Source organism: Pogoniulus pusillus, chromosome Z (assembly GCF_015220805.1).
Source record: "Pogoniulus pusillus isolate bPogPus1 chromosome Z, bPogPus1.pri, whole genome shotgun sequence".
Lineage (NCBI taxonomy): Eukaryota > Metazoa > Chordata > Aves > Piciformes > Lybiidae > Pogoniulus > Pogoniulus pusillus.
The window spans coordinates 48,987,824-49,059,912 of NC_087309.1; the positions used below are offsets into that span (position 1 = coordinate 48,987,824).

At 42.0% G+C, this 72,089-nt stretch overlaps 1 protein-coding gene across 3 annotated transcripts; it reads right to left on the bottom strand.

The window, feature by feature from the left end:
• Positions 1-787: 787 nt before the first annotated feature.
• Positions 788-43,230, bottom strand: TENT2 (terminal nucleotidyltransferase 2). 3 transcript variants are annotated; one of them, XM_064176866.1, is made up of 15 exons: positions 43,069-43,230; positions 40,587-40,778; positions 39,856-39,972; positions 37,534-37,753; positions 36,485-36,599; positions 36,296-36,387; positions 35,483-35,549; positions 30,327-30,396; positions 27,235-27,311; positions 24,221-24,349; positions 22,142-22,185; positions 18,660-18,796; positions 11,406-11,497; positions 3,934-4,013; positions 788-1,965 (listed from the first exon to the last, which is right to left on the bottom strand). In XM_064176866.1, the coding sequence occupies exons 2-15, from the start codon at positions 40,739-40,741 to the stop codon at positions 1,891-1,893; spliced, it is 1,470 nt and encodes a 489-aa protein (XP_064032936.1). In that variant the 5' UTR covers positions 40,742-40,778; positions 43,069-43,230; the 3' UTR covers positions 788-1,890. The 3 variants fall into 3 exon arrangements, with proteins under 3 accessions (XP_064032936.1, XP_064032934.1, XP_064032935.1); XM_064176864.1 differs by having other exon boundaries at positions 39,856-39,981; XM_064176865.1 differs by having other exon boundaries at positions 39,856-39,981; positions 42,996-43,230.
• Between the last annotated feature and the right edge of the window lie 28,859 nt (positions 43,231-72,089).

Sequence of the window (72,089 nt, forward strand, 5' to 3'; positions counted from 1 at the left end):
TTAAGAGCTGCACAGAAGTACCACAGTTTTAAGTATCTCTTAAAATATTCAAGAAGAAAGCTTCAAACATAAAGCAGTAGTTTAAAGAATGAGGTATGCTGACACGTAAAGTGATGTTACATTTTCTACACAAAGGTAGTCCACACCTTTTACAAAGAGGAAAAGCCCTTCCATTTCCCTCCAGATCCACCTAGGTGTTTGTAGATCACCTTTGAGTCCAGATATCATTTTGTAATAAAGACTTGTGCCTTCAGTTTATATCAAGCAGGTGAAAGCGACTTGGACTACTGAGATCAAGCTCACCATCTTTAAGAAAAGAGGCAGTAAAGGAAAACATACACCTGAGAGAACATAGCAGTGAATTTGCAAGTCAGATTAAAATTGAGAGACTGTTTAAATTGCAGAAGGACAATGTTTTAAGAAGCAACCCAAAATCTTACATATAAAAGAACACAACAAAGTGTGTAGTAAATAACCCCACAGCAAGCAAATAACTTACAGCTCCTAGAACTTCTCAGTTGTAAAACTTGAAATAAAGTAGAACTTACAAGTTTGCACAAGAAGAGGTGCTGCTTGTTATTTCACACATTTGTAAGGGTTTACATAATCTCATTAGAGACATCAATAGATGAAACTTTTACCTGTACACAGTTGCCATACAGAACACCCATCTCCAAGTTTATGATTTGCAACAGGGGCCTTACCTTTACAGGCACTTCTTTCTCTACTTACTTGTAGGAAACAATTTAAACATGCAGTAAAAATGACATAAACTGGAAAAATAAGCTGCATCTTCCATATATAAACTTTATTCCACCGGACACCATACAAAGTATTAAACTTAAAATAAAAGAACATATTAATTTGACAAGGATGTTAAGTACAGTGACAATGGCTTGGTCTTCAACACAAAGTACACGGGAGGCACAAAATGTGCTATAGGAGGTCTGAAAGAGGAGTCAATTTATTTTTCTCTCACAGCTACAATTTAAAAGTTTATTAATTTCATTTAAATTCACAGTAGCTGACCAATTTACAAATATTTACACAAAATCTAAACAAAAGCCCAGCTTATTGCAGCAGTGGTAGGGTTGTGGGGTGTTTTGTTTGGGTTGTTTGGTAGATTTGTGTGTGTGGGACTAGGGAGGATGTGTGTGATTTTTGGTGGCATGGGTGTGTGTGTTTTGTTTGAGGCTTATTTGCTTGTTAGTGTAGGGTTAGTTTTTTTCTTGTTGTTTGACTTTTCCCCCAGAGCAGGTGTCACTACTACTTCAAATGTTTTACGGGAAGCACCAAAACGTATATTGCCTGCTCTGTGTGAAGTATTTATGTACATTGATTTGTCCTGCTTCATTTCAACTTCTCTGTAACAGAACTGTAGCTTAAAAATTCCAGTGTACAGTTCTTGATATTCAGAACACTACCAGGTACAATCCATCTTAATTTTCTTAAGTTGTTGCTTGCTGTTCCACTTAAAAGGGAAATAAAATTGTAAAGTGCCAAGTTGAGCAGAAGTGCTTACTGCAATTAAAGCAGATCAAATGCACAGGCTGTCCGATTCCAAAGAAGTGGGTCCTATGGACAGTAACTTAGAGTTAAGGTCAGACTTGCACATCATTTATCTTTCAATGTCTTTATTTCATTTCGTTTCTTAAACAGGACTTGTTCTTGTGGTTTGCTGTCTGCATTTCTTCTAGAAGTAAACAACGCAAGCATGTACAGAAAACACATTTCAGTGAACAGCTGTATTAACAAAAGTTGATAATAAAATAAGCAATCTTTCTTATAAATGTTTCTTTAACAAAAGTTACCATGGGGCAGCAGCCTCTTGATTTTGATACTGTTCTCTATTTCAGCAGGATCCAATGTGCAGAAAGTGAAAGAAGTTGGTCATCTTCTCTGTAGGGCTGCTTCTAAAGGTAATATATAGTTCAGGTCTTTCTTGTCTTGCAATAATTTCCAGGACTGGAGAAATAGGCACAAGGTTTAAAAAAGTTAAATAATTGCCATTAATACTGAAATACCATTGTAAGCTGTAGTCCTCTTCTTCCCTACCACCTTCCCCCCCAGTTTTTTTTTATTGGTTGCTGTAAGAAAAGTAAGGAAGGTACACAACATGCAATGAACTGCTTATTGAAGTGGGTATAGCCTTTCAAGAACACAATTGTGGAGACAGAGATGCTAACACTGTTTAAGCATCACATTGATATTCTGACTGCAAATAACCGTTGCAAGCCCACACATGTCAAAGTTCCTCATTCCAGCTGCTATACTCTGACATTTCCAGAACTTAATTGTGTCTTTAAAACAGATTATTTCCATTTTCTTCTTTGTTCTCCTGTGATATCGGATGACAGGACAAGGGGCAAAGGGTTCAAAGCTGAAGTACATACAGGAGGTATGTACAGGACTGCCCAGAAAAGTTGTGGACTTTTCTTTTCTGAAGATGCTCAAAACCTGCCTAGATGCGCTGCTGTATGACCTATTCTAGGTGATCCTGCTCTGGTAGGGGAGTTGGATTAGACAATCTTTAGAGGTCTCTTCCAAGCATTAATATTTTGTGGATCCCAGGATATATTTTTCAGGCCATAAGCCTGCAAACAACTACACTGACTCTCCTGCAAACTTGTTTCAACCACAACATGTGGTAAAAAAAAACAAACTCACAGGAAACTAACAAATCACAGAAACAAATAGGAGACAAATAGATTCCTTAACCTGCTTATTAATATCATGCACTTCCTTATTTTTTTAGGTACTTGTGGTTCTAAGCAATTGTATTTTTATGGTTCCTAGCAAAGACACAAATTTTTCAGAGCTGTAATACTGTAGTATACAGGCTTCCAGACAGCTAGGATCAAACAACTCCTTTTACTGTTTCATTGTTGTTGGTTTTTTTTGTTTGGTTGGTTGGTTGTTTTTTTTTCCTGAAAGCCACATAGGTTTGAAACCAATTTTTAAACTAAATACTCTGAAAAGAGAAGTGAATTTCAATTCCACAGAACAGTGGGAGATCACAGACTGCTTTGCAAACCACTGCTTTAGCAAAAACACAACATCAAGTAGTTTATATAAAAGTATGTGAAGAGTTTAGCATTTTGGGTACTAACATGGTCAGAAGAAAACCGACACTTCTGAACAGAATTTTAAGGCAAAAGTTTTCCTTTTCTGAATAAGACAAAACATAGTACTTGTAATAGAGCAAGAATGTGGCACTGATTTTATTTTTTGCTGGAGAAGCCCTTAAGATACTTAATGACCTGATTAGCTGGAGTAACAGGAGCCTGCAATGACACCATGACAGGGGAGACAGGTGGTTAAAGCTGAGAGACAGTTCTGTGTATTAATCCCTAGTCACAACTACATTAGGAAAACATGGTTAACCAACTCCAGGCTCTTTGCATGTGTCAAAGTGTCCTTCCCTCTTCCACTGATTGGAACAGTGAAAGCTTCAGTTTGAACTACTCATGTTCCAAGATTACAAATGTGGTTTACCTAAAGCACCAATTTAATACAGTTGTCAAAACACAGCACTGAGAGAAGCACTGGTGGCAATATTTAGTAAAAAAAGGTCAAGAAGCAGCATTAATCATTATTTATTACCAGTCAAGACCATGTAGGATGAAATAATGAAGATAAAGTTGTAATTTGAAATCTATTAACCATCATTATAATTCTAAATACACAAGAAAATCTAATGCAAAGGGTTTGCTATTTCAGGAATCCATTTCAGCTTAAGCCTGGTGCTTAATGGCAGACATTAGTAAATATTCTTACTAAATAGTCTCCCACAAATTATTATACATTTCTACTATTTAAAAAAATATATTCTTAACATGAACATCTTCAACATGCTGTTTCAATGACCAGCGTTTGTATAACCACCTTGAAAACCAAAGCGATCATAGACATTAAATGAGATGTACTTCATACCTGAAAAAATTCACTTCTAATGAAGTTAAACTTCTGTTTTTCATGTACAGCTCTGGCAGTGTTTGTCCTATCAAAGGGCTCTGCAAAATCAAACACAAACATTAGAGGTATTAAAAAAAAAAAACCAACAAAACTAGAGGTAGGCTGTCTTCACTGAGCAAGAAATCAGACAAAACCCAAAAGGGTCAATGTATCATTGCTTCCCAAGAGCGTTTTGAGTGACCGATTCCACTTTGCTTCCCAGTCTTTATTTCTATGTAACATTTACCTGCAAAAAAGTTGCAAACCCTGGATGCTATAATGCTGTAACAACCTGGCTTCATTATGCACTGCATATTTATTTAAGCACACTATGACTGTGCTGTATTTATGTATCAGCAATTATTTGTTACTTCTTAATAGTTTGTGATAACAACAGAATATGATTTTCCATATTAAAATGTGTTGAAACTTGGTGCATTCAGGGCTTTCCTCTTATCTTCTTCCCTCTCCCTCCCTTTTTTTCTCCCTGGCTTACGTAATACTTTCAGACTGTTTAGTTGTAGGTAATTTTTTGATTGATTGTTTCAGTTTTAATTTTCCTTGTTGTTTAATTAAGGATTCAAAAAGCACTCTTAAGAGTTGCCAACATTAAAACAACAGACAAAAAAAAAAAATGAATACACATTCCAATGTAATGGTCTTTTTTGCCTTACTATAGGATTGTTTAAGTAACCTGGAATATTTTACACTGGCAGAATGCATTGAAGTCCTTAAGGGCCACAGAACCACTTGCTAGATCAGGTAGCTTTGTTTTGTTTAGTCAGTTACAAATTGCTTTTATTTAGATAGAGATACACAGCAAATGCAGCATTAAACAGACATCAGGAAGGCTTATGCCATTATTGAGACTGGGACTTTAAACCTGGAACATGCTACGTGACATGGGGATTTTCCTCCTTCAATCTATTTAAACCCACGGAAAAAAATGTTTAATGCAATTAAATTTCATATTTGGCAGGTTTCTAAGGGATTTCACAGTATCACAGTATCAACAAGGCTGGAAAAGACCTCATAGATCATCAAGGCCAACCCTTTACCACAGAGCTCAAGGCTAGACCATGGCACCAAGTGCCACGTCCAACCTTGCCTTGAACTGCCCCAGGGACGGCGACTCCACCACCTCCCTGGGCAGCCCATTCCAGTGTCCAATGACTCTCTCAGTGAAGAACTTTCTCCTCACCTCCAGCCTAAATCTCCCCTGGCGCAGCTTAAGGCTGTGTCCTCTTGTTCTGGTGCTGGCCACCTGAGAGAAGAGAGCAACCTCCTCCTGGCCACAACCACCCTTCAGGTAGTTGTAGACAGCAATAAGGTCACCCCTGAGCCTCCTCTTCTCCAGGCTAAACAATCCCAGCTCCCTCAGCCTCTCCTCGTAGGGCTGTGCTCAAGGCCTCTCACCAGCCTCGTCGCCCTTCTCTGGACACGCTCAAGCATCTCAATGTCCCTCCTAAACTGGGGGGGCCCAGAACTGAACACAGTACTCAAGGTGTGGTCTAACCAGTGCAGAGTACAGGGGCAGAATGACCTCCCTGCTCCTGCTGGCCACACCATTCCTGATGCAGGCCAGGATGCCACTGGCTCTCTTGGCCACCTGGGCACACTGCTGGCTCATGTTCAGGCGGGTATCAATCAGCACCCCCAGATCCCTCTCTGTCTGGCTGCTCTCCAGCCACTCTGACCCCAGCCTGTATCTCTGCATGGGGTTGTTGTGGCCAAAGTGCAGCACTTGGAGCTATTGAACCCCATCCCATTGGACTCTGCCCATCTGTCCAGGCGGTCAAGGTCCCGCTGCAGAGCCCTTCTGCCCTCCAACCCAGCCACATCTGCCCCCATCTTAGTGTCATCTGCAAACTTACTGATGATTGACTCCATGCCCTCATCCAGATCATCTATGAAGATGTTAAAGAGGATGGGGCCCAGCACTGATCCCTGAGGGACACCACTAGTGACTGGCTGCCAGCTGGATGTGGCACCATTCACCACCACTCTCTGGGCTCGGCCCTCCAGCCAGTTCCTAACCCAGCACAGAGTGTTGCCATCCAAGCCATGGGCTGACAGCTTAGCCAGCAGTTTGCTGTGGGGGACAGTGCCAAAGGCCTTGCTGAAGTCCAGATAGACCACATCCACAGGCCTCCCCACATCCACCAAGCAGGTCACCTGATCATAGAAGGAGATCAGGTTGGAGAGGCAGGATCTGCCCTTCCTAAATCCATGTTGGCTGGACCTGAGCCCTTGGCCATCCCTCAGGTGTGCAGTTATTGGCCCCAAGATAACCTCCATCAGTTTCCCTGGCACTGAGGTCAGGCTGACAGGTCTGTAGTTCCCAGGTTCCTCCATCCGACCCTTCTTGTGGATGGGGACCACGTTGGCCATTTTCCAGTCTCCTGGGACCTCTCCGGTGAGCCAGGACTGCTGGAAAATGATGGAGAGCAGCTTGGCCAGCTCAGCTGCCAGCTCTCTCAGCACCCTGGGATGGATCCCATCTGGTCCCATGGACTTGGGGGTGTCCAGGTGGCTCAACAGGTCCTGAACTAATTCCTCATGAATTTCCAGGGGAACACACTGCTCCCCGACCCCATCCCCCAGTTCAAGAGGCCACTTGCCCTGAACTCCTCCCTCCTTGCTGTTGAAAACTGAGGCGAAGAAGGCATTCAGAACCTCAGCCTTTTCTTCGTCATCAGTTATAGTGTTCCCCTCCTGGTCCAGTAAGCAGTGGAGGCTCTTCCTGCCCTTCTTTTTAGCATTGATACATTTATAAAAGTGCTTTTTCTTATCTTTCACAGAAGTGGCAGCCTAAGTTCTAGCTGGGCCTTTGCCTCTCTAATTTTTCTCCTGTATAACCTGGCTACCTCCTTAAACACGTCAGGAGAAGCCTTCCCCTCCTTCCACAGGTGATACACCCTCTTTTTTCCCCCCAGTTCCTTCAGGAGCTGTTTGCTCATCCAGGCTGGTCGCCTTCCCCACTGGCTCGCCTTGCGGCACATGGCAACTGCCAGCTCCTATGCCTTCAAGAGCTCCTGTTTAAAGTAGGTCCAACCATCCTGGACCCCTTTGTTCTCAAGGACTGCTACCCAGGGGACTTTGGAAATAAGTTTCTTGAGCAAACTGAAGTTTGCCCTCTGGAGGTCCAAGGTGTAGGTTTTGTTGTAGTGCCTCCCTATCTCCCTGCATATTGAAAACTCCACTAACTCGTGATCACTACACCCCAGGCAACCTCACACTGTCACATCTCCCACCAGACCTTCTCTGTTGGAGAACAGTAGGTCAAGCTGAGCTTGACCCCTAGTGGGCTCACTTAACAGCTGGGTCATGAAGCTGTCCTCCATACACTCTAGAAATCTCCTGGACTGCCTCCTCTCTGCTGAATTAAGTTCCCAGCAGATATCTGGCAGGTTAAAGTCACCCACAAGAACAAGATCTGACGATCTTGAGACAGCCTCCAATTGTTTGTAAAATATCTCATCTGTTTCCTCATCCTGGTTGGGTGGTCTATAACAGACTCCAACCAGGATGTCAGATTTGTTAGTCCTCCCTCTGATTTTAACCCACAAGCTCTCAACCCCTTCGTCCCTCACCTCAAGCTCAGTGGCAAGGAGTGACTCCCTAATATACAGGGCCGCCCCTCCTCCACTTCTCCCTTGCCTATCTCTCCTGAAGAGGCTGTATCCCCCCAGTATAGCACTCCAGTCATGCCTGTCATCCCACCAAGTTTCTGAAATGGCAACTCTATCATAGTCACCCTGGTGGACCAGGAGTTCCAGTTCCTCCTGCTTGTTACCCAAGCTGCGTGCATTGGTGTAGATGCACTTCAGCTGGGCTCTCGATTCCTCAATTGTCCCTAGTTTCCTTCCTACTCTCTCCTTCTCAGAGAGAGTAATTGCCTCACCCACCCCCTTCAGACCTAGTTAAAAGCCCACCTAATGAGCCCTGCCAACTCCAGTGCCAGGACTTTCCTGCCCCTCCTAGACAACTGCACCCCATCACGATCAAGCAGGTCCAGCGCAGTAAAAGTTCCCCCGTGGTCAAAGCAGCCAAAGTGCCACCGCTGGCACCATCCCTTGAGCCAGCTGTTGATGTCATAGGTTCTGCTGTTCCTCTCTGTGAACTCCCTTGCCACAGGGGAAACTGAGCAGAACACCACCTGTGCTCCTGCCCCATCTATCAATTTCCCCAGGGCCTTAAATTCCTTTTTAATTGCCCTGGTGCCCTTCTTTTCCATTTCATCCCTGCCAGCCTGTATTACCAGCAAGGGGTAATAATCAGAGGGCTGGATTATGTTTGGGAGTCTCCTGGTGATGTCCCTAACCCAGGCACCAGGAAGGGAGCAGACCTCCCTGTGAGATGGGTCGGGACGACAAATGGGTCCCTCTGTCTCCCTCAAGATGGAGTCCCCAACAACTATGACCCTTCTTTTTTTGTTTTCTGTGGAGCTACTCACCACAGTTGGTGGGGACTGCTCCTCCCTAGGAATCATCACAGTTGGATGCTCCTCAGCGCTCTCATCCTCTGTGCCCTCTGCATGCAGTGCCTCATACTTCTTGTGCAAGAGCAGAGGAAGAGGAGGAGAGGGCCGGGGTGGATTTCCCTTACTATCCCTGACAGGGATCTGTACCCATCCCTCACTGTTTCCAGGGGCAGTTTCCTTAGCAGGGGGGATCTGCAGTGCCTGCTCCCACAGATCCAGCTCCCTTTCATTCTCCCTTATTGACCTGAGCCTGGATACTTCACCTTCAGCTCGGCCACTTCATCTTTCAATTCTGCCACCAAGGTGAGAAGGAAGTTCACCTGCTCACACCTGGCGCAATTGTTCTCCCCTTCCCCTTCTACAGCAAGTGAGAGGCTCCAGCACTCCCTGCAGCCAGTAGCCTGGACTCCTGTGTGTTCTTGGGTAGAGTCAGTCTGGGTGCACACGCTTTTCCTGCCCTTCGTAGTGCGAGTGACAGGCATAGTGCACAGTGGCACTGACAGTCAGAGACAGGAAGAGAAAAAAGAAAAAAGAAAAAGAAAAAGCTGCCAGCCGCAGGAGGCTGGCAGTGCTCTCTAGGAGACTGGCAGTGCTCTCTAGGAGAGTGGCAGTGCTCTCTAGGAGAGTGGCAGTGCTCTCTAGGAGAGTGGCAGTGCTCTCTCGATCGGCTCAGCAGCCGATTTAAACCTCCCGCGGCTGACGTCACAAGCCCCCGTCACAGCCTCGCTCTCTCTCGCGAGACAACAGCCCTGCCGTCCCCCCTGCCTACCTGAAGGTCCCCCAGAACCGCGGAGCAGCAGAACAGAGCAGTGCCCGCAGTGCTCTCTCAATTGGCTGTGCAGCCAAAACGGCCATTTCTCTTCAAGCTATCTATTAAGTTTTCAGTGGATGTTTACTTTAAAATGCCATACATTTAGACTGGAACAAAACCACCAGCAAATACAAAGGCAAAGACTCCCCTAAACTCAATTACATAATTTGACACAGTGACCTACTACCCCTACGAATTCCATATCCCTTAACATGTGAAGCTGTATAGCATTTCTTTTGTGTCTCTTAAATATGATGTTGACTGTTTTCAAGGCTAGGAATTTTATGTACTTATGTTTAATCAAGAATTACATACTTTTTAAAGCCAAAAAAAGCAAACCTGTACAATTTTCTGAAAGCATCAGTGGGGAAAAAAGGTACTCCAGTCACAAAAACTAACTCACATCTTCCCTGTACTCTTTGTGCGTATTTTGTGGCTGTCAAAAGACAAACTCATTCCCTGGGTGCAGCAAGAATAATTTTGCAATCAGCTACAACTTAGAGCAATGCATTTTCTAACCACCAAGACAGTGAGAATGCATTTTGTTCATATACAGATCTGAGAACAGTAAAAGAAAAGAAAAAAAAACAAAACATCTTCAACATTGATAACTGAATGGATAATTGAGTGAAATGCATCAGGCCATTATCTTTCCAAACGAAAATACCAGAAATTATAAAACTTCAGAATTGCTTTACGCCAAGCACTGGATCTTGAAAGTACAAGCATGAATCACATGCAGCTTAGATGACTCCTAATCCAGCTCCCTTAAATGACTCTCAGTTTATCTATGTCATAAATTGCCACATTTCTAGCTTTTCAAACTGTGACTTTTTCAACAGTAAAGTTTAATGATACTATCTGATACAGACAAGATTTAAACAGATGCCAGAACAGTCACTAGCATTTTAGAGTTTCTGACAAGAAATGTTCACAAACAGACAAAAGAAATGTTCTCTGTATCCCCATAATGTTACAAGCCTGACAAGTTTTAAACTGCCTGAAAAGTGCATCTCTACTCCATTTGGTTCTCTAACAGCAGAAACATAACTGAAAATCAGTCTTAAGGCCAACAAAAAGTAAAGTAACACATCTTTTTCTTCCAGCAAGCCAAAATATAGCACCACATGCAGAATTATGGCAATTTGCAGGCACACTTATATCAACAACTATATTTACAATATTAATGCAATAGTCACAATACCAGTTACTGCAATTTTAGTCTCACTGGAGAATCTGACAAAGAGGTGGAAACAAGAACATGTTGACACATTTATCTAGCTTTTTAAAACTTCTTGAAGTATACATACAAAAGTTAATCTGCTTCCTCAAAACCAGTTCGGTTTAATAGTTACAGTCTATTTTGAGTTGAAATAGGACACTTCCTTGCTTAAATTTTTGTTACCCTAACATCTCAATCTTTTTCTTGTTCTATTAGCTTTTCTTTCTTTGGTTCAGGCTCATCTCCTACACATGCAAAGAGTTCATCTTCTCCCTGTAGATCACAGCTGTTGAAAGTCATCAAGGGCACATGAAGTATGCTCCCTGTATAGTGCTACTGTCCATTCACCCTGCACTAAAGCTGAGACCTACAACTCCAAAAGGTAGCCTAAGTTTACTACCATGCAGGTCTGGAGAGGTTCACAGTCTCTGCTGAAATTGTACATTCACAAGACAGTCAGTAACAGTAGCCATAAAGGGATCAACATATATAATCTGCCAGGACAACATACACTGCTAGGAAAGCACTTCTAGAACAAAGAATACCATTAAAAAGTAATGTGAATGTACACCTTGTTTTGTTCTTTCAGAAGACTGATCTTGGAAAAACTGACAGAGCAGGAAAACACACTACTGTCACAAAGGCCACCCCTTGCCAAAATCCTAATCCCGGTTCCAAAAGTAACAGGGCAGTGAGCGCTCTTAGAGAAAAGGTCAGGAGACCTATTTTTAAACACTACAGAACTTAAAGCTTCCTTCTCAAATGTTTTTGGCACAGCTGTTTCCAAAACCATTTCTGCTTGTTAAACTTAATTTTTTAAACAAATGTGTTACACGTGTGCATTATTAAAACACAATCGAGGTAAAGTCCAACTGACAAATTTATGTACTTCGTGCTCTTTTAGTTAAAAATGGCAATAAAGCTTTATATTTTACCTTCTATACAAATAAATTTGCTTCTCCATTCAGTACCGTCAGGTCTTGGCACAGCTTTGGCCTCACGAACTGAAATCATCTGTCGGCTCCAGCTGCAGAAAAGGAAAACAATTTGCAGAACTTTTAGCTCTTGATTCTATATTAATGGTATCAGTTTACATTAAAAAAAAAGGTAAAAATTGCTATGTCATAATGCAGTGCTTCATAATGATGAGTAATTTATTGTAACAGTCGAATCTTCAGAATTCGCTTGACAAGAGTAAGGAATTTTGGGTAGGAAACAAGAAAAAATTTCCACAAACAAAACAGAACATCACAGGTGTTGATGAATAACATATATTCACATGAGAAGTTAGAGCCTCAAATCTATCTTTCAGAATTTTCTGTGCAGACAAGGAACATAAGGAGTTAAAGTGCAGATCAAGTCACATACTGCATTCTATTAAAATAAATATTCAACAATATAAAGATACATAAAGATAGCTCAGTTACTAGGCCAGTGTTCCTACTGCAAGGAATCTATTTCAAGAAAGCACCAACACCTTGTATATGCTGAATTTTACATCTCCTACGAGTGCTTCAACTGAGCAACAACTCAAATACACATTTTAAGATGATTTACCACTTTCTGCATCCAATTTTACAACAAAACCATAGGAAATTATCACACTAACACAGAAGCAGCAATCAGTTTACAGGGCAATTCTTTACGACGTGCCAAGCACCTTTATGATACAATACGCCAAACATACTGGAACCCAAAACAAGCACTCGTAGCTTTGTGCACTTAGCTACCAAGCCAGTTTTCACAAGCACTCGTAGCTTTGTGCACTCATATACCAAGCCAGTTTTCACAAGCACTCGTAGCTTTGTGCACTTATATACCAAGCCAGTTTTCATAAGCACTCGTAGCTTTGTGCACTTATATACCAAGCCAGTTTTCACCTGCTCCTAAAAAAAAACAAAGAACTACGAGATGAGTGAAATTCCTGGGTCACTGGCAATGCATCACCATATGCCCTGACTACACAGGGCTTAGAAATAGCTGGGTAGTGTGCTGGTAGATGCACTGATGTCATGTACACCTGATGTGATCTCCTGACCACATCAGTCTTTTGACAGCGCAGAGAAAGTGAAGGTTGGCTTGGTGCACCAGGCACCTGCATTAAATATGTAAATATCAATTGTAAATCAAAATACAGCCTGTAATTGATCAGTTATATTTGGAAGAACTCTGCTCTTTAGGTCATAGAGCACCTGTCATAACTCCATTAAGTCACTGGTGATTAGACAGTTTACACCAGATAAAAACCTGTGCCTGCAATTCTACAAATTATGAAAGTCAGCTGCTTGAGCAACTGCACTTCAGTAGAACATGCAGAGCATTCTTTATGAGAATATGAATGGAGTCTAATTCTAAAAGCTGCAGGACTCAGCATATGAAGCTTTGTTTAAAATACCTCTGATTACTTGTACATCCACTTAGTTAATTTAGGTTTCTTTTGATATATTCTTTATAAAATTAGTACATTTCATGCTAATTTCTACCATTCAATGCAAAGTAAAGCAATCCATCACACTCTACTGCCTTAACTCCTACAGTAAACTCCTTTTGCAAGAATGAGAAATATTGTGAAGCATCAGATAACCTCCTATTATGCCTTTTTAATAACCACTAACACAAGCTTAACAAGAAATTCAGATCAATTGCAAAAAAAAAAAAATTCACCAAAAAACAGGCAAAAAGAGAAAAAAAACCATGTGACTAAAGCATCAATGCAGCTTAAAACTGCAGCTCCACAACACTGGTCATGAGCAGAAGCTGATAGCTCAACTCTTCTGGAGTCTAGTGAAAGATGCCTCTGCTCATGGCAGGAAGATTGGAACTGGAGGAACCATAAGATCCCTTCCAAGTCCAGCCACTGGATGATTCTGCTTTTTCTAAAAGCTCACTTAAAAATTAGAGATTGATTCAGGACAGTGAGGAAAAAAAATCATGCAACATAACACTTGATCTGTGTTTGGTTAAACTAGGCAGTATTGTTTCAATTTAAACATAATTCTTCTCTTGACTTCTATTTTTCTAGTTTGTACTCAACTTGATTCCTCAGGGGGAAAAAACAAACAGGTACTCATTATACACTGATTTAGCAAAAAGCAACCAAAAAGTGGAAACTCTCACTATTGACACAGCTTTTTATTTAAGATTGCAAACTAATTTTTCACCTAATACCCTTGTCAAGCCTTCACTAATACTGCCTTGATACCAAAATTAGCCTGAATTAGAAATTAATTGCCAACAGCAAATGATTTGTGCATCTATTGTTACATCTGGGCTTGCAGATGTTATCTTAATTTTTGCCAACATAATGCAAATATTTTCCACATACACACTTTGAATTCTTAAGCTTACAATCATAATTTAAACAGCTACTAGCAGTTATTTCTGGTGTCACTGCTCACATTACATGTATGTTCCTCACGAAGAAGGCAAGAACTTCAAAGAAAAGGACCAGGCATTTCCAGGTGTGTGTTTGAATACCCTACAAATACACTGAAAAGCTTTTATTTTGAAGAGCACTGTGGTAAGTCAAACCTGTTTGCAGAAAAAAACATTAAGATGGGTACAGCCTGCAAGCATAGATTATTATTTTAAAAAATCCCTCTATTACCCAACCAATTCTACCTTCAAAGTGAGTAACTCATTTCCTATTTTGTCATGATAATGTAACAAATCTCTTTATCATGGTGACCAAGTACAACTTTATCAGTGTATTATCTTAACTCAAAACAGTAAGTTTAAGGCAAGTAGAGTCCTGAAGAACAATGTCTAGATTGCCTAGCAGTAACTTTAGAGGAGCAGTATTTTTCCTAAAATTCTTGCTTTGTGAAGAGACAGCCAAGAGAAAACCTGCTGCCTTCACTCATCGCTGCAGAAATGAAAACAGACACTCTCTTCAGAAGGCACAGCAAACACAGACCAGTTTCCAAATACTTTAAGAACATTCATTTTGTGATCATTGGACCTCTGATACAAAAAATGCCCAAAGATAGAATCATAGAATCAGTCAGAGTTGAAAGGAACCACAAGGATCACCTAATTCCAACCCCCCTGCCATGGGCAGGGACACTCTACCCTTGAGCAGACTGGCCAGAGCTTCATCCAGCCTGGCCTTAAACACATCCAGGGACGGGGCCTCAACCATCTCCCTGGGCAGCCCATTCCAGGCTCTCACCACTCTCACAGTGAACAACTTCCTCCTCATGGCCACTCTGAACCTACCCCCCTCCAGCTTTGCTCCATTTCCCCTAGTCCTGTCACTCCCTGAGAGCCAGAAAAGTTCCTCTCCAGCTTTTTTGTAGGCCCCCTTCAGATACTGGAAGGCTACAATGAGATCACCTTGGAGCCTCCTCCAGACTGAGCAGGCCCATCTCTTTCAGTCTGTCCTCACAGGAGAGCTGCTCCAGCCCTCTGATCATCCTCATGGACCTTCTCTGGACACACTCCAGCATGTCCACATCCCTCTTGCAATAGGGGCTCCAGAACTGGATGCAGTACTCCAGGTGGGGTCCCACCAGAGCAGTGTAGAGGGGGAGAATCACTTCCCTCAACCTGCTGGCCACACTTCTCCTGATGCAGCCCAGGATCTGATTGGCTCTCCAGGCTGCAAGTGCACACTGCTGGCTCATGTTGAGCTTCTCCTCCACCAGCACCCCCGGGTCCCTCTCATCAGGGCTGCTCTCCAGCCACTCACTGCCCAGCCTCTATTTCTGCTTGGCATTGCCTCAACCTAGATGCAAGACCTTGCACCAGATCTTGTTGAGCCTCATGAGGTTGGCCTGTGCCCACCTCTCCAGCCTGTCCAGGTCTCTTCCTTCCATTGTGTCTGTTGCACCACACGGATTGGTGTCATCAGCAAACCTGCTGAGGGTGCACTCTGTGCCACTGTCCATGTCACCAACAAAGATGTTGAACAACACTGGTCCCAGGACTGATCCCTGAGGGACTCTGCTTGTCACTGGCCTCCAATTGAACATGGACCCACTGACAGCCACTCTTTAGGTGTGGCCATCAAGCCAGTTCTTTATCCATCAAGTGTTCCACCCATCAAACCCATGTGTCACCAGCTTGGAGACCAGGATGCGGTGCGGGACAGTGTCCCAAAGGACACCCCCACCCAAAGATACCAAAAGGATACCCAAAGAGTTAAAAGAGAGTTATAAGCATACTATTCTACTCAACGGTATGATGAGAAACATTATGCAGGGCCAAACTTTTAAAGCAAGCTAATTAAAAGGCCCTGTTTGCAAATCAAGCTTTACCATACAAAATGTTTAAATCCCATATATGCAGCAATTTCCACAGCATGTTTATGGTAATTTATGAAGGGGACAAAAATTACTTCTTATGGGCACACCGAAATTCCCAGAGTGGGACCACAGAATGGGCATAGTAGAAATACATGGTCATCAATCTTCTGAAGCAGTTTAAGAGGCTAATTAAAGAAAGTAGATTAAAACCATAAGGGACCAAAAAACCCCAACACAGCACAAACAGATGTACTTAATCGTAGCTTCAAGCTGCACAGCACAGAAGACTCCTGTTTCTTCCTTCATGTTGCTTCTCCTTCCCTTCGTGCTCTAGCTTAAGGCCCACTCTGCCCTTAAATGTTATTCAATATTATTTACATCAAATAAGATGAAATACAGATTACTACCAGTTCAAGTACTGATGTTGCAGCATGTTTAATTTTCACACTTCTGGGTATATCCTGCATGTCTAGCAGCAGACCAAAAAACTAAGTATTCCTGGACCAGCCACTGACTTATGCAGAAAGTGCTCTTAATTATGTTCACAAGCATCCAAAAAACAAAGTCGAATTAGGTAGTTTTCCTGCACTTGGATAAGATCTCAGCTAACTTGCACAGGCAAAACAGAGGCTTCCTCCTTAGTGAAAGGTGTATTTAATTTCACATACAAGCAGATTAACATCTTATTATACAGACAGGTAGTAAAAATATGCATCTAACATCTCACAAACTAGGAACTGGAAGATATCCTCCAGCTGTGTCTTCTAATTTACCTGCTTAGCAAATAGCACCTTGGCAGCTGAAAAGACAGGTATACAGGAGAAGACAATACCCTTAACTACAGAGATTGTTGACAGAAATTCCTGACTTGAGCACACACAAAATACTTGCAACAGATCAAACAGATTTAGCTGACATACTCCCCATCTGATGCACACTCCAGTGATGTCATCTTCTAAGGATTTTGTGATTATTCATTTACACTTACATAAAAATACAAAGAGTAAGCAGCAGTTACACATTCTGTTTTCCTTCCAGGAAATGGGTACAATGCTCGCGTATAGGCCAGCAACATGTATGAACCAACTGCCTCAAAACCAAGTTCTTCAGAAGATCTTCACACTTACTGAAACACAATCATTTTATATGAACGAGAACTTTTTCTAAAGAAATACCATTTGGGGCAATGTTTGTAACACACAGCTTCCTCAGATGCCCTGTTGTGGGAGGCTAAAATGACTAAGCATGTCCTGGCTTGCCCAGACAAGTCTTTTGCTTTCCCTCCTCTGCTGTTGGGGGAATCACAGCAAGAAAGGAGGACAAAAGGCCCTGGTGCATTCCAGTCTCCTCCATGCCCTTTCCAAACTTGTTTACAGTGTACCTGCATGTGTCTAAACACCTGTTTGTGTTCTGCCCTAATACAACTTTAAGCAATATGGTTAAGTTTGGTAAAGTGCCATTCTGATTGGCTGATCCGCGGCCAAAGGAGCATTAGACTCGGGATGCACTGACAAAAAGTGATGAGCAGGTAAAGACAAACGTGCTTATGCCAGGGCTTTTGCCTCAACATGCTCTCTGCTTCTGGCAGTGCTCTGCTGTTGTTCTGCCTTACTGTTTTCTGCTGTTGCAGCTTGCCATGCTTTCCAGCATTATGTCTGCTAAGTTATGCACTAGCTCTGCTCCATAACAACAAGCCTTAAAGCTCTGGGTTTGTCTACCTGGAAACTGCCTCGAGTTTACCAGGAATAGGACTTAAATGCCTTCACGTGATAGGCTTGCTTAGCCAGCATGACATTGTGCTAAGAGCACATCTGCAACACTTCTGACCCCTCTGCAAAACTCAGTGCCAAATCTGGAGTCCAAGAGGAACCAGGATCAGGTCAGAGATTGTCTGTCTTTCTCTCAGGACCCCTGTTAAAGAGCCTGGGAAGATCAGAAAGCTCAGCAGCTATTAAGACACGGACACAACTCCCTGCAAGTGTTTGGGTACGGTCTGGGAACTGCAGTTAGCCTGGGAATGTGGAGGTACGGTTTTGTAAATAAGTACTCAAAATCCTCTTTAGCAAAACTCTACTGTAAACTTTCTAATTGAATCCAAGTGCCTTCTGCCTTAAGCAGAAAGGAGCTTCCTGAGTCCATCTAGTAGGCAAGCAGTACAACTGACCCCAAGAACCTCCTCCAAGTTCTAACAGTTTAATGTTTGTTGTATTTCTGCTAGTTATTTCTTAAGTGCTCTAGATTCTGTTATTCCTTTGTATAGTGTTTTCAGAGCCATGCAAAGAACCAATTATTATTAATAGTGTGTGGGTGGCAAGAGTCCTGAATATCAAAATTAATAAACAATATTAATTTTGAAAAAAAACTATCTGGCATCATTAATACTCTCCACTGCACCCTTACATTAACTTCTCCATCTCTACTACAATAAAGTCCAGATGCCAAAATTAAACTCAGGTTCCAGCAAGCCAGTAAGACTAGCTGCCAATTTTTCATCCAGTTCTTCACTAGGTGTAACCTACATTGATTATCAAAGTGAGAGAAGTAATTAACCAGGTGGTTCCTTGACTCAAGAGTTACAGAAGATAAACACAGCTATTAAGATCCAAGTAATTCCTATCTCGAGACCTTAAATTACATCTAAGAAGAACAGGTCTCCCTCTTACACACACAGACAGGTGGTTTTAGAACACTCTAATATAAAAGACAAGGCTCTCTAACTTCTGGCAGCTATTTCACAGGACATGGTTACCTAATAAAAAAAAAGTCCAAACAATCAATCAGCACTCCAGCTGTCCTTCAGTCTTTTCACCCATTTCCTTTCCATCAGTTAACACTCCTGAATTACTGCTATTCTTTCTCTTCAAGTATCACAAAGCATTGATATGCTGAATAAAAGAAATCAAAGTTTTGTGTATTCTACAACATGAAGATGAGCTTACTTACTCAAATTCTGTGGCATAATATTTGAGGAAGCCTATTAGCAGATCTCCAAGACTTGATCCATTCATTGAGATGTAAGGAGGAATGGTACGTGGAGTTCGATGAACAAGATGCAACTGCATAGCAGGATCAAAAGATTCCTGTCAAAATAAAATCAGAGAGTATATATACATACACACACACAGAGCCTTTATCTAGGTGCATACGTTTTTCACAATAAAAAGGCTGCCTATAATTTGCTTATTAGAAGTTTGAGGTCAACTTACAAGTAAAGGACCCTATTTTTCTTGTGCTCTGTTGCACAGTAATTACTGCCTCTGAAGTCTGCTAAAATCATCTTTCACATGAGTGCCTTCTGTGTGCCAAAGAATTTTAATATGGGAGAATCTTTGAACTGGAATTCTGTTGACATGATAGAAAACTCAAATAACCAAGTGCCAGATCCTGCACATGGGTCACAACAACCTCATGGTAAGCTACAGACTTGCAGATGCAGCCTGGAGAGTGACCTGCAAGTATTGGTTGATAGTTGACTGAATGTTAGTTAGCAGTGAGCCTAGGGGCCCAAGAAAGCAAACAGCACCCTGGCTTGTACACAGCTGTCAGGAGGAAAAATGGAAGTGATCATCCCTTTGTACTCAGCACTGGTGAGGCCACACCTTGAGTATCGTGTTCAGTTCTGGGCCCTCACTATAGGAAGCATATTGAGGTGCTGGACCATATTCAGAGAAGGACAATGAGGCCTGTGAAGAGTCTGGAGCACATGACCTACAAAGAGCATCTGAGGGAGCTGGGGGTGTTCAATCTGGAGAAGAGGAGGTGGGGGGGAGACCCCATTGCCCTCTACAACTACCTGAAGGGAGCTTAGAGCAAGGAAGGGACCAGCCTCTCCTCCTGGTCATGACAGGTCTAGAGGAAATGGTTTCAAGCTGTGCCAGGAGATGTTTAGGCTAGATATTGGGAAGTCTTTCTTCACAGAGCTATTAAATACTGGGACAGGGCAGTGATGGAGTCACCATCACTGGGGGTGTTCAAGCATTGTGTGGACCTGGCACTCAGGGACTGGTTTAGTGTCAACCCTTCAATGCTGGATTGAATACTGGACTGGATGATCTTAGAGGTCCCTTCAAAAAAGCTCTATTCTGTGATATGAGCAGAAGCTGAATAAGGTAGCTTGCAATGAGGTGGCTGCACCTGAACTGAGATATACTGCATATAAAGACATAAAAGGACAACAGCTGTTCCTACCTTACACAGTATATACAGTTTTAACCCTGACAGGTCCTAGAATGAAAGAAATCTCTACAGTATTAGAGAGTAACAGCTCATGAGGAAATGGAGTGAGGGAAAGAGATGAAAACAAGGGCTGCAGACCTCCAAGCAATACAAAAATGCAATAAAATTACTACCACAGATGTCTACTAAGACTAGTAACTGCTTGGAAGCAGAAGACATTTTTGAAAAGGAGAATAAGACTTTTGGGTTTTTAAATGCTTTGAATGTTCAAATTCCTAAGAACTTCTTAACTTTAAAAAGAATCTGCTGGCACAGCAAGGCTGGCATCCTGGTCAGCTAAGAAGTTAAAGACTTTGGGATGTTATTTTTCAGAATAATAAATAAGCTGATTTCTTTAGCACTACTACAAGCTCAGAGAGGTTGCTGTTTTTCTTACCAGTCTTGGTAAGCATAGTCCAGTTAAATGCAATTTTCAGGGATATTTAGTCTGTTTCTTCACTGGCTTTACAACTGATCAGAAGTCAAGTAAGAAGCATGGATAACACTGAAAGACTACTCATCTTAGGTGTTGAAAATGTACCACATTTCCAAGAGTCACATTCATGGCAGAACGTACAAAATTCCTAACCTGTAGTTTTCTAAACCTTCACTTACTAATTTGAATCTAAACTGTTCAAATATGTAGCCTAAAATTATGTTTAACAGTTCTTTAAAAAAAATCAAGTTCAATTTCACGAAACTTGTACCTCCAAGTATTACCATGTATATTAACTACACTTACCTAACAAAAGCCAAGTAAATAAAAGTTATTCTTACTCAGAAAGGTATTTGCCTCAAAAAATAACTGTATATTGTCCTGTACAAGTGCCTTAGTAAAAATCTAAGTTGCAGTCTATAATAGGTCATAATTAAAAGAAACCTCCACTTGGCTTCAGTGGCTACAACACAGCATAAATAGTGAAAATTACTCTTAAAAGACAACCAAGCATTACAAAATAGAAAACATGATGGAAAACACTTTTCTAGTAAAAAAGTTGCTTGCTGGGGTTGGATTTTTGTGTGTGTGTTAGTGTTTTTATTACACTAAATTGACTAACACTACCCAAGACTTTGAGATCTCAAAGTCTTTCCTTCTTTCCCACTAGATCTCTAATCTTTACTTCTCAAGGAAACACTAGCATTCAGCAAAATGCTTCATAATGCTTATACATACTATCATTCAACCTTCCACACTGGAAATAAGCTCAAGTGTATATAAAAAAATATTTACATTTTACTTTCTCGATGTATAATGAGTTTAAGTCTGACTGTACAAGATTATGCTTTTAAAAAAGTTTAGAGTGGTTTAGATCAGTATCCTTCCATTTTTGACAGGTATATGCACACACACTCAAAATACTCTTTGCCAGTCTTAAAAATGAACATTTAACTCATATTTATATTCTTAAAAGAATAAAAATTGCGATCCAGTGATTCTTGTTTTGTTGGTTCAAGCACTGAGTTCCACACATGAAGGAGCTACAAAAAACACCATCCATCTTTTGCAAGACAGGAACGTTTGTGAAGCTGAGTCAGCAGAAGCCAAAACATGCTCATTTTAGAGTCTGTGAAGTTCACACTCCTGAGTACTAAATAAGACCCATCTCCACCCATACTTAAACTGCTGATCCAGGCTACTCTGGGTCACTGGAAAACTCTTCAGAGTTTCACTTGCAGCAATCATAGAATCATAGTGCTGTTTTATTTAGAAAAGACCTAGTGTTCACCTCTGGAAAACACACAGGTGAACCAAGCAGAAGCTGCAATGTCCTGAGAGATCAAAGGTGTTTTCTTATTGGATGGAAGCTCAGTTTGAGGTCTCAAAAGTCTCCTTAGTAAACATTTATTATTCACTGTCTGCACCCAGAAATACCAGGCAACTCAACAGCCATAAGAAGGTATGGAATTCTGAAACATGCACAGCTGGCATGGAGAAAGCCCAACTTCATGTATTAAGAAGAAAGAATCAGAAAGTTACAGATGACACAGAAACACTTTCTGGACAGCATAAAGAGAATTAGGTTGCACATGAAATCTTCTCAGGTAACATTTTCTACCAAAATATGTAACTCTTTTCACACTTATGTTTAGTAAATCAGTGACCAGACTCTGTTTAACTTAACCCATTAGATGTTTTAAAGAATTAATGTATTTTAGATAACCAGATTCATACGTGCATATGATGTAGTAAATTCATAAGAAGCACTTACTGGGTAATTTTTTTGAAGGGATGGAAGGATGGGTTCAGGTAGAGCTATAAAAAAGAAATTAAAGTTGCTGTGATTCAAGTTATTCACAGGAAGCAATATCATATCAACTACATCAAAGGGTTGGATTAAAATTCCACCTTAAAAAATGTCCATAAAGAACTGAAGTTTTGTGCATTTCGTGAAACAAAAAATACTCAGCAAATCTTCCCATTACTAGATCTTGTATATAGTAGTATAAGGAGTTAATTCAGATAAGGGAAGCTGTTAACTAAGACACTACTGTTTGCACAAGACAAATTCTAGATGAGCTTTTAAACATTAAGTTTCTCATAGCTGTGAGTAACATTAATTTTTATCTGGTTCCCTAAAGGAAAAATCAAAACTTGACTCATTAGATGCAGGAAAAAATACAACATAGAATCATCCAGTCCAACCTAGCACCCAGTCCTAGCCAATCAAATAGACCATGGCACTAAGTGCCTCATCCAGGCTTGTCTTCAACACCTGGCGATTCCACCACCTCCCTGGGCAGTCCATTCTAATGGCAAATCACTCTCTCTGTGAAGAATTTCCTCCTAACATCCAGCCTATACCTCCCCCAGCACAGCTTCAGACTGTGTCCCCTTGTTCTATTGCTGGTTGCCTGGCAGAAGAGACCGACCCCCACCTGGCTACAACCTCCCTTCAGGTAGTTGTAGACAGCAATGAGGTCAACCCTGAGCCTCCTCTTCTCCAGGCTAAACAACCCCAGCTCCCTCAGCCTCTCCTCAGAGGGTTTGTGTTCCAGGCCCCTCACCAGCTTCGTTGCCCTTCTCTGGACAAATTCCAGTACCTCAACATCTCTCTTGAATTGAGGAGCCCAGAACTGGACACAGTACTCAAGGTGTGGCTTGACCAGTGCTGAGTACAGGGGAAGAATAACCTCCCTTGTCCTACTGGCCACACTGTTCCTGACAGAGGCCAGGATGCCGTTGGCTCTCTTGGCCACCTGGGCACACTGCTGCCTCATCTTCAGCCTACTGCCTATCAGTACTCCCAAGTCCCTTTCTGCCTGGCTGCTCTCCAGACACTCTATCCTCAGCCTGTAGCACTGCTTGAGGTTGTTGTGGCCAAAGTGCAGAACCTTGCACTTGACCTTGTTAAATCTCATCCCGTTGGCCTCTGCCCACCCATCCAGCCTGTCCAGGTCCCTCTGCAGGGCTCTCCTACCTTCCAGCAGATCAACACCTGCTCCTAGCTTGGTGTCATCTGCAAACTTACTGATGCTGGACTCAATCCCCTTGTCCAGATCATCAATAAAGATGTTGAACAGGACTGGGCCCAGCACTGATCCTTGGGGAACACCACTAGTGACTGGCTGCCAACTGGATGTGGCACCATTCGCCACCACTCTCTGGGCCCGGCCCTCCAGACAGTTCTTGACCCATATCAGAATGAATCTCTCCAAGCCACAAGCTGCCAGCTTTGCCAGGAGCTTGTTGTGGCAGACAGTGTCAAAAATTTTGCTGAAGTCCAGGTGGGCTGCATCCACAGCCTTCCCAACATTCACCAGGCAGGTAACTTGATCATAAAAGGAGATCAGTTTGGTCAGGCAAGACCTGCCCTTCCTAAACCTGTGATGACTGGACAACAGAAAACATGGTCACACAGTGTATGCTGCCCCTTTGAATTTTGTTGGAAGTTCCCAAATTAAAAAACAAAGAAAACAAGCAAAATCACCACAACAAAAGCCTCCCAAAAACCAAAACTCACTGATTTTTTTATATCTTGGGCTTTCTTTTGTTTAAAGACATTTTTTATTAACTGGTGCTTGGGTTTATTTTATAGTTAGTGACCTGCACGCAAAATGATTTATTTTTTTCACCTTTAAGCCAGTAACTCTTGCCTTCAGAGAAGAGTTCCACTTGTCCAAGAAAAATGCTGCACTAAGGCAACAGTAAAACCCACTTTATTTTCTGATTTTTTTTCCTGTGTGCGAGATGATTCCTGCTGGTGTATAAATTTAGTGAGGAGGAAAACTACACAAATATGAAAAGAGACAGTTTCAACACATTAAAAAATAAATTAAAAAATACTTACTCTGTAAATAGTGTAAAACCATCAGTACAAGACTATAGCTGTTTAAAGTACCACGACTGGCATCATTTATCTCATGAAAACTTGCCCACTTCTTAATAATAACTACTAGTGGACGAACTCGGTTCTCAACTGCAAGTAAAATAAACATATCTCAAAAAAAACAAATCTAATTAGACTTACCAACATGATACTTTTGCAAACGTTTTATAGAATTTACTCGGTTATTCTACAACTGAAAAAAAACTCGAATTTGAAACAATCTTTTGAGTAGTAAGATCTAGAGATGCACTACAAAGGGTATGCCAAGTAACTTACAGATAAGAGCTGATGCATCAGCTGATGTAGCAGTGTCACATTCTACTTTTAAGTTCTCTCCAGTTTATTTTACCACTTCTCCCATATAACTTGCTGCCAGCACAGATCATATATAATTATTTTTTAATTAATTTTTTTTTAATTAAACATGTAAACTTTTACATAAACTTTGAGGGCAGGGAAAAGAATTTTCCTGGTTGGAAGACCCAGAGCTCATTAAGTTATTCTCAGGATCCATGAAAGCAGTAACCCCTGTATACAAACACTACTTTAAAATTTGCTGTGTCCTCAATACTTTGCATGCAGATGAGGTGTTAGATACAGTAACTCATGAAATCAAGACATATGCTTTTCATGAGGCAAGACATAAATACAGCCATATTCCAGGTATGATATTCTGAATTTCTGGAGCATACAGATAGCAACCAAACTAAGGTTGTAATTTAATGTAGGTAGGTAGCTATCCATTGCCTCCTAGGGAATTGCAGCATACTTAATTTATTACTTGCAGGCATGTAGAAGCTGATCATCAGCTCAGTCAAGTCTCCCACTACATCTCTACTACATCATGATGTTCTGGAGTATCTTTTCTAACCCTTTCTAACTCTATCTGTAGAGTCTTTGCATTGTGCCCATTAGGGCAGGAATATATTAACCCAGGGCAAAAGACATCCTACAGCAACACCAGCTGGGGTGTTCCCTCTTATTCTGAAGATTCTAGCAAGCATGTGATTTTTCTCACAATTTGTTCAAAGCACTTCAGCACACATGCCTCTCTAAGTGGTACTCTTCTTACCAGAATGAATGTCCTAGATATGGAAGACCTCTAAGAAACAACAAAATTGCTTATCACTAGTCACCTCATTCCTGACATTATTCACCAGTCATTGAACCAAAAAAAAAAACGACTACATCACATGAACATGTATTAACTGGAACAGGATTATTCCATGAGAGAAAAATTCAAGTAAGCTCTAATTCCAAAAGTGACTCTCATGTGTTACAGCAGGAAAAAAAAAAAAAACTCTCTTTAATTGACCTTATCTAAGATTTGTCTGCTATTGCCTTTAACTTGCATATAACAAAGTTAGATAAGCTCTGCTTAATCTACCTATGTTTTCTGTGGACATTCTGCTTCACTCTGCTGTATCTTTGATGTTTTCTACAGCACCTATGTACTAGGTCAAATTCCAAAAGGGCCAATTTCAAGTAAGACAGAAGAGCATTCACAGAAATATTTAAGGAGGTGCTTCTTTATTACCATCACTAAGTTAACTAATTTTGTTTGCCTGAGTGTCTAACTTGTTCTAGAAGAACAAAGAGACCCATGCATCTTCCTCCAGAGGTAATCAGACCTTTTTTCTCCCATGCAGGGTGAAGCCTCACAAATTGAAGTGAGCAGGCTAACACTTTTCATGGTATCCACGCTGGCCAATACAACTTTATGCAAAGAGACTGTCTGGTACAAGTTTACATTTAATTTGCCTTACCTCACATGAGTTTTCCTGTTCAAGGACAAAACAGACTATGCTTCATACAGTTTACTTATTGATGAAAAGTCTAGCACAATGAGGAGATAATCTTTCCAACTTCAAGTCTTCCTTAGCCACTAATTTATTCCTTGACCTCAAGAAAATACTTATCCGTAATCAGTAGACATAAAATTAATTTTGCTGTCCTTGTAAGAGTGGGGTACTAGGACCACTTCCACTGCATTTTTCTCATCTAGACTCCTGTCTGCTCTACAGTGATTTTCTGGGAGAAATAAGGGAAAGCTATAGCAGATGCTAGGATCACTTAGATCAACATTAGTCTTGAAGTGATCCCTCACCCGTAGCCATGAACAACAAAGATTATTTCCCTAGCTTTTTTAAGCTTGGAAGGACATCTTTGTCCATGCATACACCTTCCTGGATGTCTGCAGAAATCAGTTAACCAGCTGTTTCAGGACAAGTTGTTTACAATCCTAGTAATATAAATATGGATCACGTAAACTACTGCTGATAACTTCCTACATTAAACAGAAAGGAACCCCTGTATGAAAAAGATGAAGGTGGTGGTAAAAGAACTACAAATGGCCTAGAGAATTAGCCTGAGGTCCACTCCTTAGGCATTTAACTGCCAAATGACATGGTGGTGACAAGTGCAAAAATGTTATTCAAACATTAAGTGCTGCTTTTACTACTTGCCCTTCAAAGGTCTCCTTCACAATCTCTCCCTAAAATGCAGCTTTCTGAGGAGACAAGTCAGTTCTGGTTTGCGTTTGGTATAAAAACTGAAGCACTACGGTGGATTTTCCAAGGGACTCTGTGTAACAGCATGCAGTCACAGCTACCTATCAGCCATGCATTCCATCAGTGGCTGTAGGGAAATAAAACTGGAGATTATACCACCAAGAGTGTTATCTGCACAATAATGAAGAGGCCTCATAGTAGATTTGTGGATCTTAATATGAAGAGCCTTTGTTATCTTTTGAATATTAAAATATACAATTATAAACACACCCATTTGATATATCAGTTTTCTTCATATATTATAGCAAGCAACAAGAACTTATGTCAGAGGTATCTAATTCAGCTAATTAGGTAATTATATGTATCATAACCTAATACACACAATTGAATGTGAATGGTCTATTATACAAACCCCAACATTTGAAAAATAAAAAGTTTTAGAAATAAAACACATGAAAAACTTACTACATGAATAGGTTCTCAGAAGGAATGTATTTCTTATTCCTACAACATTGTTTACATTCAAGTCAAACTCCATACAGCTGTTGGGAAGGAGGAAAGAAAAAGAATCAAGCACATGCAATTAAATTCCAGAATATTTAGTACCTACTTAAAGACAGAGGTGGAAAAAATTATGATAATGTTCCAGAAACTTTCTTCAAACAGTTCTGATGCTGTGATTTCTACTCTAGTTTTGTTTATGACACTTTAATTGATTGACTTGAATTCCACTGTTATAAAAAGGCAACTGTATTTCAAAAAAGAGAATACATATAGATCCAACACCTTAGGATAAAAATAAAAAATATTTGATACTGAGGTAACAAATCTTTCTCCCAACCAGCCTTGCATTACCTGATTTACTACAAACAACTTGTTTGATCCCAAGAAGGATTTTCTAAGGGATTAGTTTAGGAAACCATGCCAAAGAACTAAGAAGGAGCATTGAAAGAGATCAAAAGGTAAGAATTGCTTCTGCGATTATGGTCAGAAATAACCTGTAGTGCTTTGAAATGAAAATAGTTTATCGGTTTAGGTAACTGCATGTTTCAGCAATTGTGTATTTTGTGATAAAACAGTTTCAGTAACTGTTTCATGCTGTTAACAGCAAATAACAACAAGGCAAACAAGCACTACCTGTTTCATTTTTATCACACTCCACCCCAAGGCTTGAGTTTCATTGAATTTATAGGGTTTAAACACTCGACAACTACATTAAACTCATAGTCAATAAGCAACACTAACAACCAGAAAGAGTCTCTTACTGACAGAGAAATAACTATCTACAATGTACAGCTGTTTCCATTTTAGATAATTAAGTCTCATTCATATGGCATTTGTCTACCTGAATATTCCTTTGGATTTTCTTAAATTAATGTTAAGGGAAGCATAGATCTGGGACTTAATACAATGGATAATAACACATGAATTTGAGCTTTTCACTATCATTTACATTTAACAATCTTTGCATCAAAAGTATTAATTTTAAACCTGAGTTATTATTGAGCATGACTTTTCAGAGGTTTAAAAAGCATCAAGAAAACTCACTTTCCCAGGAAGTTTGTTACAAACTTAATGCCTTGGATACAGAATATCTAATTCTTTCTACAGAATATCAATTTTTCAAGACCTCTGTGGAAAGAAGTGAATGGGTGTACATATATATGTGTGTGAGCTTACATAAGACAGAGGCCAACAAGAGATGTGAATGAAGGAGGTACTTATTTAAGACAGAAAAAATATGGGTGGATGTGACAAGTTAAATAAGAAAAAGATAACTACAAGAAGGAAAAAAACTAAAAACCTACAAACAAACAAAAAATCCCAACACAATCCCAACCCAAAATCATGCCATTTCCCATCACTCCCCTTTTCCAGAAAACCACAAGAAACCAGATGGTCAACAGTACTGTTTTCCTCTGAAAAAAAGGTAATGGGCAGCTTCTAGTCTAAGAAGATTATACTTTGACTTAGTACCAAAAAGAACCACTATGATTACTCTAACCTTTACTACTTTATTTTTTAACCAGTGACCTCAGTACAGACCATAAGCACTTACAAAAAAAAGGTTCAACCTTCTGTCATAATCACTTCTACACTTAAGGTTTCTTTGTAAAGTTTATTTGTCAATTTTCAAATAGAAAAAAAAAACCTTCATGATTTATTCAGCATTTATACTAGAAACTTAGCATTTCCTGTATCTATGACCACCATTATTGTATGTAGATAAATCACATAACCTCAAGTTTAAGCTTGACAAGTTTAATACTTTCAGAAGCATGACAACAACAACCTTCTGTATTTTAGAGCAGAAAGGTTTTTTTATAAAATTATTCAGACTTTTTAAAGGTTAATAAGTATACAGAAGTAAATATGGGATTAGCTGTAAATGAAAAGACTATAAAATTGAAACCCTAAAAAGTTATGCCAGATGAAAATAAAGCTTAAATGGATGATACTTATTTATTCAGACTTTAAACATGACAGATTCAGCTTTACTACAACAGGGTTCCTGTCCTGATAAAGGTACACTGTGATAAAAGCATTTTGTGTCAGGGTTTTAAAAATGAAGGCCACAGAAGTGAGATTCTTTGCTATTAAAAGACAATGTCACAAAATTTTAGAAGCATATAGGCCAGAATAAGATAGTCAGATACAAGGGGGTTATTCAAATTCCTGTTAAGGTATATCATAGAATCAACCAGGTTGGAAGAGATCTCCAAGACTATCCAGTTCAACCTAGCACCCAGCCCTAGCCAATCAACTAGACCATGGCACTAAGTGCCTCATCCATCATGTTCTTAAACATCTCCAGGGATGGTGACTCCACCACCTCCCTGGGCAGCCCATTCCAATGGCAAATCACTCTTTCTTTGTAACTGCATGAAGGTAACACACAAGATTTGAACATTACTCAGATGCTCAGCCAATTTTAGTGCTTTGTGCAACTTTCCCCTCTGTAATTTTGACACCCACAGTAAGAAATGCATTGCCCTCTGATTCTAGTGCATCCTTTGAGCTTTTTTTTTTGTGTGAACAGAACATGTAGTAACAATTGTTAAGACCTAAAATACCTCTGTAGAAGACTGCAAAATAAACTCTCCTAAGACCAACAATTTTTATTAATGATGAAAACAATGTCATGATAAGAAACTTAAGCTTGACTTACCATTGTTTGTATAGTGTGAATACTGTGAATTAGTCGTCAAGCAGCTCAACAGCTATATTTGCACAGCAAGTAAAATTACCTTTCACAACTATTTTCTTCCCACCAATGTTTCTCCTCTTGTCAGCTGGAGTACAATATGTACAAATAATCCATAGAAATGTGTGATGCACTGATACTAATTCACATCACAAAAAATGAACCTTTCAACAAGATGCATTTCAGGACAGCAATGAAGACTACCACTGCATCCTAGCTGTACAGATCTGCAGTACAACCATAATACACCACAAAACCAAGCCATGACTTCAGCGGAACTACTCATATGGACACCACACAAAATATTTTCCTGTGTCAGAGTCCAAGAATGGATGTTCAACAGAATACTTGCCTGACTTTATCCCTGAACTTCACTATTGGCACTTTTGCTCGAATCAGCTGAGGTCGCTCAATGTAGCTTGCTGAAAGGGAGAAAAATATGCAACTAAATTTCATGTTAAATGCTGATCTTAAAAAACAAGGCTCTGAAGGTGAGTCGTATTGATGGTTAGCAAACAGTAGCTTCTTAACTTAAAAAATATTCTCAGAACAGTTGTGCTACATTAAGTAACCTTCAGCAACAGCAGCACAAATGTGATCTAAGAAAGCACATGGAATTCTGAACACTCATTTTTTCCTGTGGGAAGAATACTTAAGAAATTTGAACATAAAGTTCTACAACGCCCTCAGTGGGCAGTATGTGTAATAGAAACTCTGAATAGTTACAATTAAGGTTCAAAAAGAAGGGAGCAAGAACATAACCATGCAGGATGACCAGAAACTTTAGCCTTCCACTACACTGTAGCAACAGTCACATCATCAACTGCATAATTTTTAATTGTCTACTTTGCTTATAGTTAGAAGTATCTATTTTACTAATAAAAATTAGCATAACTGTCTTCATCATGTACCAATTATGCACATCTAAGAAAGTAATAAAAAAGACACAGAAAGGTGGAGCCTATAGATCACATGATATGAATTTGGTCAAAAGCCACCATTTTAGTAATTTCTTCTGTTGAAAAAATCTAGGACTACTCCACCTTGCTTCTATAAGTTAAACTAAAGTAACATAAGGACATTTGACAAAACTAGAAGTAGACTAAGAATAGCCTGAAATAAAAGTGCATAACTTTTAAGGAGGAAAAAAAAAGTTTAAGAGAATGTATTTCTATCAGTTTGGATTGCAACTATGGTTAAACTGTAATCGCCATTGAATTTGGATGACAACTTCAGGTTTGACTTTTTTTCCCAAGACTTCATGAAAATTTCATGTTTACACACGTTTAGAGAGATTAGAACTGAGGCAAACCTTTATCTGGATTTGAATCCGTTGTACTATTCTAAGAAAAACATGTATCTGCACTTTAAAAAAGGGGTAATCTTACTAATCTATGAATTTTGAGGAAAGAATCTTACTGAACTTCAATCCACATTCACTGAACATACAATCTAGTACAGAGAGCTTCTCATGTTTACAGTGGTGCCTGCAGACACATTCAAGCATCCCTCCTCAAGCTTTCCACAACATTTTTAAAGTGAAGCTATAAAGCTCTCTGCCTCCTTTCCTTTCATCATCATATTTAAAACAATGAAGCCAAGTACATTAGCACACAGCAGCCCATGGCAGATATATGCAAGCCACAAGAATTCAGCTTTCCTTATCATGACCTTTCTTATGTGCCCTTCTCAAGTTAACGCGTTCTGGGGCAAACACATCCTTGTCTGTAAATGCCACTCAACAACTGATGGATGTGTGCACCAAATTAGTTGGCTAAAAAAAAAACAAACCACCAAACATAATGCAAATCTGTTTTTCAGGGTGAAACAAAGCAAGGATGATGCTAGAATGCTACAGCTTGCTGCTGGTACTCTCTTTCTTGTGTCACATTGATGACAGTATTAACAGAATCTATTGTACATTAGATTGTCATATATATGAGGGAAGAAGCAGGCACAAGCACACCAGGTGGAATGCTGAAATACTTTCAGGTTGACTAAGTGCCTCAGTAAACTGGTCATACCCTCAAGGCCTACATAAACACACACAAAGCATTCCCCACTACTGCTCCACAGTTTTGGGCATTTCTACAAAGAAGTTGTAAATGCCTTTGGAGCTGTAGTGAAGAATATATCCACCTCAGAAAAGACTTTTATTAATAACTTCTTCATGTAAAATTTCAAATTAAACACTAAGTATTTTCTTCAACAGAATAAAAGATTAAGCAATTGTCCAAAATATTTATCCCTCACAAGGTATATACTAAAAAGATCTTTGGCATTCTGTACATGTAGCCTGCTTTCACTGATTAGGTTGTACTACTGAAAAGAGAAACTGGATGACACTGAAGCCTGAATTCAGAGCCATCAAAGACTTAGAAGAGTACAAACCAGCACAGGATAAAATATTCATTGATGTCTGAAATTCACTCACCCACCTGTAGAGTCCTCCAGGGCCACTCATTTGAATTTTAGTTCCTTTGCCTGTTCTAGCTGTGGCACATTCTCCACTAGACAACTATAAAGTGGATTCCACTCTGATATTCTAGTCTCAACACTACTGCACCTCTTTGTATAACTAAGAGAAAATGAGCTCTTTGTTATTTATTCAGATACCATACACAATCCATCCAGTACTGCAAAGCTGTTTTTCAAATGAATCCTGGCTAGACAAATTTGAAGAGAGCAATCAGTTTGGACATTTACTGTCAGTGGTCTGGATTATACTCTCTTCATTATGTTGTATAGTTGTCACCCCAAAAATCATTCATATTTCTAGAATGTATCAGCTTTAACATACAGTTCAGGGAATACTAGACAACACTGTAAAAAAGAGGTATGCCCAGGCATCTAATCAAATAAGCTGAAAAGTTATATGTACTCCGATAGTCTTTGAAACATAAGATACATGACTGCTATTCTTCATCTTCTCTAAAAGAGACACAACAGGTACCATTGTGGTGGTTTGGGAATTTTCTGCCCTCAACTGAAATTTACCAGACCAGCTCAGATAGCTTGGAAGCAAGATAACGCTGTATGTTACAGTAAAGCTAAATTTACAAGCACATACACAAATATATTTACATTTATATACAGTTGAGAAATAATACAGAAATCCAATCTTCCCCCTCAGTTAAGAGAGAAAAGCCCAGAAGGGGCCAATGCCACTCTCTTTCTCTGCCCAGATAGAAAATAACCAGCAAGGCTTATGCATTATCTAGTCAGCCAAGGTTAGCAGAAGAGATTAGAGAGAGAAAAGAGTCAGTGCCCAAGAGCAACAGAAGAATGAATTAGTTACACCTTGGATTTTTATACCTCTTAGCAAACCAATAAACAATATAGACTTAATCATTATTATTCTTTTATAACCAATGATCTAATTTCTATTAGAATATTCCAATCAGCTTTAAACCACCACAACCATCAAGACTAACATGTCCCACAAAGCTAGTGAATAAACATCAGCAGCTTATTCCTACTTTACTCTGACTAAACTATTCAAAACCAGAACACATCTTTGTTGCAGTAAATATGCCAGATGCAGAATGACAACACAGAAAAGACTTAATCTGACAGGCTCAGATTCCTTGCCCACATATGCTGCCTTTTGCAAGCCTGAAACTGAAGTAAACTGAAATTTAGATAAATTTTGAATCCACTTTCCAAACCTCCTAGAATGAAACACTAACAATCACAACACTAATATATAAAATTATATGAGAGATGGCATTTTAAAGCTCTGAAGATGATTCACCTTAAAGACAGACAGATGATAAAATCTTAGAGGACTTTTCCATCTAAAACAATTCTGAGTCCAACCATCAACCTAAAACCATCATGACCATTAAACCATGTCCTGAAGTGCCACGTCCCCAGATTTCTTGAACACCTCCAGGTACAGTGATTTCATCACCTCCCTGGACAATCTGTTCCAATGCCTGACCACTCTCAGAATGCTTCCTAATTTTCCTAATTTACAAAGTAATCATGGAATTAAGGTAAAATAAGAAGATTATCACATTTGTCTTATAGCCTTTATTTTGGCATGTACAGGAAGATCATGGAGTACAAAAATAAAGAGGAAGATGTTTCAGAACTACTGAACACAGGTGAGCTCCAGTTTGTGAATTAACTCAATTTCAGTGCAAAGACCAACATAGCAAAGCCTTTCCAGGTGAACATTTTAAAACAACTTCTATCAGCTCTATCCACAGAACATCCATACACAGATACAAAGACTGATGGCTAGGCATAGAAATTCATGCCCATCATGATCACAGGAAGTTAAGGGGCTGGAAGAGACCTCGAAAGATCATCTAGTCCAATCTTCCTGTCAGAGCAGGACTGCCTATACCAGACCACACAGAAATGATCCAGACAGGTCTTGACTATCTACAGAGAGGGAGGCTCCATAACAACCCTGGGCAGCCTATTCCAGTGTATCAGTGATGTCAAGATCATGACTAGATTAGCTAAGATTTTGTCCAAAGCTCTGTCACAGAGCTCAACCGCTTGAACAAAGAAGGTGACAGATTTAGATGCTCCCTTTCTGATCCGTGGAAACACAACACTGTGCTTCTCAGAAAGCACTGGAGAAACCTGCATCCCAGGCAAAGCCAGACTAAGTTCTTGACTTCTTATGCAAAAAACAATATGCAATAGTAAGAAGCCTATGCTACGAGGGATCTGACAAGTCTCTAAGTCACCTACTGAAGTTTGAGTATGCACACTCACCAACGAAGAAATTTTGAAGTCCGCATTTAAATTTATGCTGTGTTCTTTATACCACTGCACAATTGTTCAGAATACCAATATGAGGAACGGCATTGAAGAACACATCACAATTCTGAGAAGTAGCAGAACACGGTCACTGATATCAATAAATGACAGGGTCTTTTATAATTCAAAAGATGGTACAAAGCTCCTTGAAGTAGGAGACATTTATTGTTGGTGAAGAACTGCCCATATGAATTCTTCATCTGAAGGGCATCTTAACAGCAACTGACATGAACTATGAATTGAGCTATTTCTCCTATATGTAGTTCATTTTGTTACTGGTACGAGAGTCCCTCACCCAAAAAAAAACAAAAAACAATTCTACACAGTCTACTATGAGTGACATCTTCTTTTACAAATTCTTTAAATCACTGTTCCCACAAAAGCACTGCAATCTAAAAGAATAGTAAGAGCTCACTAACAGAGGTTTCCCAAACAGAAATATTCCACGTGTCCCCCAACCCCTGCCCTGGGAACGGTGTTTCACAATGCAAAAATCTTTTTAGACACCGTCCACTCTTCAAGTCTGCTGGTTTGGAAGGCAATTGTTACATCTTTCTAGCAACTATCTATCATTCGTAAGTACAACATTACTAAAACACGTTTTCTTCAAAGAACACGATGATTAGAAGCTAGACATGATCCAGTCACATAAATCAGTTACAACTATTCATCAACATTTCTCCCAGAACTACCACCAGTCTTACCACCTCAAAGTAGCTGGGAACTTACAAAGTCTAGTCGCGAAGTGCTTGTGGATTAAGCTGAGTATGTACCTCGCTTCAGTCCTCTGATTAACCTGAAATATATTAAAATGAAAGGAAAGAAGTTGATATCTCTCATTATGTTCCAAGTAAGCATATTTTACTTTAATTCTCAGAATAAGACACGAAGAAGCACACTGTATTCTGCAGCCTACATGCACATCTACTGCAGCCAAAGTCAGGCAGAACAATTCATATTCATTATACAAGGTAACCCTCAACCATTAAAGATCACAGAACTTAATGAAAACCTAGCCCCTTGCACAAAATGTCCTTTCTTTCCTTTTAAATGATATTTTAATTCCTTCAAAATTACCACTTTCACGTTAAAGCTTTTCTGTCAATCTAAATTCTACTCAAAACCACTTCTGTTCACTGAACACAGTTATTTTGCATATCAAATTCCTTCTTACGCTTGCTCACTAAAGAGGCTATGAATCTAAATAATGAAATATAAAAATGGTATGGATTTAAAGCTGTTCCTGCACCTAAAGTGAGTTAGAGTTCTCAAAACAATTTTCTTCATGATTCCAAGCAATTTACTTTCATTTTGTTGTGTTTTTTTTTAACCTACAAAGTGAAGGTAATGCTTATTTTTTAGATTCTTTGGTAAGTTAAAGTGTTTATAGGGTTACATTCATATTTGCAACGTGATTTCACCCAAAGATCATACCTATTATGAGGACAAAAATATGTTATTAAATCAAAATTATTTGACCATTTGTGGGTTTTTTTGACCATTTTTAAAAACAGACTACTATGCACATTTTTAATTACTCACTGGTTCTTCTTTAAGCACCAGGCACAAGTCACCATCACTGCTATGAGTGCCAAAACCATTCAGTGTGGACCCTACCAAAAAGAGTCTGCTCCCTGTAACAGAAGAATGACATATTACTGTTTAAGAGGAAGAAAGAAGCACAGGCCTGAAGAACATTCAGACTGATAAGTAATCATACTGAAAACATACGTGGAAAAATTTTCTTAATCTCTCTCTGGAGTTCAGCTCTGCAGAGTTCTTTTCTGTTCAGATCACAGGTCTGCTGCTGACATACTTGAAACCACTCCAGAATCTGCTGACTTAACTTGACACAAACATTTACAAAAAGTAAAGATAGAGAAGTGAACATTCTTGTGAGAGGTGCAAATGCATGAAACAGACTGCGTAAAAAAACCCCAAATCTAGCACCATTTCACATGATTTGCTGCATTGTCTAGATTTTACCCCTGAATTCATACTGCTAAGTTTTAAAATTCAGATTTGTTCAATCTGTTATAAAATGTCTAACCACAAAAAATAATTTTTGCCTGATTAGTATCAACAGAATCTCAGGGAATAAGCAGTGAAAGACAAGAAATATCTCCTGCTAACTATAATATGAACAGTTTGCCTACTGGTAACAGGGAGAAAAATCAATTATCAAAACTGACTTAAGTTAGTTTTCCCCTTTTATCCCACACAAACAATTAAACAACTAGTCAGACCTTTGGTGGAAGGAGATCTTTGATACCAGTGTTATACACTATAATCAATGGGCATAAATGATAACAATATTAAAACTAATTAACCGTAAGGCTTTTTTTTTAAAAAAAATTAAAGACAGAGGACATCTTTTCAGGTCCAATACTGTACTTATTCAGAACAGGCTTCACTCAGTACTTGAGTGTTAGGGGTTTTCTTACTAGGATACTTCCCGTCCACAACCATGTGACAAACAGATCTTAGCTCAAATTTCTACCTCGTGGAGCTGACATGTACGTTTCCTGACATTACTACAGAAATCAACACAAGGAAACAAGAATTCTACACCCACAGAAATGTTCCAAACTCAAATATACACAAAGAGGGTATACAGGATTATAGTGTGAGCTGTATTTATCTTCCTTCTAATAACAGCTCAGTGACAGAGAGATGACATTGTCAAGAACCTTGCAGAAATTAGCGTGGTTTCCTACAGCTCCTTTGGACCCTGCCTACTAAAGTGGCAGATGTAAAGAACGAGCATAGAGAGATATTACCTTATCTTTGGCCACAGGGAGGGTGGTTTCTCTGGGGTCTGGGAGCAAAATATCTTGTAATGGAGGAGCACAGAACAGTGGTGATTTAACTGGTTCTGGGAAGGAGTATCTATGTTTTTCTTGTAAAGGCACTGCTTGGTTAACTACAGTTGTTTCAGAATAATGTGAATGCAAACGCTGCCGTTTAACATTTTGTGGAATACTTTCATCACTTAGTCTCCTGGAAAAAAAAAGTTTATTTAAAACAGAGAGAGAGACACAGCAATCCCTCTAGTTTGCAAGATGCAACCAATAATTACAAAACAGTTGCTAGAAGGTACAAATGCTTAATTATGTAACTACTTCACTAAAAACAAGTATTTTACAGAACAAATGCGTGCCCATCCTACACACCAGGTGAGAAAAACCTGGAAAAGTGCAGCTATCCCTGAAGTAAATTGATGGGAACACTTTACAAGAGTGTCTGTATTAACTAATTGAAACATAAGTAGCAAGCTTCGTTACGCAGGACAGCTCAGAAAGCTGCCAGACTAGTTTGGTGACAACATACTATTTTTTTTGTTTGTTTTGGTTGGCTTTGGGTGGGGTCTTTTTGAAAGACACATATAAACTGTGTATAACTACTTATCTTTTAAAGCAACATGACATGCAGTGTGAAGTTTTGTGAATTCTGAATATCCAGCAATGAACAAAATAAACTCACCAGCGAGGAGAGAAAAACAGACATCACAATAGTAATTTAAAACATAGCATTTGTCTGTGTCTTGGGTTTACAGACAGTAAATTCTGTTTACCGTTTGTATAGCCTCCTATTTATTTGACAAATCAAACTAATGTTTAGGTTATAAACCTAATGCCTCATTTTCACATCTCCCCATTACGTCATTTGTGTCAGGAATTAAAATATTTGAGATACAGTGATCTTACAGACAGCCTCCTGACAACTGAACTCGTTAAGAAAACACTGTATTGAAAGCTGCCTACTAGCTGAATACTGTGATCCACTTAAAGAGAGGATATTCACGTATTGTTTATGCATCAAGTGTTGCAAAAATTTAAGCAGTAAGGGCATACTCACACTTTATAATTAAAAAAACATGAAATCAAATGGTCATACATATCAATGAATTAATCATTAATAATATTAAACTGCAGTCACTTCTTGTAGTCAGAAAAGCTGGCATTAAAGTAGCTTGGAGGCCTGGATACATACTATTATTAATTAAAAAAAAAAAAAAATTAAGTGATCTCAAGCCACCAATTCACTTTTCAAGTCTGAAAGTAGTTCTCATAACATTACCTACCCACAGTCTTAAAAAGAACTCGTGACACTGAATGAAAACAACACTGCTTCAGACTGTTTTGTGTTCAAAGATCTTGCATGAACTGATCTCCTAACATAGCACAGATTTTCATAAAGCAGACTGATCAAGAGGAAAACATGTATGTAGCATGCAACCAAGACTTTTTTAGTTCATGTGATACCTATATACTCAGCTACAACAATTCCATGTATTAATGGGACTTATTTTTTCATTTCTTTAATCTGGAAAAGAAATAGCAATTGTTTTGAACAGATTCCTGCTATGAGCTGATTCACAAAATTATTACAAACACATACTGGTTATTTCTAAATTAAAAAGGATTTTTTTTTCTAGAATACTAAAAGAAAATAAATTCGCATTAATCTGAAATTCCTTTCTGTCACAACTAAAGTAACAAAGAAAGTTATATAAATTCAAGTTTAATTTCCCAAAAAGAAGGAAAACTGTTTCCATAAAATATATTTTTTTAAAAAATAGAACTTATTTGTGTTTGAATTTAGCACTTTGTATTAGAAAACTAAATCATCCTATAATTAAGAAAAGAAGAAGAAAAATCTAGTGTGTGTCATCAGAAAAACATTAGAATCCCCACAAAATACCGAGGGTGCAGTCTTACTCTTAACCTGACTAACTGACAAGATGACAACACTCAACATACTGACAGAAACCCTCCAACAGTCAAGCACACAGACTACAATCTCTTACAGTATTAAAACACACACACACAAAAATTTAAAAAATCACAGCCTTGTGATTTTTCAAGGCTACAGCCTTGAAAGAGGAAAAACTACAAATATTAAAACACCAATGAACTCCAAGATTCTCAAAATCAGGCAGAAGAACATTTTAAAAAGCTATGACATAGCCTGTTTCATCACAGAAAATTTACTCAGTATTGCAGTTTCTAACAAAATGCAAGTTGCAAAAGAATTTGGTATTAGCCAAGCTTCACCACAGGTACATTACAATCAGAATTAATCACACACAAAGAACTTACTTTCTTCCTCGGGATGAAGTGGGGGCATCAGATGTACACACTCGACTGCCACTCCCGTAAGTCATTGGCTGTGGTGTAACAGGTGGCACAGTTGCAAGGTTCCCACTCAAAAGAGACCTGGAAAGACTACAATTCCTAATTGTTACTCCTACAAAACCTAGTATGTTTTTTATATATTAGCAATTTTAAATGACTATTTAACTCAGCATGTAATGTAACCTCTTTTACTTAGAAGCTTCATTTTCTTTCAAAATGAAGATATATTCCAATGTATGCATTTCATTTTAAAAAAAGAAGACAGCTTTTCTTCATACATCTAAGAGGTGACCAAACAAATTAACTCAAAGAACCGTTAAAATTAAGAGCCTAAAGAACACTCTGACATCCTTCAATCTGGCTCGAAGAATAAATGTTTCTTCCTCTTCCCATTTTCTCCCTGTTTCCCCAGCAAACAAATAAATTTAAGATTTTTAAAGCTGAACTAACTCATGTCAGTGCAGTAACATTTCATGTTATTACATGCACAGTGCAGGAGTGTATCAAAATCTGTAAGTCACCAACATAAATGGAACAGCAGTTTCATATATGCCACCTTCTTGTCTTTTTTCTAAATTTAATGAGTTTAATGTTAACAACAGTGGAAACATCCACCACAAACAGAAACACCCCTCTCAGAAGACCATTTACTCTTTTTCAGCCTAATCCCCACTATCAAATATCACTGTACTTACACTGCATTCTGAAAACTAAGCTGAGCATTAATAATTTGCTGGTGAGAGAGAAGAGCAGATGGCATATTTAGAGGAATCTTATTGAAGAAATTCTTCTGTTGATGATGGTTTGGTGAGAAGGGTGAATGACCCAAGGTGGAGGAATTTGGGAACATGCTCCTTTCTATATGAAGTAAGCATGTATCCTTTTACCTGTATTAAAGAAAAAAATAGAACTCAAAATTAGGCGGTAAGAAATACTGGTTATCTTCTAAACTCTTGGTTTGAAAATATAAGTTACCTAAACTGCATTTCCAGAAATTGGTTAAAAGAATATTGATTCTGGGCTCATTTAACTCCTTTCAGGACAAGACACTAAACAAAAATAATAAATACACTCAAGTTTCATAATTATTAAGTTATTTATATTTAAAAATATTGTTTAAATTTTCTTACCTCCATTTGGAAGGTTATTATCAGAAAAATTACACGACACAAAATACAAGAGTTTTCATCTCAAGGAGAAGTAGCATATTACAGTGAAACATTCAGGTCGGAAAAGACCCTCAGGATCACCAAGTTCAAACAATAACCTTACTCTACAAGGTTCACCCTAAACCATATCCCCAAGCACCACATCCGAATGACTTTGGGTTGGCGACTCCCCTTTCCTGGGCAGTCTATGTTCCACAATGAGCTTCACAATACAGAAGAATAAACACTTTGCTACATAACAAGAATATGAAAATGCAGCTAATCATGAAATCAAAGTAAATTTATTTTTCAGGACAGGACACACAAATAAGCAGCCAAATTATAACAGCAACTGGAAAGTTATCTACTCATGCTTTAATATCTTATGTACAGTTTTACATTTGTGCCTACTGTACAGATTTTCTGATGGAAAATTCTAGTTCCCTATCTTTTCAACTTAAAATTGAATCTGGCACAACTGACTACCCTTTGATCTTGTATCACTACATGTATCACACATTAGCAGGAAGCTTGGATGAAAAGCAAAATCTTGGCCTCTACAATGGGTTAAATAGTGTATTGCCCCTATTTTTAAATAGTGTATTGCATCTATTTTGCAAAAGAGGGTTTTTTTTCAAACAACTTTTAACTTGGACATTTAAAAGTTGTAAGAGCAATGGCAGTACTTCCCTAGTAATTACACAAAAGCTTTTTTAGCAATCCAATTCTTCAGTAATACAAATAAGAAAAAGTGCTGACAGGGGTATGCCTCAGCATGGAAATCCTATCACCCAGAGTAGGCTAAGTTAGGAATAAAATTGAAGTAACACTTTTAGGTTCTCTCAACAATCAAACTAAACATACACAGATATATATAATTGTAGTAACACACATTACTGGGCATTCTATCATACACTAAAGTAAATCAGTTATTGCTAACTTTACTGTAGTAAAATCACAACGTTATCACAGCCCTGAAGTCCTCTTTAACCTACCACTATGGACCATTGTCATGTTTTAACCTCAGACAGCGCTGACAAACACTACCAGCATAATTATCATGGAATATAGGTAAATCAATCCTAAGGAGCTTATTTCCTCAGGTTTGCCCTCATTCCTTACTTTCTGTGATAACCCACATTAGTGAAAACCTGGTACTACTACTACCTGTTCTATATATATTTTTTTTTAAACAAAAGCCATCAAGATGAATGTTTTCATAGTTTCTTATTTAGCTGCTTGCTTGTTTGGGTAGTTGGGGTTTTATTTGAGGGGGAAAGAGAACTACTGTGCGCTAAAAGTTATTTTAGGGATGCTTATTTTCAGCTCTGCCCAAGAAACAAAACTGAACTACACAGCAGTGAAATCACCTCACACATGTAATCTGAATGACTATTACATGCCATCTAAACTTTTAAATTTCTAGTATAGACAGGCGGTGCAGTAACTGTTAAGAGATTTCACCCATCATTAAGCAGCCCAGGCAGTATCAGCATCAAGCACAGCATACATAAGCGGCTTATGGATGTAATTAATCTGTAACAGAATTGTGCATCTGCATTCGAGACTGAATTGCAAGACTGCAATTGTTCTACTCTTTCAAGTTGTAAACACCACAAAGAGAAGTTGTAACAAAGATGCCACCTCCTCAAACCCAAAGCAAAACGGTGCAGTAACACTGCTGTCTCACAGTACGGCATTTATCATGACTTTTGGCAAAGATTGTTTTGGCAGAAATTGCCAGGCTCTGCAAAAAGAGTTTCGTTGCCGTTAAAATTCAGGCCCATTTGTCTCAGTGAACAATTTTTCCAAATAAACGTCTGCTTTGGTAAGAAGCATGCAAGTAAATGCCGGAACACCTCCCATATACACAAGGCAAGTGTGTATATCCCTCTAGGTCCCAGCATCAGCGCCTTATGGACCAGCGGCAAGCGGCCGGGAACACCCTCCACGCACCGGGCCTCGACTTCCTCACCGGCGCCTCCCCACACCGCAACAGCAGATCCCCACACCGCGCTGGCAGACTCACGCTGGGCTTCGGCAGGGGCAGGTGGCGCGGGTTCGCAGGAAGCACCGAGCAACCCCTTCAACCACAGGCTCCCGCAGTGCAAGGCCCGTGAAGACAGAACCCCGCTCCGCCAGCTGGGCACTACCCTCTCACCCGGACGCAGAGACGCCGGCCGGAAGTGACGGCTCCGCTGGCCGCGCGCGCGCGCCGCTTCCTCCCCCCCGCGCCTCCTAGCGGGACGGCGGCGCGCAGGGCGGGGAGAGGCAGCGCCTCGGGTGGCAGGCGCCGGCGGTTCTTCGGTCGCGGCAGCCACTTGACCGGCAGGCCGGCCGGTGGCGGAGGTGCGGGCTGCGGAGAGGTGCGGGCGGAGCCATGGGCTGTGGGGCTGGAATACTGTCTGGCGGCCGACGCGCTCCTGCGCAGCTCTGTCAGGCTGTGGAGGTAGGCTGTGACTGTAGTAGCATCACGTCCCAAGAAAGGCGGAAACCAAAAGGCTGGCCTCACGGCCTGCCTTTTCTCTGTCCCCAGCTGTCCTGATTGGCAAGTGGCTTGTCTGACGGAAATCTGATGGCCTGTGGTAATTACAGAATGAAAGGCAGAGGTTACACCTCACGGTGCTACACTCACAAGTAGTTCTGGCTAAAGCCAAAAGATAAGACAGCAAAGGTGTTTTGCTTTCTAAAGTTGCTGGCCAATTGTAATTTAACTACATCTGAACTACTATGGTTCAGAAGTGTCAAAAAGATGAACAAGTTAGGATCTGACATCAGAAATGGTTGGTGTAGTAGGATAAATTGAAAGTCAAGGGGAGGCTAAAATGTGTGCTCTGAAGATTTGAGAGCTTGGAAGATAGCAGCCAAGTCAAAGCTTGATTCTTTTATCTGGAGAGGACAATTACTGCTAAGTGAGCTCTTGGCACTGGCACTGACACCAAGAGTTTGTGCACAGACGAACTGTTGAAGCTTCTGTCTTTATGACTGAAAGGGTTAGCTGAAGACTTACTTTTCTGAGAGTCTCTACTTGGAAACTTGCTCGGGTGGCAGCAGGTCAATCCAGAGTTGTCATTTCTTAAGGCTGCCTCACTTAGAGATAGGCTTGGTGGATAAGAAAGAGACGAAGTGCAGGGGCTCGGGTGAAGTGAGGCTGCAAATGGGCTGGCAAGGGAAGGTTCAGGATACAAAAAGAATCCCTCATTCTGGGTTTCTTAATCTTGGCCATGGATTTTGGTCCTTGTGTAAAAGTCAGCCCATAACATAGTTAGCGTGACAATTACGAGCAACAAACCCTAGCAGTATGTATGGAGTTAAGCCGCAAAGATAGTGATGAAGGAAACTGAAGCCAGAAAATTATGTCCCTTAATTTTTTATTTTGGCAACTATTATTGCAGTTATTTAATTTATTTGAGCTCTTAGGGTAAGGGTCGGCACATGAATTGGGTTGAGACTAGTATTTGACTTCAGAGACAAAGCCTAGGGTTCAGGTAGAGCAGAGCTGCAGGGAAACTGTCAGGGGAAGGTTTGGGCTGCAGAAAGTGGGTTCTCAGAAATTTTGGGTGTTGGAAGAGTGACAGTTCCTATCAGGATATGGGTTGTGGGTTAGAAGGCACAGTTCCTAGAGGTGTTGTGAGTCTGCAAAAGGGCTGCCTAGGGATGGTTTCATCTGCAGAACAATTGTCCTCAAGGACTTCAATCAGGGCTATGTTTGGGTTTACTTGGATTTACTGCCCTAGGCACATTAAGGGTGAGAAGGGCACAGTTCCTGGTGGTTTAGCTGGATTAGGGTTGCTGAGGGACAACCTGCTGCATAAGGAATTCTCTGGGGACTTTGTAATCTGAACAGTGTTTGAGGCTGTCTGGTGTTAAATCTGTACGTGCTTCTGTAAGATTCAAAGTGTGATGGAGCTACAGATCTGGATAAAATTAATGGCACACAGACTGCCAGGGGGAGGTGTGCACTGCCATATTGGCTTCTTAGAATTTTTTCATCTGTCGTGGAAGGGATCAGAACCCTTTTGCCTTATTGCAGAATTTTCATTTGTACACAAAATTGTGGCTCAGAGGCCTTCCATCGAAAAAGCCAAAACAATATTTCCTATCTGCTTGCACTGACGCAGCTGCTGTACCAGCAGGCGTACAGGCCTTGAGAGAATCTCTCTCTCAGGGAAGCAAAGACATAAACATGGCTATGTTTTGGAAAAAGGGTTCGAATTCTCAGGCACGGTGACCACTCGACAAACATCTGCTGGGGGCTGACCCCTGGATGGTTCCATAAGTTGTTTTTGGTAAGAATTAGCCAATTGTATAGGTTGATTACAACTTTGTACCAATCTGTAAAGTTAACGTGAGTCTGACTGAGTTGGTTGAACACACCTCTTCTGAAATACTATAAAAAATGTACCCACTTGCACCTCTTGCTCCTTACCTCTTGCTCCTTAACTTAACTGGCCCCTCGCTCTCTACCCTGTGCCTCTTTTGCTCGATACCCTGATCGCTGATCACACACACACACACACGCGGCATTCGCATCGCAAGCAACCAGCTCAAGACTGCACCGTTCCGGACAAGGGCCCGATCCTTACGAGCCCCGGGAGTCAGCATGCAGCTCGACCGGACCCGTGGAGCCTCGGACAACGCGCCTTAAAATCCATAAAGACTTCGAAACTTCTCTGAACTGCATTTGGGACAGTGAGTAATTGATAAACTTCTATTTGAAACTGAATAACTTCTCAAGACTTCAATGAACTCTCTCATATCATAGACTCTCTTCATTTTAGTCATTCTGTATATTAAATCTCAACTACGAACCAAGAATCTACGCGGGATAATTACAAATAAGTTTGGGGAAGGGGATTTCTAGTGTATAATATTAAATTACTTATACCTTTTTACAAAACATCGGCCTCGCATATCATTACTTCAAACCCCCCCCCCCCCCCCCAAACAAACTTTCCCGTCCGAGACATAATGGCTGCAGACGAAGCAGGGTCGGGAAAGACGGATTTATTTTACAGAATGGCAGATATTATTGGATTGGAACATTTAAAACCGGCACTGGATATAAATAATTTAGTCAGCTCAGAACAAATTTTGAACAAGTTGGCAGATACGGTAGCCACGTTGTATACGACTTTGCAGGAAGATAAAGATAAAGAGCACATCGTTACAGTAGCAGCGTGCTCAATCCGAGCGCAATATGAATTTGATAATTTGCAATATGGTATCAATAGTTCTAAACTTGAATTGAAAGAAACGAAAGAGCGTTTTAACGAACAAATTAATCGCTTGAAAAAAGAGTCAGAGAGCTGGGAACGGCAAAGCGGAAGGCAAGAAAAGGAGATCGAAAAGTTACAAGCTGAAATTCAGAATCTCCGTTCTAAGATGCAATGGCAAAACAAGAAACTAGAAGCGGTACAAGAAGAGCTTCAGCTATCTCGAAGGGACAGAGAGAGTGCCGTTGCCGATACAGAATCCGTGGTACCTGAGGACCCCCAAATGCGTTTTTCAGAAGAACAGTCAGAACCGACAGCTGTCCGAGATTTGTCAACTTCTTCGCCGGTAAGGACTGAAAGTTCACAACTGCACTTGTTGGCAAAATCTTTTCAGCCGCGGCAGCAGGAACCGCAATTGCAGCCTTCACCAGACCCTTTGCCGCGCACCCGAGCGTCCCTAAATCAGCGGCGGATGCCGCCACCACAGCCACTGTCGCCACGAGTGACCATTCTTCATACCGCCACGACTCAAACGGACCGCCACGCCAGATACCCGCCATTTGATAGACAGCCGCCATCGCACAGCAGCAGCTATGACTACGTACATCCGCAGCCTCGCCGGAAAGAAAAGTACCGCCTCAAGCCGTTGCCTGGAAACACACCAAGCAGCAGCGACGAGGAAATGGAGGAAATCTACGGGAGAATGAGACCCTTCCCCGTGAGACCCGTGTTCAAATCGGAAACCGTTTACGGGAAAAAGGGCAAAGGAACGTCGACTGCGCGAATCCGACCATACACGGCACTGCAGATGCGTGAGTTTAGGGAAATGTATTCCCGCATGCCTCATGAAACCATAACTGACTATGTATACAGGGTGGTGGAGAGTGGTGCCGATTCGGTAATCTTGTCCCGCGAGGAAGTGGGGAGAAGTTCCTGGGGACCTGCAGTGTTCCTTGGGAATGGTCCCGAGGGGGATGTTGCATTAAGTTCTAGAATCTTTTATTGGGCTAGTTCTTTTGATCCTGTAGACAGGGATGAACCAACAAAATTTCGTATCACAACTTGTGCTGAATTGGATGAAGCAGTTACTAAGTTAGCGTGTGTGCAGGCTATGTATGAGGGGGGAATTTATTCAAATCCTATGGATGCCCCGATAGACCCACGACGGTTAAGACCCTTAGTAAAAGGTCTGTCAGGAACTTTAAGGAGCATATGCGATGCAAGAAAAGAGCAAATTGAGGAAATAGTGCGATTTGGTGATGCAACAGAGTATAATTTAACCTACCACATGACATGGGGAGATCTGTTGGAGGAATTATCCATCAAAGGGTATAATTTAGGTTATTATGAACCTGCATCTCCGCCGGCATCCTTTTCTGAGAAAAAGCAGCCTGGAAACAAAGGCAGCTACGTGGTCACTCCACGTGGGAAGAAGCAGGAAGTACGGCACGCAAAGGCGTCCCAGAGTGCTTCTCCCAAGGAAAGTCCCAAAGGAAGTCCCAAAGGGAGCCCTAGAGGGAGCCCCAAATCTAGCCGACGGGATAGCCCAAGGGGGAGCCCGGAGCTGTACCGTCGCTACAAGGGGAAGTCCTGGGGGCAAAATCCCAATAATGGGCAAGGTGCATACCGGGGGCAGAGCACCCAATGCGGGATGAAATCTCGTGATCTGCCGAGAAAGGACCGGGGAGAATATACCACAAAGGCTGAATTCAATAACTTGAGTAAAACAGTTGGTGAAATACGAGATGACATGCATCGAATGATGCAAAGACTATTAGATCAAATGTTTAAAACCCGTAGTGGAGATGAGGCAGGAGGGGACCGCAACAGGAGTTCCAGAGCCGCCTCTCCTAACAAGCCTGATCAGTCTTTTACTTCTGATCAGCAGGGGGCCAAAAGCAAACAAAAAAACTAGAAGTAGCGGTGAATGATTCAGGCCACATTTATCGCTTCGTGTATGCATGCCAATGGTCTGACAAACCTGAACCTTTCATTATGATCCCAACAGGACCGGACAGAACTGCTGTGAAGTATCTAATAGATACAGGCGCACAAATTACAGTGCTAAATGTGCAACTGGCAAAAAGCCTAAGAATCCTGCCATCCAGGAGAAAGGTAGAGATAATGGGTGTCACAGGACAGCCCAACCTATGTCCTTTGGCTAAAACAAGATTATGGTTGCCTGGGGAAAAAAGGAGCACTATAGTAGAAGTGGCCTTAAGTCCCTATCCAGGAAATATTCTGGGATTTGATGTTTTGGCAGGCAGGAGATGGCATCTTCCAGATGGTACATTATGGAGCTTTGGTTATTATGAAATGGGGGCAAAAGGGGCAAAATCAGCTCATGCTCGTGTCCGAATGTTGCAAACTGCTCCTCCACTACCAAAATCACAAATTACTTGTGTTGCACAATATCCATTACCAGCAGCAGCTAGGCAAGGCATTACTGAAGTGATAACTGACCTGGAGAAAAGGAAGATCATCACCAGAACACATTCTCCTTACAATTCACCCGTCTGGCCAGTCCGAAAACCAGATGGCAGGTGGAGATTAACTATTGACTTTAGAAAACTCAATAATAACACTCTTCCTCTCACTGCAGCAGTTCCAAGTTTATCTTCCACAGTGACAGCCATTCAAGCAGCTTCCCACGCCTGGATGGCAACTATGGATGTGAAGGACATGTACTTCATGGTGCCACTGAGAGAAGAGGACAAACCACAGTTTGCATTCACCTGGCAAGGTATTCAATACACATTCAACAGTCTTCCACAGGGATACAAACACAGTGCAACCATTGCACATAACACACTTGCAGCTTTGCTTGACACTATTCAGCTTCCTAAAGATGTTAAAGTTTATCATTACATTGATGACATCTTGGTGGGAGGAGATGACAAGGAACAGGTTGCAAAGGTAGCTGAGGACATTCGAAAATTGTTGACTGACCAAGGACTAACTATTCCAAAGGAGAAGTGCCAAGGCCTAAGCCAGGAGGTTAAATTCTTAGGATCTTGGTGGGTGGCAGGTGCAGTGTCAGTTCCAGAGGATACCTTACAAGAAATTGAAAAGGGCCAAATACCCCAAAACAGAAAGGAGCTACAACAATTGTTGGGCACCTTGGGCTACTGGAGAAAACACATCCCAGGTTTCTCCGTGATTGCTCGTCCTCTGTATGATTTGCTTAAGAAACACAAAGTTTGGGATTGGACTCCACGACATTCTGAGAGCCTGAAAGTTCTCAAAGATGAACTGAAGGCATATCAGAAGTTGGGGCCCTTACACCCACAAGATGCCCTAAGGGCTGAATGGGGTTTTTCCGAGCATGCCTCATACTGTGGAATATTTCAAAGGGGACCCAATGGTCCTAGCAGAGCTCTTTTATTTTCATCAACAGCATTCAAAGAGACCGAGATACGGTACTCGGAATGGGAAAAGGGACTCCTTTCCCTAACTCGAGCTGTCAAAGAGGCAGAGAAGCTTCGCACTACACAAGATATTATAGTGCAAGGCCCATTCCCACTGTTGAAATCGATCCTTAAAGGATCTCCTCCACCAGAAGGGATTGCCCAAAAGGCTACCGTAAGAAAGTGGTATGCCTACCTGGAGGGAATCTCACAGCTTTTGACACTGACAGAAGGACCTACAAAGGTATCCAAATTGCAGCAGCCCATAAACCCTGATGGAGCATTGCTGGGTCAACCATATAAACCTTCTCCTATTCAGGTGGCCCCAGCAATAACCGCAGACTCAGATAAGTCAGGAGTGTGGTTTACAGATGCATCCTCACGGAGGGTGGGGTTCAAGTGGCGTTATAAAGCCGCTGCCTTAGAGATTAGCACAGGCCAAACCATCACTGAGGAAGGTGATGGCAGTGCACAGGTAGGGGAACTGCGTGCTCTCATGCTAGCAGCGGAGCATGGAGCAACAACCATTTACACTGATTCCTACTCCACGTTCAAAGGCGCCACTGAGTGGATTTGCCAGTGGGAAGCGAATCAGTGGAAGGTTTCAAACGTAGAAGTTTGGAGGGCTGATGACTGGAGAAGGCTACTGGAGATAGGCCGATCCAGACCCCTTCAAGTAGGTTGGGTTAAAGGGCACTCCAAACAGCAAACTCCAGCTGCAACCTGGAATAATCAGGCAGATTACCTAGCAAAAATAAACATGGTCAATGATGAAAAGGATGAGTGGTGGAGATTGGCTGAATGGCTACACATTAAAAGAGGCCATTCAGGAAAGGCAGACCTCTACTACGAATGTAGATCCAGAGGATGGCCAATTTCTATGACCACCTGTCAGGCAATCATTTCAGCTTGTCCACAGTGCACAATTAGGCTGAAAGCCAATCACCCCAACCTAGCACCAGCTCAACACATTAGAGAAGATAAGAAGCTATGGAGCACATGGCAAATTGACTATGTGGGTCCATTTAAACCCTCACATGGGAAGAAATACATACTGGTGGGGGTGGAAGTAGTCTCAGGATTGGTCATGGCTACAGCAACTAATGCTGCCACAGGCACTCAGACTATTGAGGCCTTGAAGCAGTGGTTCAGTTTTTTACCAATGCCAGAGTACATCCAAAGTGATAATGGATCTCACTTTACAGCATCATCTGTACAAGACTGGGCTAGGGGTGAGGGAGTTACATGGGTATTTCATACTCCCTACTATCCTCAAGCTAATGGTGTGGTAGAAAGGTCAAATGCTTTAATCAAGAAGCATGCCATTGTATCAAGAGGTGATTGGGATAAACGTTTATCACGTGCAGTCTTCATTGTAAATAATCGATGGGGCAATTATGGTAGTCCAAAAATCAAAGCCTTTTGTCCTAATGAACCAGTAGGAAATGTTAATTACCCGCCAGATAAATCCCAACACCATCAACACTCACTACACAAGTTACAGGTAGGACAACCAGTAATGGTAAACTTGCCCTCGATTGGAGTTGTGCCTATGACCCTATCGAAATCAAATGGGTTGTACGCATGGGAAGCAACCGATGTGAGTGGGAAAACCCATCGCATAAGCGCGCGATGGATTGTCCCAGACTTCTGAGTTGCTTACACACATTTCTTGTTTTGTGAATGTTTAAGAAAGCTATTTGTTATTTAGGGGGTGGGTATATAGGGATTGATCTGTCTTAAACTGGTTTAGATTATAGTTATGTTTATGTATTAGGTACATTGTTTGTATGTTTTAAGGTTTAGAGGTATTGTATATATAATAGTTGTGTATAGTTTGTATATTCCATTTCTTTTCGATTTTCTGGCCTATGAGCCAGGGGGTGGAATATGTCGTGGAAGGGATCAGAACCCTTTTGCCTTATTGCAGAATTTTCATTTGTACACAAAATTGTGGCTCAGAGGCCTTCCATCGAAAAAGCCAAAACAATATTTCCTATCTGCTTGCACTGACGCAGCTGCTGTACCAGCAGGCGTACAGGCCTTGAGAGAATCTCTCTCTCAGGGAAGCAAAGACATAAACATGGCTATGTTTTGGAAAAAGGGTTCGAATTCTCAGGCACGGTGACCACTCGACAAACATCTGCTGGGGGCTGACCCCTGGATGGTTCCATAAGTTGTTTTTGGTAAGAATTAGCCAATTGTATAGGTTGATTACAACTTTGTACCAATCTGTAAAGTTAACGTGAGTCTGACTGAGTTGGTTGAACACACCTCTTCTGAAATACTATAAAAAATGTACCCACTTGCACCTCTTGCTCCTTACCTCTTGCTCCTTAACTTAACTGGCCCCTCGCTCTCTACCCTGTGCCTCTTTTGCTCGATACCCTGATCGCTGATCACACACACACACACACGCGGCATTCGCATCGCAAGCAACCAGCTCAAGACTGCACCGTTCCGGACAAGGGCCCGATCCTTACGAGCCCCGGGAGTCAGCATGCAGCTCGACCGGACCCGTGGAGCCTCGGACAACGCGCCTTAAAATCCATAAAGACTTCGAAACTTCTCTGAACTGCATTTGGGACAGTGAGTAATTGATAAACTTCTATTTGAAACTGAATAACTTCTCAAGACTTCAATGAACTCTCTCATATCATAGACTCTCTTCATTTTAGTCATTCTGTATATTAAATCTCAACTACGAACCAAGAATCTACGCGGGATAATTACAAATAAGTTTGGGGAAGGGGATTTCTAGTGTATAATATTAAATTACTTATACCTTTTTACAAAACATCGGCCTCGCATATCATTACTTCAAACCCCCCCCCCCCCCCAAACAAACTTTCCCGTCCGAGACACACAGTTTGGGTTTTCTGATTGTTAGGGCTACCTGAACACTGAAAAGTATGAGGATTAGAGGAGAGACAAAGCTGAAAGATCCTGTTAAGAGGGTCTGTGAAATGGTTACCAAGGGCACGTTTATGCATCACACTGAATTCTCCCCTGAGAGATTTTCCATCTAGGCTGTTTGAGATCTTTGGCTAAGGTCAAACTACAAATTAGGGCTGGATTAGGGGATAGGATTTAAGATGTTAAAAAGTCCTGGTGTGAGTTGTTTGAAGGAGGCTGTTGATAAGGATTTGAAATGAGAAGTATTGGGGTGAAGGAAAAGTTTATGCCCTGTGAAGGGACTCAGTCCTATGAGAGTCTAAACAGAAGATAAACAGCACAACAGGTCTTTAGTTTCATGAAAATCCTACCAGTGCTCAGCTGTGCAGAAATTTCAGTTTTCATTTGGAACTGAGCCTTCCTTATATGCTGTTTGGTTGGAATCAAAACTACACTTTCTAGTTCTGCTCAAGGCAGAAGCTTTGTGCTTCAATTATTTGAGTCAATGATCTGACTCCTGCTAGCTGGAGTTCCCCATGGGGGACATTGAAGTCTTGTTTTCCAGATTATTTGACAACTCTTCTACACCATAATCTATCCATTAACCAATTACATATCATTCTTCGAGGTTTCTCATGTTTGACATGAGGCCTATAGTAAATATAACCTAATATATTCAAGATACCTGGTAACAGGCAGTGTTTACAGCAGTGTGCTAAGCATCCACATTTTTTGTACAGCAAAAAGAGGGTAAAAAAAGGCAATGTATTTACCTGATTAAAGTAAAGTGTTGCTGTATTTTTCCTTGTCTAGTTTTCTTCCACTTGGCACAAGGCACCCTGACATTTTGTGGCTGCCTTCATCTAGACACTAAATCTAACCTCCTTTTTTTTAGGCACATAGTGTTCATCCATAAGGGATGCCTTGCCTGCATCCACTTATCAAAATAACTACAGATTAGAGTGAGGCACCTCAAATAACCTGACATTTTACGAATTACCAACAGTCTTCTGAAACAAATCTGTGTTTTGACATACTGAAAAGAAACATTTTTTTTCCAGTATCTGCTGCCTTAGTTACTGACCCTGACTATGATCTCAGAAAGTTAGTCAGTTGCATTCTCTTCTGTTAGGAAAGACCTGCAAAGTCTTACATTCGATTTTAGTCATTCAAGCTAAGAATCCTACCACTGGTCAAGAGACACTTTAAACAACTGTACAACAAGGAATTTGACAACTAGCACTGGGAACTCCATTAAATCCTCCAAAGCAGGATACGATTAGGTGTTTTTCTGCCTCCAAACAGAAATGTTTTTGTATAAAAACCATACATTTGTCACAGCAGAACATATTTAAGTAATCTATTGGAAAAACAGCAAAGAAAATGAGTGACCAATGAAATAATTTATGATCTGTGATAGAAGCTCTCTAACTGTAAGTAATGTTTAGTTCTGATAGAGAGTGGTCTCCAGAAATCACTAGTGAAGTGGTCTCTGCTACAAAAGTTGCAGTCTGTGACAGAATGGAAACAATTATGCAACATGAAAGTTCTGTGCTATTTAGAACTTACAAACTTTCAGAGATGAAGTGCTTCAGGGTATTGTTGCTATCTGAAGGTGAATAGTGCTAGAAAATCTGGTTAGAGCAGCTCAGTGTTCAGTAGTTTAAGGATATTTTTTTAAAAAACCAACCATATTCCACTGTGGCAGGCTTTGTCTAATCTTTAAAAGTCTGTTCTCTATCTCTTGGCAACAGACAAGGCCTATGGGAACTGAGTCAGGTGTGTGCTTAGAATATGCTTTACCATAGCAAACTTCCTTATGAAAGAGTATTTTAAATATGTTACCTGATAAGGAGTGAATATAAACATGTATTGCTGCACTCATCCTTTCCCTGCTGGGAAATCACTTAACTTGAAATATTTTTCAGATTCCATTTTCATACTTTGTCCTGAAACCAAGTATAGTAAAATAAGAAATGTAACGCCAGTGAAACAAATGAAGCTATATTGGGAATTAATATGGTTGTGCACTACAATGGTGCAGAATCCCCATGGAAGACTGCAGCTTTTTAATCATGGTACCCATGTGATATACTTTGCAGTTTGTTTAGAAATAAAGATATGCTGGGATCAGTGCCAAACTAAAGAGTTAGGTCTATAATAAATTTTATGTAGCTGGCAAAAAGCAGCTTTCCTCAGAAAAAAACAATACAATATTTTAAAAATAATATAAAGAACTTAAATTAGATGTGCCTTAAGAAATAACAGTAAAAAGGCAGAAATGAATTGCTGAAGTTTGGCAGGTGTCAATGTAAATATCCACCACATTAAAAGCAAGAGTCAAAAGTTTAGCAAATAAGTACTGAAAGAAACATTAATATTTTTCTTAATTAAAGAAATACAGTATATTTTTTTCCCACTGCAGCATTCTCAATCTGAATCAAGGCTGTAAGCTGAGTTGGAGGGCAGAAGGGCTCTGCAGCAGGACCTTGACCGCCTGGACAGATAGGCAGAGTCCAATGGGATGGGGTTCAGTAGCTCCAAGTGCAGAGTGCTGCACTTTGGCCACAACAACCCCATGCAGAGATACAGGCTGGGGTCGGAGTGGCTGGAGAGCAGCTAAACAGAGAGGGATCTGGGGGTGCTGATTGATACCCACCTGAACATGAGCCAGCAGTGTGCCTAGGTGGCCAAGAGAGCCAGTGGCATCCTGGCCTGCATCAGGAATGGTGTGGCCAGCAGGAGCAGGGAGGTCATTCTGCCCCTGTACTCTGCACTGGTTAGACCACACCTTGAGTACTGTGTTCAGTTCTGGGCCCCCCAGTTTAGGAGAGACATTGAGATGCTTGAGCGTGTCCAGAGAAGGGCGACGAGGCTGGTGAGAGGCCTTGAGCACAAGCCCTACGAGGAGAGGCTGAGGGAGCTGGGATTGTTTAGCCTGGAGAAGAGGAGGCTCAGGGGTGACCTTATTGCTGTCTACAACTACCTGAGAGGTGGTTGTGGTCAGGAGGAGGTTGCTCTCTTCTCTCAGGTGGCCAGCACCAGAACGAGAGGGCACAGCCTCAAGCTACGCCAGGGGAAATTTAGGCTTGAGGTGAGGAGAAAGTTCTTCACTGAGTCATTGGACACTGGAATGGGCTGCCCGGGGAGGTGGTGGAGTCGCTGTCCCTGGAGCTGTTCAAGGCAAGATTGGACGTGGCACTTGGTGCCATGGTGTAGCCCTGAGCTCTGTAGTAACAGGTTGGACTTGATGATCTGTGAGGTCTCTTCCAACCTTGGTGATGCTGTGTGTATTTCATTTCTTGCACTAAACATTTTATTGAGACAGTATCACCTCTGTTTTATACTTGACTGTTATGGTAGGCCTGATAGGCTCAAAATAGGCTTATACATGTCCTACCTTGCCTAGGCATGTTTTTCTGTTCCACAGGAGATGCAAACAAGGGAAAAGGACACAAAAGAACCTGTAGCCACTGAGTCTGGCTTGCCCAGGGTCCTGTGGTAAACAAGGTGCATACTTAGCTTGTGCCTGCCTAGTGCAAGACCTGTGCTTTTCTAAAATTGGGGGAAAAGTGAGCCTGTGGCTTTGCCTAATATGGTAAGGTTTGGCTAACTGCCATCCTGGTTGGCTGTTCTGTGTCCAAAGGGTGATTAATCTTGGCCCACGTTGATAAAAGGAGATAGAAAGGTAAACAACCTGCTTTGCTTCCCTGCTCTTTGCTGTGCTTTTCTGCTGTGCTCAGCTGTGCTCTGCCATTGCCTGCTGTAGTTGCCTATTGCCTTACTGTTTGCTTGGTAAACTCCACTGCCACAAGTTACCAGGAGCAGAGCCTGGATGCCTACATGCGATTGTCCTGTGTGGTCAGCGTGACATTGTGCTGAGGCTGCATGACACCCTGCCTCTATGCCTGCAAGTCCTGCTTAGACGAGCCAGGAGACAAGATCAGAGATTGTCTGTGTCTTTCCCCAGAAGACAGGAAGAATTAAGTCTCAACATCTGACAAGACAGAGTCCCCTGAAAGCATTTGGGCCCTGTTTGGACTGTGGCTAACCCCTGTGAGTCGAATAATAATGATTTGTGAGTACATGCTTAAATGCCACTTTGTAATTCTCCATTGCCTGCTGCCAAGAGCAGAAAGACCTTGAGTCCATTTACTGGGCAAGCAGCATATTGACTGCAGGAATTTTCTCTTCCCATTCAATTAATGTTCATATAGTTTGCAGGTTATTACTAGATCTAGATATTATCCATAGAATGTTTCCATGACCGTGTAAGAACCAAAATATTATTAAAATAAGTGGTCGGGGCTGGTGAGAGTTCTGAAGAGCAACATTAATAAACAGTACTAACTTTGGAACAAATATCTTGCATTAATTAATTTCCCCTCCGCAACATTGACTTTTTACTAAATTAAGTATGCACTTAGAAATTGTGATTCTCAATTAGTATATTAGTCTTCGAACCGATTGGGAAGGTCCTACTGTGAGTCAATAAATAAAATACAACTTGTCACCTGCTCTCTTTTTTCCTAACATATCCTGTGTGCGTTATCAAAGGCTGAGGAAGGTGCAAGAGCTAGCTGTTGCTGGTCAATGTGAACTCTGTTGTATTACATTTCTTCACTCTCTTCTTTGTGTTTTCTGTCTGGTTTTGATTGCTTCCTTGTTTGTGGAAAATCTGTCTAAACACCTGAACTCCTGCATCAGGTGTTTTTCCATGTTTAAGAACTATATTTCATCAGTTAGATATAAATGATGAAAATATTAAATGTAGCATAATTTTGTGTAGTGGCTTTGCTGGCAGAGATTTTACCTATTGATTATGAAATTCCTTGTTCCTCTAATGCAGATTATTAAAAATGCTACTGTTCTGAGTATTATAAGCCTCCTTACATAAAAGCTTTGGTAGAATGAACAGGTTACAACATAAGTAGATGAGGGGCGAGAAACTGATGTCATTTACCTGGACCTGAGCAAGGTCTGACACCATCCGGCACCACATCTTCGTCTCCAAGCTGGTGACACATGGGTTTGATGGGTGGACCATGAGATGGAGAAAGAACTGGCTTGATGGCCACACCCATGAATCAGGTTGGAAGGGACCCTTGAAGGTCATCTTCTACAACCCTCATGCAGTGAGCCAGGTTGTCTTTAACTAGATCAGGTTGCTTAGTGCACCGTTAAGTTTGGCCTTGAATGTCTTCAGGGATAGGGCCTCCACCACCTCTCTGGGCAACCTGTTCCAATAATTCACTACCCTTCTTGTGAAGAATTTCTTCATACTGTCATGGAAGGTAGCAGAGCTCTTTTGCAGGGCCCACTTGTACATAGGGTTGTGGCTCACATAATGACCAAGTCATCGTAAAATCAAAACAATTGCCTTCTATCTGTCTGCATGGCGACAGCCGTTGTACCAGCAGCTACAGAGCCTCTGAGAAGATTTCTCCTCCAGAAGGGTAAAAGGTAAACACTGGCTATGTTTTGAGACAGGGACCTTGGTTCCCATCGCCCGGTGAACATCTGTTGGAGGCTGACCCCTGGGTGGTCCTACAGGTTGTTTCTGGGTAAGAATTGTCCAATTGTATGAATTGATTATAACTTTGTACCAATCTGTAAAATTAACATAAAATCGCCTGAACTGGCCAAACACACCTCTTTTGAACACTATAAAATGCTGCATTTGCCTTAATAGAGAACTCTTCGCCCTCTCACTCTCAACCCTGCTCTCCTTCTGAGTGGCACCCTGCCTGCACACGCATCGCTCGGCATTCGCACCGCAGCATTAAGAATTACAGCCAGCTCGGCACGAACTCGTCAGCCTCAGGGGCCAGGGCCCAGCTCAGCCCGGACCTGCAGGAGGCTTGGATAACGCGCCTGAAATTCATAAATACTTTGAAACTCTTCTGGACTGCATTTGGACAGTGAGTAACTGACAAACTCTTTACTTAGAGACTAAATAATCTCTCAAGACTCGAAGAACTTTCTTAAAAATCACAGACTCTCTTCATTTTTGCCATTTTCTATTTTAATCTGCAACCGTGAACCAAGAACTTACGTGGGATAGTTATAATTAAGTTTGGGGAAGGTGATTTCTAGTGTTTTAGTAATAAACCTTTTAACTTTCCTTTATAAATCGGCCTTGCATGTTGTTCCCCATAAATTCCCCTAAACTCCATTCCACAACACCTACTGTCCAACCTAAATCTACCCTGCCCTAGTGTATAAGTGAGCTGCGGGAATATGATCAAAAGCTAAAAGTTCAAAACTGTAACAATTCTGTCTAATGCAACATTAATCGACAGTGTTGCTTTTATCATAGAGTTATCACTGAATCAACCAGGTTGCAAGAGACCTCCAAGATCATCCAGTCCAACCTAGCACCCAGCCCTAGCCAGTCAAATAGACCATGGCACTAAGTGCCTCATCCAGACTTTTCTTGAATACCTTCAGGGACACCACCACCTTCCTGGGCAGCCCATTCCAATGGGAAATCACTCTCTCTGGGAAGAACTTCCTCCTATTATCCAGCCTAGACCTCCCCTGACACAACTTGAGACTGTGTCCCCTTGTTCTATTGCTGGTTGCCTGGGAGAAGAGATCAACCCCCACCTGGCTACAGTGTCCCTTCAGGTAGTTGTAGACCGCAATGAGGTCACCTCTGAGCCTCCTCTTCTCCAGGTTAAACAACCCCAGCTCCCTCAGCCTCTCCTCATAGGGATTGTGTTCCAGGCCCCTCACCAGCTTTGTCACCCTTCTCTGGACACATTCCAGCACCTCAACATCTCTCTTGAATTGAGGGGCCCAGAACTGGACACAGGACTCAAGGCATGACCAGTGTTGAGTACAGGGGAAGAATAACCTCCCTTGTCCTACTGGCCACACTGTTCCTGACAGAGGCCAGGATGCCGTTGGCTCTCTTGGCCACCTGGGCACACTGCTGGCTCATCTTCAGCCTACTATCTACCAGTACCCCCAGGTCCCTTTCTGCCTGGCTGCTCTCCAGCCACTCTGGCCCCAGCCTGTAACGCTGCTTGGGGTTGTTGTGGCCAAAGTGCAGAACCCTGCACTTGGCCTTCTTCAATCTCATCCCATTGGCCTCTGCCCACCCATCCATCCTGTCCAGGTCCCTCTGCAGGGCTCTCCTACCCTCCAGCAGATCAACACCTGCTCCTAGCTTGGTGTCATCTGCAAACTTACTGATGAAGGTCTCAATCCCCTCATCCAGATGATCAATAAAGATATTGAACAGGACTGGGCCCAGCACTGATCCCTGGGGAACACGACTAGTGCCTGGCTGCCAACTGGATGTGGCACCATTCACCACCACTTTCTGGGCCCAGTCCTCCAGCCAGTTCTTGATACAGCACAGAGTGAATCTGTCCAAGCCATGAGCTGGCAGCTTGGCCAGGAGCTTGTTGTGGCAGACTGTGCCAAAGGCTTTGCTGAAGTCCAGGTAGACTACATCCACAGCCTGTTCCACATTCACCAGGCAGGTAACCTGATCATAAAAGGAGACCAGGTTGGTGAGACACAACCTGCCCTTCCTAAACCCATGCTGGCTGGGCCTCATCCTTTGGCCATCCTGTAGGTGCTTTGTGATGGCACTCAAGATGACCTGTTCCATGCCCTTGCCTGGCACTGAGGTCAGGCTGACAGGTCTGTAGTTTTCTGGGTCCTCCTTTCAACCCTTCTTGTGGATGGGTGTCACATTGGCAGCTTCCAGTTGTCAGGGACCTCTCCAGTGAGCCAGGACTGTTGATAAATGATGGAGAGTGGCTTGGCCAGCTCAGCTGCCAGCTCTCTCAGCACCCTAGGATGGATCCCATCCGGTCCCATGGACTTGTGAGGATCCAAGTGTCTCAGCAGAACCCTTCTTCCTCATGGATTACAGGGGGATTATATTGGACCCTGACTCCATCCACCACTTCAGGAGTCCAGCTGTCATGGAGACAACCTGTCCCACTATTGAAGATTGAGGCAAAGAAGGTGTAAAGCACCTCTGCCTTTTCCTCATCCTTTGTCACTATATTCCCCTCTCTATCTAACAAGGACTGGAGGTTGTCCTTGGCCCTTCGCTTGCCATTCATATATTTATAGAAACATTTTTTATTCTCCTTAACAGCCGTGGTCAGCCTAAGCTCCAAATGGGCTTTTGCTTCTCTGGTTTTTTCTCTACAAGACCTAGCAACTTCCTTGAACTTCTCCTGGGACACCTCCCCTCTTTTCCAAAGGTGATACACTCTCTTTTTAATCTTTAATTCCTTCAGTAGCTCCCTGCCCATCCAGCCTGGCTGCCTCCCTCATCGGCTCATCTTCCGGCTCAGTGGCACTGCCTGCTCCTGTACCTTCAGGAATTCTGTCTTGAAGTAGGTCCAACCTTCCTGGACCCCTTTGTTTCTAAGGGCTATTTCCCAAGGAACTTTCTGAGTTAGTTCCTTAAATAGGCTGAAGTCTGCCCTTTGGAAGTCCAGCGTGGAGGTTCTGTTGATGCCCCTCCTGGTTTCTCCATGTATTGAAAACTCTATAATTTCATGGTCACAGGACCTCAGGCAGCCTCCAACCACCACATCCCCTGCCAGCCCCTCTCTATTTGTGAGCAGCAGGTCAAGCAGGGCTGCCCCCCTGGTAGGCTCACGTAACAGCTGGGATAAGAAGTTGTCTTCCACACACTCTAGAAACCTTCTGGACTGCCTCTTTTCTGCAATATTTAAGTCCCAGCAGATGTCTGGTAGGTTAAAGTCGCCCACAAGAACAAGAGCAGGTGATCTTGAGGCAGGTGATCTTTTAGTCACAACCAGTATTTTTTCAGGTGCACATTGTATGTGTTTTTTAATGAGCTGCAATTCAAATAAACTTATGCTTTCTGGGTTACATTTGCAGATGTGTTCTTTCATGCCTTCAATTTTAATCTGGCATTTTTCAGGTCAGATGCTTTTTCAGCCAGTGCAATAGAGGAAATGAAACGGGGCTCCAAAGGGAAGCTGCCAGCATCTTACCTGTAAAGTCTACCACGGGAAGCTGCCAACACCTTATCTATGAAGTCTACCAGATATCCATGACACATTATACCTGCTTGAGGCAAGTTCAGTCTTTGTTGTGAGCTATGTATTAGTACAATTTCTCCTGAATAATGTGTCATGTTGCTATGCAAACCAGGTTAGTATTAGGAACTCTAGAAATGTCAGGTTTCAAAGTAATCCTTCTACTGGTAAAAGTATTCACTGTGAAATGCTATATTAAACAACACTGAAGTTGAGCTTTTGAAATCACAAAAGACAGAGAATGCAGTTAAGGTTGCCATGGAAACCTTAACTCTACACCTTTAGTTAAGTGGAATGCCATGATTTTAATTACTTTTTATACAACTCCATATAGGTGTCCTCCTTTTCTTATGTGATTTTTTTTATATTGAACGCTGTAAATTTATAGTACATATTAATTGCCCTGGCTACTGAACAGACATCACAAATCAAGTGTTAGCTGTTGCCAGCTGCATCTTTAATATTCTAGCAACTATGATATGTACCTAGAAAATAACATTATGACTAACATATAGACCAAGGTATTAAAAAGGTTTTTTCTGAGTTAGAATTGTATGGTATGGCCTTTGCACTACAGGATACTATTCCAAGAAGAGCAGAATCTTAGAAAATACAGGCAATTTACAGGAGTTAAATTGAAAATAGTACTTTGTGAAGGTCTGACTAGGATGATGGTAAGTTTCTTCAGCAAAGCTTGAAAATACAGCATTAGTGCTTTACAAGCATTCATTCTTCCCTGCAGCCCTTCATTTTGTATGCAACAGGACATAGATCTTGATCCTTGTCCTCCAGTTTCCTTCACAACTTGATGAGCAGTATGGAGGCTCTTCAAAGTTTATGATAGGCTACAAGCATGAAAATTTTCCATCCCAGTTCAGAATTCCTGTAACTGCCTGCTAAAGGGGAAGATACATATGATGTTTCATCTTCTTTTAACTAGCTCAGTCGATATGCAAAGAGTTCCCAGATGTTGGAACACTAAGAACCTGAAGTTGAGAGACCTGGCAGGAAGCTAACATCTTTAGTATGATATCTTAGCTTAGTACATTGAATGGTATATTGCTTAGAAAAAGTCCTCTATCCATGACAGCAATTTGTATGATGTCTGAGCTAAGCTATTCAAGGAGAGAGCACGCTTGCAACTAAAATTTCCCGTATGTTCATTAAATTTTGTAAGATTTTAATCAAAATAGTGAAAGCATGCACTCTGAGAGAGATTTTTAAATGCACACCATCAGTTTGTTTTTTTTCTCAGGCTCTCGGTAGCATTTTAGGCTGCACTGTTTTTGCAATAGTAAATATATCTTTGTGCTATATATAAATAGTGAAACAAATAAGCATGATAATATAAAATCTGTGTGTGTACGGTTTTCATTGGGAACTGCTTCCTAAAAGACCAAAGCTCAGGCTTTAAATACAAAAGAGAACATTTCAGTCCCTCCTGATGGCTGCAGTAGCTGCCCTTGTAAGGCCTCTGAATTCATTAAGGAGCTGTGTCAGTCCTCTGACAATGGAGAGCAAGCTGTTTGCACGAAAAGGGCATGTGTTTTAATATTTTTTTGTAAAGAAAAAAGGGGAATGAGCATTTCCCAAAGGACCTTCTTAAAAATTTACTCTCTTACATTTCACAAGTTTTATCTCTACACTCCCATAAAACTTTTTCTACAAACAAAAATTCTCATTTGAGTAGGAAGTACACAATCTTTTAAAATAAAACCAAACTAATTGAATCCTCTAAAAGTGATAAAGCTCAGAGTTCTAATGCATGGAAAGCTGATACCTTTGTAGACAAATCATAGAATCATTTAGGTTGGAAAACCTAGGTCATGTAGGTTTTGGTAAGTGAAAAATTAGTCTTTAATGAAGTGCTTCTTACCTTTGAGACAGAGATTAATAGATGTTAGGAAGCAAACTGAAGGACTCTGTTCTGCTCTATAATGAACCTTCTGTGCCAGTCAGAGCAAGGGGCTCAGTCCAGCAGCCATGGTTGAAATGCAGGTGTCAGGTAGGATAGGTTGGACTGGATGATCTTGGAGGTCTCTTCCAACCTGGTTGATTCTATGATTCTATGATTCTATGTTGCTGTAGCTGTTTAAAAAGAAAACAAATACCATTTTGCTATAATTTTGGCATTTGAGTACTGATGTGTCCTTTTATAGCTGTCTGGACTCTCCATTTCTTTTAGGCTAGTACTAAATGTACTATATTTCACTAAACTATTGCTCCTGAGTTTTCCTAAACTTTGTGGTATCAAGAATACTTGGTTTGTATTTCAAGTGCTGTAGTGACTAGCATGAAATCATGAGAAAAACTCACAACCAGAATCTCCTACAGGTAAAAATTACTGTTAAGAGAAAGCATATGGGCAAACTGTAAAATTAGGATTTTAGAGAACTAATTTGGCATTAACAATATTTGATTGCCAGTATTCCTAAGTAGAGTAGGTTACTCATAGCATAATCTTAGAAGAAAAGATCATCTAGAAACAAATACCTGCTAGGTTTCACTATTCCCTGCTGAGAGCTTGCTATCACAGAAACACAGAATTTCTTAGATTGGAAAAGACCTTCAAAATCATTGAGTTCAATCATTAGTTTCACACTGATGAGTCCTTGACTAAACCAAATCCCTCAGCACAACATCTAATTACTATGAATTGCTATGGTTGGAAAGGACTACCAGGATCATCCAGTCCAACTTTCATCCCAGCATCCTTAATCACTAGACTGTAGCCTCAAGTGCCGCATCCACTCCTTTTAAAAACACCTCCAGGGAGGGCGACTCCACCTCCTCCCTGGGCAGCCTGTTCCAGTGCCTGACCACCTGCTCAGTAAAGGACTGCCTTTGAACATCCAACCTAAACCTCCCATGATGCAACTTGAGGCCATTTCCTCTTGTCCTATCATTAGTAATTTGGGAGAGGAGACCAGCTCCAGCCTCAATACAACCTCCTTTTAGGTAGTTGTAGAGGGCAATAAGGTCCCCTCTCAGCCTCCTCTTCTCCAGACTAAACAACCCCAGTTCCCTCAGCTGCTCCTCATAGGTCATGTTTTCCAGACCTCTCACCTGCCTCTTCGCCCTTCTCTGCACCCACTCCAGCACCTCAGTGTGCCTCATATACTGTGGTGACCAAAACTGGCCACAATACTTGAGGTGTGGGCTCAGGAGTGCTGAGTACAGGGGCATGATCACCTCCCTGCTCCTGCTGGTCACACCATTTCTGATACAGGCCAGGATGCTGTTGTCCTTCTTGGCCACCTGGGCACACTGCTGGCTCATGTTCAGCCAGCTGTCCACCAGCACCCCCAGGTCCTTTTCCACTAGGTAGTTCTCCAGCCACTCCTGCCCCCAGCCTGTAGGGCTGCTGGGGGTTCTTATAGCCAAAGTGCATGACCCGGCACATGGCCTTGTGTCTTGGGTTCAAATGCAAGTTCCCAGAGACTCTTATAAATTTGATAGACCCAATGACGATTTATAGAATTTATAGAGTGCCCTCCCCTCTTCCCCCTCCTTTCCCCAAAAGACAGGGAGAGAGATAAAGGTAGGGACACCCAAATAAATTAATCTCACTCGATTTGGAAGTTAAAAAGGAAAAGTTTAACAATAACTTAGAAAAAGGGATTGGAGGTAGGGGAGTTTACAAAGGATAAGGAAGGGAAAACAGCAAAATACAAAACAGGGATGGATACAACCCGAGTAGTGTGATGGTGTCTCTGCCTCGTGGCTGGTATGCAGTATCAGTGTGTGTGTGCGGTCATGAACGCAGGTAGGGAGAAAAAGGGCGAAAAGAGGAAGAGACAGGAGAACTCCTGCCTTTTATACCACAGGAAGTGGGGGAAGTGGGCTAACCATCACCTGGAGTGTGGCCCACCCCTGAGGAGGGGCCAAGACCCCTAGGGTCAGGTTCAGGGTCACTCCCCCAGGAGTGTTAACCCTATACACCTTGTTAAACCTCATGCAGTTGGCCTCAGCTGATTGCTCCAGCCTGTCCAAGTCCCTCTACAGGGCCTTCCTACCCTCCATCAGATTGACACTTCTGCTTCATTTGGTGTCATCTGCAAACTCACTGAGGATGCATTCAGTCCCCTCATCCAGGTCATTGATGGAGAGATTAAACAAGACTGCCCCAAAACGGAGCCCTGAGGGACTCCACTTGTGACCAGCCACCAACTGGATTTAACTCCATTGACCACAACTTTCTGGGTGTGGCCATCCAGACAGTTTTTAACCCAGCAAAGAGTCCACCTGTCTAAGCCATGAGCTGCCAGCTTCTCCAGCAGAATGCTGTGGGAAACGGTGTCAAATGCCTTACTGAAGTCCAGGTAGACAACACCCACTGCTTTTCCTTCATCCAGTAGGCGGGTCTCCTGATCATAGAAGGAGATCAGGTTGGTTAAACAGGACCTGCCCTTCATGAACCCATGTTGTCTGGGCCTGATCCCCCTGTTATCCTGCACTTGCCATGTGATGTCCCCCAGGACGAACTGTTCCATAATCTTGCCTGGTACTGAGGTCAGGCTGACAGGCCTGTAGTTCCCTGGATCCTCCTTCCTGCCCTTCCTGTAGATGGGTGACACATCAGCAAGTTTCCAGTCATCTGGGACCTTCCCTGTTAACCAGGACTGCTGAGAGATGATGGAGAGCAGTCTGGCCGGTTTCTCCGCCAGCTCCCTCAGCATTCTCAGGTGGATCCTGTCCAGCCCCTATGAATTAGAGCTCAACAGTGCTAGAGAGAATTTTATTAAAAGAAGGATCTTTTCATTTTCCTGGCTAGCAGACTTTAACAGTTGGCCTCTCCCCACAGAGGTACTGCTTTTTCACGGTGTCCCTTACTGAGCACTGCAACTGTGTTCCTTCAGTGGACCAAAAACATTTGTCTGAGCCCAGTCCTGCTCCAGTAGAGATCCTGTTGGGATACAGCACTGCTTCCTCTTTGTCTGCACACACAGGTTTCCTAAAGAAGACCAGAGCAGCTGGAGGAAAGAGTAAAATGTTGCTTCCCAACAGGTACTTGGATTGTGGCCAGAGGACATGTCTGCTCCTACTAAGAGTGAGAAAGTTATCTCAAATCCTCGAGTTTATATATAGCAAAAGGTGCTGTGGAGCACATCCACAGAGCCTCTGGAAGGAAACTATACCAGAACTGTGCTGCCTCTGCAGTGAATGTGCATTTCTGTGGAGCAGAAGCACAACTTGGTTCCATGATGTGAACTTACTCCCATAGCAGGGTTACCTTTTTGTGCAGCAGCATGACTGAGAATCTAGAGAAATAAATGTCCTGAAAGAAGGACAGAATCATAGGGTGGTCTGGATTGGAAGAGACCTCCAAAGGTCATCTAGTCCAACCCCTCTGCAGTAAGCATGGGCATCCTCAACAACGTCAGGAAGCCCAGAGCCCTGTTGAACCTCACTCTGAATATCTCCAGGGACGGGGCCACAACCACCTCCCTGGGCAATCTATTCCAGTGTTCCACTACCTTCATGGTAAAGAACTTGTTGCTCTTAACATCCAATCTAAATCAGCTCTTCTGTAGTTTGAAGCCATCCTATCACTACAGGCCTTTGTAAACAGTCTCTCTCCAGCCTTCCTGTAGGCCCCCTTCAGGTACTAGAAGGCTGCTATTAGGTCTCCCCATGACCTTCTTTTCTCTAGGCTGAACAACCCCAGTTCCCTCAGCCTGTCCTCATAGCAGAGATGCTCCAACCCCCTGATCATTTTGTGACTCTCCCTTGGACCTGCTCCATCAAATCCATGTCCTTCCTATATTGAGGGCTCCAGGCCTGGACCCAGTACTTCAGGTAAGGTCTTACCAGAGCAGAGCAAAGTGGCAGAATCAACTCTCTGTATCTCTTGGCCACAAACCTTTTGATGCAGCCCAGGATGTGATTTGCCTTCTGGGCTGCAGGGCCACACTGTCTCCTCATATCCAGCTTCTTGTTCATCAGCACCCCCAAGTCTTTTTCCACAGGGCTACTTTCTGTCACTTCATCCCCCAGTCTGTATTGATAGTGAGGACTGTTCCAGCACAGGTGCAGGACCTTGCTCTGGCTCTCATTGAACCTTATAATGTTCACCTGAGTCCACTTCTTCAGCTTGTCCAGGTGCCTCTGGATGACATCCCATCCCTCTGGCATGCTGACAGCACCACTTAGCTTGGTGTCATCTGCAAACTTGCTCATGGTGCACTCGATCTCACTGTCTATATCACTGATAAAAATACTAAACAGAAACATCCAAAAAACCTAACAACAGTGAAGCAACTTGCAGTCATGTAACCTTGCCAGACTTCAAAAAGTACCCAGAAGGTTTTATTGTAAATGCCATGCAGCTTTGCACCACTTTTGCTTGTTCTGCCTTTATATTTAATCAGATATCCCAGAGATGATCTGTTGAGCAAGTAATAAAACAGGCCCTTGAAAATATTCCACTGAAGTGCACCTAAGCTGTTGCATTTCTACTGGTCTGTTCAATATAACTCAGCAAGATCAACACAGGAAACGTGTCCTTCATACAGCATTTTGTGTGGGTAATGCACCACCAGGCTTGTGGTTATGAGCACATAAACTTACACAAAATTTACACAAATTTTCACAACTGGCACAAAGGATGCACTAAAATAAAACATTTGTTCTTTATTTCCCTTGTTCTAAAATAGATTTCTTTGTGGTGAGATTAAATGGAGCTAAGCTTGGACTCCATCCAGATGGTTTATTCTAGTAATAAACAACAAAGAAATAGCACCAGCAATGCACACATGAGCCAGGAGACACATTTAAAGAGATAGTGTAGCTGGCTTGGCAGGCCACTAGCTTGGGCCTCAGAACACAAGGGACCATCCTGGTAGACCTGTTGTTTTCTGATGACCTTGGGTGTGTCCAGCAGGTCTAGGGAGGTTGTTGTCCCTCTGTGTTGGGTTTGGCTGAGATTGAGTTAATTCTTCTCAAAGCATCTTTCTAGTGCAGCGTTTTGTGATACTGTCATTGATAACACAACATTGTTTTGGCTACTGCTGAACAAGCATCCAAGCTGTGCTTTCTCAACATTTCCCTGCCCCAAAAGTATGCTGAGGAGTGGGCAAGATCTTGGGAAGGGATTCCAGCTGACCCAAATTGATCAAAGAGGTGTTCCATGCTGTGTGATGTCAGCTCAGATATAAGAATGAAGTGAAAGAAGGAAATGTAGGATATTTGTCCGTGGTGTCCGTCCTCCAGAGAAACTGCTACGCATAGAGCCTGGCTTCCTAAGACCGACCACTATCTGCTGATGGGAAGCAGAGAATAATATCTCTCTTTGCTTTCATTTCTGTGCAGTATATTGCTTGTGCTCATCAATATTATTAAATTGCTTCTGTCTTATAACTGGCTTTTGTTATGTTTTGCCCTCTTCCCTGTCCGTCTAAAAAGATGAGTGATATAGTGGCTTTGGTGGGCATTTCACAGTATCACAGAGTATCATCAGGGTTGGAAGAGACCTCACAGATCATCAAGTCCAACCCTTTACCACAGAGCTCAAGGCTAGACCATGGCACCAAGTGCCACGTCCAACCTTGCCTTGAACAGCCCCAGGGACGGCGACTCCACCACCTCCCTGGGCAGCCCATTCCAGTGTCCAATGACTCTCTCAGTGAAGAACTTTCTCCTCACCTCCAGCCTAAATTTCCCCTGGCGTAGCCTGAGGCTGTGTCCTCTCGTTCTGGCACTGGCCACCTGAGAGAAGAGAGCAACCTCCTCCTGACCACAACCACCCCTCAGGTAGTTGTAGACAGCAATAAGGTCACCCCTGAGCCTCCTCTTCTCCAGGCTAAACAATCCCAGCTCCCTCAGCCTCTCCTCCTAGGGCTTGTGCTCGAGGCCTCTCACCAGCCTCATCGCCCTTCTCTGGACACGCTCAAGCATCTCAATGTCCCTCCTAAACTGGGGGGCCCAGAACTGAACACAGTACTCAAGGTGAGGTCTAACCAGTGCAGAGTACAGGGGCAGAATGACCTCCCTGCTCCTGCTGACCACACCATTCCTGATGCAAGCCAGGATGCCACTGGCTCTCTTGGCCACCTGGGCACACTGCTGGCTCATGTTCAGGTGAGTATCAATCAGCATCCCCAGATCCCTCTCTGTTTAGCTGCTCTCCAGCCACTCCGACCCCAGCCTGTATCTCTGCATGGGGTTGTTGTGGCCAAAGTGCAGCACCCTGCACTTGGAGCTATTGAATGCCATCCCATTGGACTCTGCCCATCTGTCCAGGTGGTCAAGGTCCTGCTGCAGAGCCCTTCTGCCTTCCAACTCAGTCACATCTGCCCCCAGCTTGGTGTCATCTGCAAACTTGCTGATGACTGACTCCATGCCCTCATCCAAGTCATCTATGAAGATGTTAAAGAGGATGGGGCCCAGCACTGATCCCTGAGGGACACCACTAGTGACTGGCCGCCAGCTGGATGTGGCACCATTCACCACCACTCTCTGGGCTCGGCCCTCCAGCCAGTTCCTAACCCAGCACAGAGTGTTGCCATCCAAGCCATGGGCTGACAGCTTAGCCCGCAGTTTGCTGTGGGGGACAGTGTCAAAGGCCTTGCTGAAGTCCAGATAGACCACATCCACAGGCCTCCCCACATCCACCAAGCAGGTCACCTGATCATAGAAGGAGATCAGGTTGGAGAGGCAGGATCTGCCCTTCCTAAACCCATGCTGGCTGGACCTGAGCTCTTTGCCATCCCTCAGGTGTGCTCTTATCACCCCCAAGATAACCTGCTCCATCAGTTTCCCTGGCACTGAGGTCAGGCTGACAGGTCTGTAGTTCCCAGGCTCCTCCATCTGACCCTTCTTGTGGATGGGGACCACGTTGGCCATTTTCCAGTCTCCTGGGACCTCTCCGGTGAGCCAGGACTGCTGGAAAATGATGGAGAGTGGCTTGGCCAGCTCAGCTGCCAGCTCTCTCAGCACCCTGGGATGGATCCCATCTGGTCCCATGGACTTGGGGGTGTCCAGGTGGCTCAACAGGTCCTGAACTAATTCCTCATGAATTTCCAGGGGAACACACTGCTCCCCGACCCCATCCCCCAGTTCAAGAGGCCACTTGCCCTGAACTCCTCCCTCCTTGCTGTTGAAAACTGAGGCGAAGAAGGCATTCAGGACCTCAGCCTTTTCTTCATCATCAGTTATAGTGTTCCCCTCCTGGTCCAGTAAGCAGTGGAGGCTCTTCCTGCCCTTCCTTTTAGCATTGATACATTTATAAAAGTGCTTTTTCTTATCTTTCACAGAAGTGGCAGCCTAAGTTCTAGCTGGGCCTTAGCCTCTCTAATTTTTCTCCAACATAATCTGGCTATCTCCTTAAACACATCAGGAGAAGCCTTCCCCTCCTTCCAGAGGTGATACACCCTCTTTTTTTCCCCCAATTCCTTCAGGAGCTGTTTGCTCATCCAGGCTGGTCGCCTTCCCCGCCGGCTCATCTTTCAGCACATGGGAACTGCCAGTTCTTGTGCCTTCAAGAGCTCCTGTTTAAAGTAGGTCCAACCATCCTGGACCCCTTTGTTCTCAAGGACTGCTGCCCAGGGGACTTTGGAAATAAGTTTCTTGAGCAAACTGAAGTTTGCCCTCCGGAGGTCCAAGGTGTGGGTTTTGTTGTAGTTCCTCCCTATCTCCCTGCATATTGAAAACTCCACTAACTCGTGATCACTACACCCCAGGCAGCCTCCAACTGTCTCATCTCCTACCAGCCCTTCTCTGTTGGAGAGCAGCAGGTCAAGCTGAGCTTGACCCCTAGTGGGCTCACTTAACAGCTGGGTCATGAAGCTGTCCTCCATGCACTCTAGAAATCTCCTGGACTGCCTCCTCTCTGCTGAATTAAGTTCCCAGCAGATATCTGGCAGGTTAAAGTCACCCACAAGAACAAGATCTGATGATCTTGAGACAGCCTCCAGCTGTTTGTAAAATATCTCATCTGTTTCCTCATCCTGGTTGGGTGGTCTATAACAGACTCCAACCAGGATGTCAGATTTGTTAGTCCTCCCTCTGATTTTAACCCACAAGCTCTCAACCCCTTCGTCCCTCACCTCAAGCTCAGTGGCAAGGAGTGACTCCCTAATATACAGAGCCACCCCTCCTCCACTTCTCCCTTGCCTATCTCTCCTGAAGAGGCTGTATCCCCGCAGTATAGCACTCCAGTCATGCCTGTCATCCCACCAAGTTTCTGAAATGGCAGCTATATCATAGTCACCCTGGTGGACCAGGAGTTCCAGTTCCTCCTGCTTGTTACCCAAGCTGCGTGCATTGGTGTAGACGCACTTCAGCTGGGCTCTCGGTTCCTCACATCATCACACCTCCTCTACTCTGCCCTGGTGAGACTACACCTGAGATACTGTGTCCATTTTTGAGCTCCTCAATTCGAGAGAGAAAGGGATCTGATAGGGAGATGGTGTGTGGCTGACTGGACTTAGGGCAGTAGGCTAATAGTTGCCAAGTTACCAGAGACAAAACCTGAGAAAGAACAGGGTCTGT

What these genes read in the sequence shown, in the direction of transcription:
- TENT2 (XM_064176864.1), bottom strand. Translation starts at nt 40,741, where the DNA reads ATGTTCCCAAATTCCTCCACCTTGGGTCATTCACCCTTCTCACCAAAC. An exon ending in TGGTGCTTAAAGAAGAACCA is followed by an intron (nt 35,550 to 36,295) that starts GTGAGTAATTAA and finishes AATATATTTCAG; the next exon opens with GTTAATCAGAGGACTGAAGC. An exon ending in CAAATTTATTTGTATAGAAG is followed by an intron (nt 4,014 to 11,405) that starts GTAAAATATAAA and finishes TTGATTTTGCAG; the next exon opens with AGCCCTTTGATAGGACAAAC.